We start from the raw sequence: 70910 nt of genomic DNA, 5'->3' as shown, positions 1-70910 counted from the left end.
ATTCCTAAATCTTGTTATATATAACATTTTCTTACTAATTTTCATTTGTTTTGATAAGTCTAAAAAATAATAGAAAATAGAAATTTTAAAATTTAAACTAAAAACCAAAACAATTAAGAGGAAAAAAAATGAAACTTAAAGTCAAATTTTCTTTTCCTTTTCTCCTCTTATCTTCCAACAAATAAAAAAATGAATTTCAAAAATTTTCTTTCTCCTCATTCTGACATAGATGGAGAGAAAATATTAATTTTATTTTATTTTTAAATAAATTTTAATTAAAATACACTAATAAAATTTAATCCGATTATGTATAATAAAATTGTTAATTCTTACGATAAATAATTTATCAGTCATACAAAATAAGGTTTATAATCAATTAATTGACAGTATACAAATCGCTACGTTATATATTAATTAAATTCTTCAAAATAGTTATAATATTTATTCTGAACTGAAACTACTAACTATTTTTAAAGGAGTTTTTTTTAATTATTAATCAAGCTTTTTTCCTTCAATTTATAAGATTTTAAATATGAGATTTTACTTATAAAAAAAAATTAAAGTTCAGATTCACTTGTTAAAAAATTGTCTTTGATTAATAAACTGTTAGAAAAAATCATGGATATCTATGAAAAGAAAAATAAACATAATTAATTGTTACACAATATATGGAGACCTTGCATAAAGGTTCACATCCTCATTTACATGCTTATTATCTCTTATCAGTCACTTTTCAGCGGTCAAAGTCAGTTATTGAAATTAATGTAAAATCAAATTCTTTATTAAAAATAATTTCTCTTCACGTTTTAAACTTTTTTAGCCCATTAAATTAAGCATTACTTGTGAGTAGTTTGATGTGATTAACTTTTTCCATTTTCTAATCTGGTACAAATGCAACACGAAGGAATTTTTGTGGAGCTAAGAAACTTCAATGGTGGGTTCACGTGTTGTTCGGGTCCGAGACTTTGAATTTTCTTTGTATTTTGTTTCCTTTGCCTTATTTTAATCTTTCTTCTCTTGTTCTTTACGCATGAGAGATTAGTCATGATAGGAAATCGTACCCTACTTGACAGCTCGTAGATAATACTCGTGGGTCCATTTTCTTTGCATGCGTTGTAAAGTTCAAACATCTTAATTGGCACCCCAAAGCTCAAAATTAATGTCTTCTTCCATATCTCAACACACACCAATTAAAAATTGAAAATTATTAAGCAAAGTAGAAAGAAGACCTAGATCCAATCTTCGCGGTAATTTCAAAGACTACACATTCTAGTACAAGAAAAATGTCTTTCTACTCACTCAAAAAAAAAAAAAAAAAAAAAGGAAAATATTATGTACACATCAAGAAAATACCCTTGCTCTCGTCATTTATTCGGTGATCTCTTGAAAACACTGAAATTAAATATTTTATTTGTTTAATTAAATACACCTATACTAGAAGAATGATCTATATATATATATACTAATTATGTTGTACAAGTTAAATAATCGTATTAGTTAGAGCATTTTCAAAGGTGGAATGGTCTCAATTTTTTATCTTCCATCAAAGTCTACAATAAAAAAAGAATAAAAAACAATGAAACACATTTTTGGTTGCTTCTGTACGAAACAAAACCAACACGTATGCGTTAGCAGCGTTGCTTTCTACACAATCCTGGTAAATAATTAATCGTAAATATCTACTGTCAAATTGGCTTTATCGATTGATCTCGTTAACAAAATTAAATGACAAGTATTTCATGTATGAAAAAAAAAAAAAGGAAAAGTATTTAGCATTGCAAATATTCATGCATGCAATGCAATGTTTTGAAAGATATAAAGAATCGTTTTAGTTCAGAAGCAGAAATGATCATTTTGGATTTTGTTAAGACCCATCACCTATGATGAATTAAGAAGCTTATTGAAAATTGTCTAATATTTCATCAATTAAATTTATTTTCTTGTATAATGTTTTTCTCAAAAAAAAAAAAAAAAAAAGAAGCAAATTGAATGTTACGTTATTTATAAATATTTAATTGATCAAAAATTAAAAATTAAAAGAGGTGACTGTTTATAAATCCTCTTCAACTCCAACCTACCTAACAGTCCCGGTAGCCCAAAGAATGGATGGTGAAAGAAAGAAAAACGTGTATGTATTGAACCATCGTTTTAGTTGAGAGCAGGCCCACTACACCCTTTTTGGGCTCCATTGTTATTTTATCGATGTACTTCTTCTAAGGCTTTTTAAGCCCAATAGTTCCCTTGAGTTGCATCAAATCAAAAGTTTGCTTCCCAACTAATATTTTCTAGATCTACTTTTGTTTACAGCAATTTTACTCTGCTTGGTTTATGAATTTTAAATTAACTCTTCTTTTGAAAGGGAGACACGTTAACATAGACAGTATGGCAGATCTTTTCTCATAAAATAATCTTTATTTCTTATTATATACATTTCTCAACCCAAATTAAAGAATTTGTTCAATTACGACAACTTATCAGCTCTTTCTTCTACATGAGACACCTTGATAAGTCATATTTTAAAATTTATTATCAATTTTCAAACTTCAAGCTTTTAATTATTTTTTTTCTTCAAAAATGATGAATTTTTTTGTCACATTGTGTTATGGGATACATTGGAGTAAATAATTTTACTTTCAACTATCAAGTTAGTTTTTTTTTTAACAAATCTGTTTCATTATTAAGAATTCCCCTTGTTCCATTTTTATTATATTCTGCATGTTACTTTATTAGCTTGTAGGTTGATTTAATTAATTTATAAGTTGCTTTCACTATAATAAAATTATTTAGTTTTGTAAGATACTTTAACTAACAAATGACCTACTAATTTTTTTCTTCTTTTTTCAATATTTTTTCATAAATATTGAAGATGATAGATAAAGAGAGAGAATCCGATAATTAAACATATCGTTTTGCATTAATCAACTAATTTATTAGTTAATATCACAAAATACTAACAATTTAATCTAGTAAAGTTTTTTTATTTTTCAACTCTAAACTTTTAGGTTATAAATTTTTAACTAGATTATGCGATATCTTTTTGTCAAATACACCTTTAGTTCTTATTTTATTTGCAGGATTTTTTTTATAAAAAAAATATAACTAATTTCATGATTAGTTATAATATAATTAATTTTTAATGAATCCTATACGTAACATAATTATTCTGTAATTCTAAAAATAAAATGTCCTTTACACAATAGCATATGTGTCGTTATAGAAAGATTGTATTTTGCGTCACTTGATAAGCAATGGGACCAAAATGAAGTGGGATAAGCAAATACATGAGGAAACCTTAGGAAGGATCACGTAATAACATTGCCTATTGTTTTTGGGGCAAAAAGGAATAGCAACTAGACAAGTGTCCCATACCATTACCAATATCATAACTCATAAGTAATATAGAACAAGGAGCTTAGTACTGGTTAGTGATACTTGTTTTAATTTAGTTTATTACGTTGTGTTGGGATATGGATAGTTCTGAAATCATTCAAGAAAAATAGAATATGCGTGGATATATGGTCCTTAATTTTCTCCTACCTGGTTGTAGCTTGCACTTCAAACCCTCCAATGACGAAACACCCAGCACATGTCAAACTTTTCACGCAAACTTCTTGATGTTTTTAAATACATAAAAGATTTAGATTGAGTAGATACAAGCGATAGACTCTCTCAAAAATAAGATTTTAAATTTGAAAGAAAAAACTTTTAATGAAAGTTTGTGCTATTTACTATTCTTTTCCATTTTGCTATTGATGATCTCCAGCTTGCCCGTCTGTTTTTTTTTTTTTTTTTTTTTTTATTTCAGATTGAAAAAAAAAAGATGTTATTATATTTTTCAAGAGAAAGTAATAATATTATCTTTTTAACTTAATTTTTCTTTTAATTTTAGAGTGAGTGGCTAATTAGAAGGGTTATTTTTTTTTTAAATAAAAGAGAGATAATGAAATATGTGGTTAATTAGAGGGTGGGAGGGGCGGTTTGAAGAGTGGTTTAGAGGTAATTACAAAATCAACACTTGACATAAGTTATTATGAAATTAATATTGATTGACATAAATAATAATAACTTGTATTTTTTGATTAAGATGTTTAGGGTTTGAATCTTGACTTTTAAATATAACACATGTTATATTGAAAAGAAATATTATTTCACGATTTTTAACAAAGATTAGTATATTACTTTTAGAGATAATAAGTAATTACAAAGATGAGATGTTGAAGATTGGATGTTGTTGAAGTAGGAAAAAAAAAGTAAATAAATAAAAGATAATGAAAAAATGATTTAGATACAAATATAATGATAAATTAATCTAAAATTTGTGTATACCAAAAGAAAATATTAACTTTATATTCCTTTCTAATTGTGGAATTTTTAGTAAAAAAATTATTTTTATTTTTGTTTTCAAAATTTAAAACAACATTAATTTTTTAAAATTATAATTTAACATCTTACCTAACTTTAAATTAAGCTATACATCGAGAACTAATATAAATTTATTTATTATGAAGTAAAAAATGAAAGAGATTATAAAAGAAAATATCAAATTATTTTATGAAAAACAAGAAATTTATTACATTTATTGATATGGTTATAAGAACCTTAATCAACTATTAAAAAGAAGAGATGTAATGACCCACCTGGCCGTCACATAGCAAACAACATAGCACCACACAGAATACAACATACATATATAAAGATAAAATAAATACAATATGTCTAGCCTGGGGCTCAATGTACAAAATACATCCAAATTAGCCAAATTAGTGGCCAAAACAACAAAAGGTAACTCCATCTGCCAGTTCCAGACTTGCCTCAAGCACACCAACCTATCCCTGTTTTGCTCCCATACACAGTATGATCATTGCAGTCCAAACCACATGGAAACAACAAAGGGTAAGCTAGTGAAAAGAATCAACTTATACACATATAATTACAAGAATTATAATCAACTATAGCTATCAGCATATCATCTAGTTCAGTAACATCAGCATACAATACATCACAGCATACATCTCACATCATTCGGCAATAATAGTAGTAAAGAAACAATGCGTCGTCACGCATATCAACTCGGAGATCTCCTACAACAGCTCAGCCTTACGAGCTACAACAGCTCAGCCTTACGGCCTACAACAGCTCAGCCTTACAGTCTACAATAGTTTATATCAGCATGCAACACAGCACAACATAACAACAATAACAGCATACAACACAACTCAACATTATACAACATAGCTTAAACATCATAATTCAGCTCAACAATATTCATCAATTACAACTCAGCTCAGCAAACATCAACATATATCAACATTTCTCAGCATTTATCAGCATATAAGTAAAGATCACACCTGTGCCTGGCGCACTCATGGTCGCGCCTGGCTGGCCCAACCAGAGAGCACCAAGGCTCAAACGTGCCCGGCGCAATTCCAATTGCGCCCGGCGTGCTAAGAGGCAGAGACTCCAAAGAGCCTCACACGCCTGGCGTGCCAAACCCGTGCTTGGCGCAGGGAAGGCAGAGACTTCCCCAAGGTCTCACGCCTGGTGCAATACCAATTGCACCCGACACCACCTCTAGCAGAGACTCCCAAGGAGTCTCCACGCCCGGCGAGACATAGTCACGCTCGGCGCAACACCAGAAACCCAAAAGCTATGTTACATACTGATATCGCGCCCAACGAGGTCCAACCACGCCCGACATGGGCCATCCAGAGGCTCACATTCTCAAGCTCGTCCGGCGCACACAACCCTGCCCCCGGCAGGCTTGCCCAATGGAGCCTTCTGATGGTCACGCGCCCGGCACCAAGAACTGCGCCCGGCGTGCTACCACGCAGCAACTCTCCAAGTTCGCAAATTTCATCAAAACCTACACAAATCACACAGCCCAAACACATGCAACCCATCCAAAATACCACATTTTCCTCAAATCGTTCAAAAACCCCAACTTTACCCGCATGCAACCATCACAACCGAAAAATCCCCAAATTTCCATTAAGCCCCCAAAAACACCCGAAAAACACATTTTCCTTCAAAACAGTCCATTAATCAGCCAACATCAAACATCTCATGAGTTTTTAAGCTCATGTCCACGCAACCAGCAAGAATCTTAGCTTCCTTTACCTCGGTGAAGAAATTTGAGCTTTTGGGAAGGAGAAAAGGAGAAGAAGTTAAAGAAGAAGCTTGAAATGGACAAAGGAGAAGAGAATCCGCGCCTCAGCAAGCTCTCAACCACCTACTCAGCACCACCACCTAATGGTTCCAAAGAAAAAAAAAGACCAAGGCAAAGAGAGGGAAGAATAGAGTAAGAGATTGAAGATATGAAAGTGAGGAAGAAGCAACGGAAAAGAAATGGGGTCTCACAAGAGAAGGTAATATTATCCTCATCACACAATGGTTACAAATTAAAAAAAATTTAATGAATAATTTTTTTAATACAATATTATCATAATAATATTTTTACTTTCTTAACAAATATATTATTTTTAATTGTGATTGTTTAATAATGTATGAAAGGATAAATTAAAAGAAAGAAAAATTAATATTATTATAATCTATCTATTTTTAATTAAGTATTGTTTTAGCTTAAATCGAGATTTTCAACGAAGTTATTAATTTTTCTAATTTTAAGGTACTTTGTTAATACAATTTTTATTCTAATTTTTTTCAATGATTTGTTTTCACAAAATTTTTTCCTCGATAATATTTTTTCCATATTTAAAATTTTCGATGATCATCTCTCTCTCTGGATAGTATTAGTTACTTTTACTTTCTATTAAAATATACTTAAAAATTTAAAGGATATATTAGTTGAAATAGCAAATTTTTAATAAAATAATTAAAGAATTAAAGAATATAATTAAGAAAAAAGTTAATATTATCTTGAAATCTGCAAATGACATATTAAAAAACAATTTTTAAAAAGTAATGCTAAAAAAATTGAAGAAATACATATTGAAAAGTGAAAATATTAATTATTTAAAATATTAAAAAATTGAGTAGATTTAAAAGAGAGAGAGTAATTAATCCATATAATTTTTCATTATTATTCTCTTCTTATTACATCATCTTACCTAAACATGCAGTACTTGTGTCTTTCATGTTTTCTCTTGGCTAATTGTTTACCGCCACACGTGAAACATATTCCGTAAGTAAAGGTAAGACGGTTGATTGTGAATTAAATTCGGGAATTTGCATGATGACGAAGATGGAATTTTAAATGCAGAAGTAGAACGTTGGTGTTGTTGACGTGGCACACAAATTCCATTCCAGAGAATGATGATATTGAAATTGAAGTGGTTCATTATGCTTATGCCTCATCGTGCGCATTACGTTCACACTTATTCTCCAACTTCCAACTCGCTCATTAGAGATTTCCTCTCCATTATCCACCAAAATGCTACCATACCTTAACTAATTACTTTTCCACCCACTTAAATTGCCCGTGTAATTATTCCAGTTCCACTCCATAGTATCCCCAAAACGACACCGTTTCTTGTTTATTCATACCTTACCTACCTCCATTCTATCACCAAACTTTTTATTATTATTATTATTCCTATTTTAAATTTATTTTATTTAATACTATAATTATTATTATTTGCTTAAAAGAAACATTTTTTCCCATCGGAGGATGGTAAAAATTGAGAAAGGTCTAAAAATCTAGAATCAAAAATAGAGTATTGATCTAAAAAAAGAATTTAAACTACTCTTACCCTTAAACTTTAATCAAAATTAAAAATAATTTATAGAAACTCTTCTTCCTTAATCCTCTAAAAAAAATTTAAAAATAAAATTGTATAAACTCAACAATTGACAATATGTTAGACACGGTAACTGTAACTATTTCAACAATGGAAACAATTCTTATATTATATGATTGCATCTCCGTAAGCATAACAATCACGTCATTGTGGTGGCATACGAATACGATTCTGTACGTCCTGTAAGAATACGGAGGACCCACTCCATTCACATTTCATCAGCCTATTAATTATTAATATATTTTGGTACAAGAAAAAAAGGAAGAGCTTCTCGGCTTCTTCAAGATTTAGAAAATAGTTTGTAAATCAAAATTATTACAACTTTTGTCCTCTTCAAGTTCACGAATACAACCCACAGCTTGCATGGTTCTTTCTATCGCCACCTTTTCTGGTGTCGCACCGTAACAAGTACTTTACAGTGACTTGACTTGATATATATATACAATTGTAAGCATTCACCAAGCTCTACCATGTCTATTGTTGCTTCTAGGCTCTTATTCTCTTTGTGGGTAACAAGTCCTTTACATATGACATATATAGAAATAGTCTTTACGGTATGCATTACCCCCAAAATCTTAACCTTGCATATAACTAAATTCAAGAGAATAATTATGATCTTATAGGATGTACATACACTATTATATGTAGATAATACATTTTATGTTAGGTCGACACATATTTTATGTTGGATTGAGACATAACATAAAATATATACATACTTTATAATGAATTAACGTAATATAATATGTACATTAAATATGATAATTAATCATTGACAATTATACTTTTTGATAAATATGAACACGTGATATAAAAAGTGCACATTTTATATAATGTGTGATTACATTATAGAATGTACCACACATTATATGATGTATATGATCTTATTCATTATAAAATGTTACATGTTTTATCTTAAAATGTATAACACATTTTATAATGAGTATAATCACATTTGTCATAGAATTTATATTTTCATTATTATTTTGTTCGCTTTTTAAATTTTTCCAAATTTGTACAATAGAAATACATTTAAGACAATTCAATACAACATATTATTGTTTAGTTTAATACAAACTTATATAAAATATAATATATAATTTAAATTAAAACAATATATATATATATATATATATATATTAAATTATATGATAAATCAAAAGAGTTAATAAAAAAATTAAAGTTAATAATAATTGTCATTAATTAAGAACAATAAAGATCAATAATATTCTTAATTAAATTTCTTGATAATTTTCTATACCATTAATATGAAGTATTAAAAACAAATGTTTGATTATAGTTGTGTTCGTTTACCTGATTCAATTTTAAAATATTTTCACATTAGTTACTTAAAAAAAATAGAAATCTATGATTCTGATTTTTAGATATTAAAGAACATATATTATCCTCTGCCATCACAATCTCTAGAAGGGTACGTGAGATTTCCCACCCTAAAACATCTATTATCATTTTCTTTTATACACCTATATTTAATAATGCCTTTAAATTATTTATCGAGGGTTCAAGCCCAAACTCTTATTAATTGAGAAGTTTGACTTATATTTATTTAAGCATGTATCTTTTAAATATATAATATTTAAAATTTATTACGAGTCATTCTAGCTACCTATTGAAAGTGCTAATAATGCAATACATGTAATTATGAGGAAAAGTTGGTAAGATACAATAAAAATAAAATAAGACCACACACATTATATTAATTAAATAGCAACACTACAACAAAATATACTTTTAGTGACATTTAATATAATTTTTAGTGGCAATAAAAATTGTTACAAGATCTTTTACCGGCATTTTCACATTAGCCATTGTATGCAGTGTCGCTAAAGCATTTAGCGGCAATTATTCAAAATGCTGGTAAAAACTCTTATAATGGTCGAAAAAAGTGTATATCTTTTTGTGACATTTTTTACTTTCTAGTTGATGTGGGACTTGTAAGATACTTTCTAGTTGATGTGGGACTTGTAAGATGAGTACAAATAAATAATTACTTTATCTCTAGTTGATGTGAGACTTGTAAGATGAGAGTTGTCTTTCTACTTATATATTCTTTTTAATTATCTTATTTCTAGTTGATGTGGGACTTTAAGATGAAGGTTATATATATATATATATAATTATTTTCTTATCAATAGTCGACCCTCTTAAGTTTAAGAATTATTGAGTTTGATAATAGTGAGTAATCTCATACTAATTTAGAATAATAAGGTCTAACTCAATCCTACATAACAAACTTGTAAGGTGAGAGTTATTATTCATTTATATACTCTTTAATTATTTTATTTCTAGTCGATGTGGGACTAAAGTTTTTCTTAATAAATAATTGTCGCTAATAGTAAATTTTAGTGTGATATAATTATATTTTTAGTGACTATTATATATTAGTCACTAATACTTTTATTAAATAATAAAACAAAGGCAATTAATTTATTGCCGGTAAATAATTGTCGGTAAAAATAAATTTTGTTGTAGTGCAAAAAGAATGGAGAACAAAATTCCTTAAATTAATTTTAGAGTGTCTCAAAGTCTGTTTGACAAGGTATTGCAAAAGTTTATATTTTATAAGTTAGTTAGAATAAAATAAATTTATAACTTAATGAAAATAAACTAGTTTATAATTAAACTACTAGTTTTTTATTCCAGTTAATTTATATGAAATTATGATTTATTTTAAATAATTAAATGAGTTTTTTATATCATTTTTATTTATCGATTACCTTATCAATTATTTATATCAAATATTTTTAATTTTTAATTTTAAATTTTGTAATAATCCATTAGCCTATAAGTTTTTAATTTTCAAATTTTAATTTATAAACTTTCAATACTTCTCGAAAAAAAATTATAAACTTTCAGTTAATTTATTCGTAATATATATATAATGAAACACTCTCAATGTTTTATTTACTTATTTATTTCCTTCCGTAAGTGGCACATTATTTTTGCTCATAATAGAGGTACCAAATAGAGGTACCAAAGGCTCATAATGCTATGACAAAAAGTGCTTACGATATTTAATGAATCGCCAAATAAAAAGCATATTGGACCTACGGATTAATGCGATGAAATATTTCAAGTTTAAACCTCGTTTTTAGATATAAACAAATAATGGTTGTTCATCACATTCAATACATTTCACTATATCTTAACCTTCCGCCTATTAGTATGAAATAGATAAATAATTATAACTAGCATTTTAATTTATGTAATATATGAGATAAATATTTATTTTATATAATTAAAATTTATAGTAAATAAATAGTTTAAATGTATAAATTATATTAGAATTAAAATTTATAATAAAATTTATATTATGATATATTATATTGTTTTTAACTATTAATAATTTTTTTAAGTATAAAAAATGAATGAACTTAAAATAAAATGAAAACAAATAAGAGATTATAGAAGATCCGTAAAAATATCATTAAAAAAGACTTTTACAAATATTATCGATGAATAAAAAATGACTAAAAGTACTCATATAAAATAACTCCAAATTTATATATAGTAGCGTAAAAAAAAGTACTTCTTAGCTGTATATGTTTAAAAATAAAAAATAAAAAAAAATTATATAATGATATATACTATATAGTGACACATTACTTATCATTAAAAAATTACTTTTGCTCACTCTATAGATACAATATATATTAATATATTATTAAGAAGTGTATGTATAACTTATAATAACATATAATGTATATTATTAAATTTTATTTAAAATCAACAGTAAAATTATATGTAAATATATGTCAAATAAATTTATGTTTACATATTTATAGTGATACCTTTTGTATGTTATTGTATGCAACATTTTCTATAATAAAATAAAATACATGATAAAAATAATTGAAGTTAAATGTGTGTGAGTGGTGAATTTTTTACTAAAATAATATTTTTTTAAAAAAAATTTACCAAAAAAGCATCTGTACTACTTTATTTACCCAAATAGAACCTTTTACTGTTCATGTTCAGAATTCGATTCCCGGGGAACCCAATTCTGAGAAGTGTTTAATATTTTTTTTTCTTTTCTGTTTGTAGTTCGGGTTGTGGGTAAATGTTGCAACCGGAACGTCCCGTTCTCCAAGCAAAACAGGCCGTTCTGCTTGCACGAATAATCTGTTATTTTTGAAACTGGAACTTCCAAGCAGAACGGTCCGTTTTGATGCATTCATCATGTGTGTTTTTTTGCATCCAGAACGGCCCGTTCTGAATGGAGAACGGGCCGTTCTTCTTGCAGAACGACTCCGTTCTCCAAGCAAAACAGGCCGTTCTGCTTGCACGAATAATCTGTTATTTTTGAAACTGGAACTTCCAAGCAGAACGGTCCGTTTTGATGCATTCATCATGTGTGTTTTTTTGCATCCAGAACGGCCCGTTCTGAATGGAGAACGGGCCGTTCTTCTTGCAGAACGACTCGTTCTGCAAGGAGAACGACCCATTCTCCATTCAGAACGGGCTGTTCTGGTTCCAGTTTTACACCATTCTCAGGTCCAAAAATGCAAAAAAAAATAAAATTTAATAGCTCAGAATTCGGTTCCCAGTAAAAGGTTCTATTTTGGTAAATAAAGTGGTACAGATGTTTTTTTGGTAATTTTTTTTAAATTTTTTTTTATTTTAGTAAAGTGGTTAATAATTAGAGAGTATGAGTGGTCTTGTTGAGTAGTTATTTAAAGGTTATAAGAAGTTTAAAAAATATTTTTTTATTCATTAAAATTACAATGACAACATCAAAATTTGAACTTAGGACCTTGTGCATACTACCCAACTCCGTTTGAAAAATAAATTTATAAAAGTAAAGGAAAAAAAGAATCAAACTAAATAAAAAAAAGCATGGGAGAAAAATAGTGTTTTTTAAGCTAAGAAACAAAACAATTAACAAAATATGTACACGAAAAAATAATTATTAGATTATAAATAAAAATAATTAATTGTTCAGATTAAAACTTAGTCATTAACTCTAATAAAATCATTACTAATATTGTCTAGATAATTATCATCACTTGTCGTCGTCACCCAATACCATTATCACCATCAGCATTGGGGTACAATTGTGGTGGTTAGGACAACAACAACAACAATAAAATAATAGTAATGGTATTAGCAACAATTTTACTATTAATCTATCATCATTGTCATTACTATTATGTTGCTATTACTATCATCACTACCACCCAAAAAATTACGAGGACCAAAATTATAATAAAAGACTTTTGAGAACCTAAAATTGTACATTCTAAAATTATGAAGACTAAAAGTGAGTTTAAACCTAAATATTTTATTCAATCTTAGATGGTATTGCGTTGATGCACTAACTATTATTAGGGGTAGGTATACGCACCAATCTGATCCAAAAACTCCATATTTTTAACAAGTTGATAAATTTGATATGTGAAATAAACAATAAAAAAATTAAAGCCTGTATTTAACTTATTAAGTCTGTGAATAAACAGTCTAATGTGTGGATCCAATAAAATATGAAAATTTAAAATAATAAAAATATTTTTTCAAATTAAAAGATTTTTTTTCCTTTCCTTTCTTAAGCTATGGAAACATGAAAAAGAAAAGAAATATATTTTTAATAATATCAAACATTTTAAGTAAAAGATAAAGTCTCAACATATTAATGTTTACACATTCTAACAAAAACATCCATTTTTTTCTTAAAAACTTAAAAATTCAAATACACTATCCAACACATTAAAATTTTAATTTCTTCAAAATTTAAAAGTCTAAATATACTAATTAAATATCAAAGTCTATTTGTCTTAAAAAAATAAATAAAACATTATTATTAAACAGGTTAGTCCATAAACTTTGCAAATTAAGCATGTAAAGTTTGTGAATTCCACGAGCTGAACCTAAAAATATGATATAATTAAATGAATTTTTAAAATAACAAGTTTGTATTAGTGTGGATTGTAAATTTAATGGACCGGTCCACGAACTTTGACTCATATCCTCACCCCTATCTATTATAGGGTTCGCTATAAAATTCATTTATTAATTATATAAAGAAAATATAATCATAACACGATTTATTAGAAACATTTTTTTATTGAAAAAACAAATTTAACAAGCTGCGTTTTTTTTAAGAATGAGTCATTTTTCTTATTCAATAAACTCTTTTTCTCGGTATAAAAAACAATGAAAAAGGAGGCTCATGTAAGTTTCTTGTTTAATAAACTTCACTAATAAATTAATAATTTTTATTTAAAATAACAGAGTGTGAGTTAAAAAAAAAGAGTATATTTAAGAGTGTGTTATTAACAGTATTAAAATACAAAAGTAAATTTATCTTTAAAAAAAAAAAATAGAAAAGAGCAACAGACACAAACATATAATAGGGTGGGTGGCGATGTGAAAGTATGAAGCACGCACACTTAAAAATTAAATTAGACGTAGAATTAGTTACTGAAGAGTGAAGAAGAATGAATAAATAGATGGAAAGAATGAAAAATAGGGAAAAGCGAGCAGTGCAAGGTGGCAAGGAAGCACGACGTTGAGAAAAAGCCAAAACCGAACACCAAACAGCATTTTTATTCCTCAGTGTGCAAACCATGAAGACTCTCACAGTCCGAGGTTCTCAGTTCTCACACACATTACCACTCTTCCTCTTATTCTTATGATAATAACTGTCGCACCAACCTTATACCCTGTTCTGTGCTCTTTTTCATATTCAATTCAATAACAACGTGTAGAGAGAAGAGGATTAATGCAGAGGCGTAGGACGGTTTCACTCGGCATGCTCAGGAGGTTCCTCGCCGCAACAATTTTCTCAGTAGTTGTCACTTCTTTCTTCTTTGTTCATGTTCACGTTTCTCCGTCCCCCACTGATCACAAGTTCAATGAAAAGATCCCCTCGGTTTGTTTTCTCTCTATTCCTCTGTTTTTCTCTTTTTTTTAAAAAAAATTGAGGTTTTTTTAGGGCTCTCCTTGTTACTCCGGGGGTTCTGGAAAATCCCGTGATCTTCTCTAACTGTGTTTCGATTCTAACAGATTCTGTTTTTTTTTTTTTTTTTTTTTTTTTCTTTTCTGGGAGGGGGTGGTTTAATGATGCTTAATTGATAAGGCTTTAGAATGAGTCTATTTTGCGGTTCTCTTTGAAAAGCTTCGATTTTCAGTGTATTGTTGACTTGAACTAGATTGCCATTGGCGTGTACAAATATGGAAAGTGTGGGAGTTTGGCTTTTCGGAATTTGTTTTTGATATTTCGGTTGATAACTTAGTGATCAGAACTCATTCCATTTCCTTCTTTTTATCTTTTTATGTGAATTTCTAAATTTGACAGTTTCATGACCCGCAAAGCTGGACTCGAGAACTCGCTCCGCCTCATCTATCCATGGCTCCGCTCTCTGTTTCCAAGGTTTTTTTATTTCCAATCATTATTTTATTCCCTTAGAATTGATTGTTGATCTGTCGTCTTGGATGCTGAGAATGTCACTGAGAAATTAAATCAGTCCACTGGGTAGTGATCCCAGTATTTTTTTTTTCTCTTCATTTTTTGATGAAAAAGCTATATTAATGTTACTCTTTTCACTTGCTTATTTGAGTAAGTTACTAAATATTACTAAACCATCCTAAATGCAAAAGTGTATTTTTTTTATTAGTTTTTTTCCTTTTGTTCCTAACAATCAGTGGGGAGTTTCTTCTTTGCTAGTTGCATTTCTCTTGGTTCTGTTCAGTACTAAGTGTTAATGTTTATTGATCTCATCAAATTGTATTGTCAAATGACATTTTTTATTATTTATTTTTAGTGCTTGTTAGCTATGCTGGGGTGTCATTATCTTGGCAGATATATTTTAAATTCTGCAAGGCAATTATGCACCTTTTTTGTTTGTTTTTTGTTTTCACTGCTCTAGTTTTGTAGATGAAGGATTCAAGAAAGGATTCAGACTACGAGAAACTGTGGAAGCCTCCACCAAATCATGGGTTTATACCCTGTGCAAAGCCTACTCCTAATTACACAAGTAAGAAACTTGAACTTGTGTAGCAATTTGCAAGTGTCATTTCTTTATCAGTCCTTAATTGAAGGGTTAACTGTTTATCCAGCTCCTGCAAGATCACGTGGTTACCTTTCAGTTCATACGAATGGAGGGCTAAACCAAATGCGTACTGGGGTATGAGTTCTCTCTCTCTCTGAATTGCTTTCATACGAAAGTTTTAGTTTTATTGTCACTCAGCTTTTTCCATGTTGAATTTTTCTCTTCTTATTTGATTGTTGTTATATGTTAGAAAGTTCTCCATGAGTGTAGTTTCTGAGAAGTTGTATTTCCAAGTTACTTCAAGACAAAAAAGTTTGCAAAAATGCCTAATTGGGGTGACAAAATCTAGACTTTAGAGAACATCAACTACTACATGTTTCACTTTTGGATGTTCTTTATCATTGTACTGCTAGAAGCTGAAAGTTTGTTTCCTCTGCTACAGATATGTGATATGGTAGCTATAGCACGTATCATAAATGCCACTCTTGTAATTCCAGAACTTGATAAAAAGTCATTTTGGCATGATACTAGGTAACTTTTGAATTCTATTTTTCTATTATAGTTGTCTATTTTGGATTTTACATAATTAGATTTTATAGTCTTTTGTTTGATCTGCAGCAATTTCTCTGATATCTTTGATGAAGACTGGTTTATTAGTTCTCTAGCTAATGATGTAAGAATCATTAAGAAGCTTCCCAAAAAACTGGTTAATGCAACCAGAATTGTCATGCAATTCAAAAGCTGGTCTGGCATGGATTACTATGAGAATGAGATTGCTTCCTTGTGGGATAATTTCAAAGTACGTATTCTGGTTGAAATATGTTGGTGTATGCATTGCTATGTTATTATTCATTTATTTACATTAATTTCTAACATATTTTACTACCATCTTATTATTGATAACCTCTAAAGGTAATTCGAGCTAGCAAAACTGATTCTCGGTTAGCAAATAACAATCTACCTCCAGATATTCAGAAGCTTCGCTGCCGTGCTTGTTATGAAGCTCTTCATTTCTCTCCTCACATCGAAAAAATGGGAAAAGTATATAAGTAGATATTAACTCTTATTGGCTTCGTTGAATACTTTCTCGTACTCCGTCCATTACTTTATGATTTTTTTGATCCTTGTAGATATTAGTGGAAAGGATGAGGTCATTCGGCCCTTATATTGCATTACATTTACGTTATGAGAAGGATATGCTTTCATTTAGTGGGTGCACACATGAATTATCTACAGTTGAGGCTGAGGAGCTGCGAATTATCAGGTATCGATGATTCAAAATGATTAGTTGAAATCTCCTCTTTTTCCTGATATCTAATGTTTGAAGTTTACTATTATGCACCAAATCTGTAGAGAGAACACTAGTTATTGGAAAAGAAAGTACATTAACTCCACAGAAGAGAGGTCTAAAGGGTTTTGCCCCTTAACTCCAAAGGAAGTTGGAATTTTTCTGACTGCTCTGGGATACCCATCAAAGACTCCAATATATATTGCTGCTGGGGAGATATATGGGGGTGAGTCCCATATGACTGACCTGCTATCACGCTATCCATTGTTAATGAGCAAGGTGAGCAATTACAATTCTTTGTTGCAGTATGTTGGCAAAGTTTGATAAAACATCTTTTGAACGGATATTCTTCTAGTGAAGTTTGATAGTGTCTTGGTATTTTTAATGTCTCTCCAAGATTGACCCAAAATTTTCATTTAGTAAATAGTTAATATGCATTACCATATTGAGGTTTTGATAGGAAAGGTTTACTTTACATGGTCTCATCCATTATATGATGACATCATACTCCCCTATACACCTCTTGAATTGAAAAATAATGCAATGTCAAAGGGATTGGATGATTGGTAACTGAAAATCTATCCTAAAAGAAACAAAGACAAGGGTGCCTCTATTATTTAAATGCATGAGGAGCTTTACATCATAAGCCAGGTTCTCTACTAACTAAACACTGATATCAGATTAGTGACATTTTGCATTGATCCAGCTCTTGTTATATAGTTAAATCATTTAGGTGCAGCCATGCCTTCTATCTATGGCCAGTGTAGAGTTTAAGGCAAGAAGTCTAAATTTTGATTATGAGTAACAACAGTCAGCTGAGAATGCATTAATATCATGTTGATAGCCTACCTATGATGAATTTCAGGAAAAGTTGGCATCCATTGAGGAGCTTGAACCATTTTCTAGGCATGCGTCTCAAATGGCTGCTCTTGACTATATTGTATCCGTTGAAAGTGATGTATTTGTACATTCTTACCCTGGAAACATGGCGAAAGCTGTTGAAGGCCATCGTCGTTTTCTTGGGAGCGGAAGAACAATATCTCCTGATAGGTGAGACTCTTTTCAAAAGCTGTCATCATTACAAAGCTGTTCTGCATGACCCCAATTCTTTTATCAGGAAAGCGCTTGTTCGTCTGATTGATAAACTGGCAAATGGATCAATAACTGAGGGGAAATCACTGTCTAATAAAATTATTGATCTCCACAAAACACGGTAAGTGATAGGAGAAGCATTAATGTATATGCCAAGTAATTTTTTATGATTGTTACATAAGTACTAATTTATGTTTATGTTTTTTTCTTGGTTATAGTGTGAAATGTTACGTAAGTAATTATATGATTTTATAATTGACATTTCTAAATATCCCATCATTTTTATGATTTTGATAGGCTCTATCATTTTTAACACACCATTATTATTATTATTCCATGAAAATATCTTCCTATATAGGCTCTTTGTGATCCATGTTTTTTTTTTTCATTTTTATTGAATGAATTCGTTGCCTACTAGCTTCACAGCCTAGGGTAACTCTATTTATCTCAAGCCATATAGGTCAAGTAATATTGACCGAACACCACTGCCAGTGTGATTACGAGCTTGACAGAAGATGATGTTGATTTGTCTGGGAATTGTCATCACTTATAATTACATGATTCTCACTTTTGATCAAATGCTGTTAAAAAGGAAAAACTTTTGTTTATTTGAATTTGTGTTTATCGTGTGTTGAACAGGCTTGGCTTCTTCAGGAAGAGAAAAGGACCCGTTTCTGGAACAAAGGGATTGGACAGGTTTCGCACAGAAGAAACATTTTATGCAAATCCTTTACCTGGTTGTTTATGTCGGACAGAATAACTCTCTATAAACGGTTCACACTATAGGTAACCAGACAAGGCAAAGCTTTTTCCTTGAATAGATCTATGTTGGTGAAAGGACGTCACATGCATCTTCCTTTTTACCAACATTTTAACACTGGATCAGCTGGAATGTGTTACAAGGCTGTTGGCTTACTGTATATATTCATGACAAGAAAAAAAAAAAAAGAAGAAGAAACAGAGTACCATAGAAAGGAAAAGGAAGGAGGGAGATAAAAAAAGAAAGAAAGATGCGGGATTTGATACACAAAGTTGGTGAGGATGACAACCTGAGATTCTTGAGTGTCATTGGGTGTTTTGGAAGGCATGATTCGTTCATTCATTCGTCAGCATTACTTGTTTATGTAAAAAGCTTTTAGATTTGGTCAGGGACTCAATGCACACATTATTGCAAATATTTTTTGTCATGTTCATTATTGGGATTATAGTTTTTAATTAATCCAACAGAATAGTTAGCTCCACATTTTGTTAATCCCGATGTTAAGCATATTTTATTTTATGGCTTGATTTTGTTTTTATAAATCCAAAAAAAAATTAAAGTTTGTGGGCCACAACAATAGTACCCAATTGAGCCAAAGTTTTAATATTAAATATTACCACAAAATAACATGAGTCAAGGTCACTCAGTAAGATAATGGAAGGTAAGCTTCATTGTTGAGAGAAAAATAATTCAAATCATTAGGTAAAAATCCTGAATGGTCCTTCAGTGATAAAGAAAATAGAGGTGAAGACAACTAAGAGATTTGCCTAGAAGCATCGATCTTTAAAAAAATGCGTAATAGTTCTCTCATCGAATACTTTTGTGTCAAAGATGAATAAGGCTAAATGATCAATCGAAGTTATAGGATGTAAAAATAAATTGGTAGGGGAGTATTCAACAATATAAAAAATAAATTTATCTTTTATTCAAATATTGAATACTAATCGAGTTGATTAAATGAGATTTTGTTGAGCTTGCACTAAGCAAGTGTGGTAGCCGACAATGTCCACCTATAATATAAACACTTAAATGCCGAAGTTACATGTTTTGACGGTAAGATATTCAAAGAACATTCAAATACTTGAGAATGATACTATTTATATAGGGGATGGGGTGTAACATAAAGCATGAAGAATTAGTTGGATTACATTAGAGTTTGCTAAAATATTCTACATGTAGGGTGTGATAAAGTTGATCTAAATGTGAATGTTTAAGTCGATTGATTTTGAGAAAGTTTTACATATAGTTTCAATTAAGATCTCAATCCATGTATTAATTATCTTGTGAATCGCTTTAAGTTTAAATGCCATAAATAATAACCAAAAAAGACATTTCAATTATGAATTTTAATCTTAAGATAAGTCAAGAATTGTCAATGTCTATTGATTTAAACAAGATAAAGCTTATTTCTTCTTAAATAAAGTTGAGTTTGAATTCTATAAATAGAAAAAATAGATTGTTAAATTGAAATCATGAATATACACAAAATGTTGCATATAAAAAATGTGTTTTAATATCTTAGCAACTCACTAATTTAATTACATGTTTTAAAATTAATAATCATAGACTAATTTATATTCAAGTGTCACATTTAGTGTGATTTATTCCATAGTGTATTTTCACTCGCTAACTTTGTTACTTAGTTTAAAAGTTGTATATATGCTAGCAAGATATCAACAATAAATAATCCCCACCCCATTAATCTTTTTAATTTACTATTTATTAAAAAGAAAAATGTACTAGGGTACTGTTTTTTTTTTTTTTTACTGAAATTTATACACATTGCATAGTCAATGTGGCTACATTCCAAAAAAATTAAAGAAAATGGAAAAAGGTACAAAAACTAGTTTGTAAGGGAGAAAATTATAAATATTATTAGTAAAATTATCATCCTAATGAAATGGCTTCAACTCATCTATCATCGTAATCTAATGCCGCAACAGCATCCTCCAAATGGGAAACTAATTCTATGATCAATCATAATGATTTTCTGGCGATGACACTAAGGCCACCCATGAAGGGCCTCAAGGGCTCAGGGATAATGACAGATCCATCTTCTTGTTGGTAATTCTCAAGCAAACATATAATCATCCGTGGTACTGCACAAGCTGTTGCATTTAATGTGTGAACAAACTGTGGTGGAGCAAGATTGCCTTTAGATTTTTTCCCACTTGTGACTTGTGCTTCTGATGGACGATACCTTATTCCCAAACGACGGCTCTGATAGTCTCTGCAATTTGACGCGCTTGAGATCTGTCGCAAATTATATTGAAAGCCATATATTTTAGTATAAGGGAATAGCATGAAGTTGCTTTCTCAAGCTCGGTAAGCCTCAATAATCATTTTAACAAGTAGTAAAACAAAATGCAATTTCTCTTGTGCATGCAAGAGTAATTCTTGGACTAGTATCTAGTTGTTAAACTCGAGAGTCTATATAAACTCAAAAAATTTTTATAGACTTGACTCATAAGATTTTACTTAATATAAAAATAATATTAAAATATTTATTAATAATATATATGCATATCATAATACTCTTTTAACACTAATAATTAAGCATTTCAGTTTCTTGATGAAACAAAGTAAGGAATACAATAACAAAGAGTGATAGCACATTAGTACTAAATAAGATCAAACAACATAAATGACCAAATCATATATTAATTCGTTAAAACATAAGATGCTAAAGTGAAAACTTTTTAAAAAGGAGTTAATTTCTTCAAATCATGAACCCTAGTAGAATACTGTCACTATTAGGTCAATTTGTGTGGGTTTGGGGTGGGGGGTTGGTAGTGCAAAAGTTATATTCGATTTAAAACTTCTTGAATCAAAAGTTTATGCCGAGTTTATCTAGAAAAAGGTTTGACAGCAAGTTAACTCGCTTTGTCTATCTAGAATCAGAAAATCACAAGAGTCTAAGAGTTAACTCGAGTTTGACAACCTTGCTAGTATCTACCGGTACAATCAATTAAAAACGCAAGATATATTAAAATAATCATGAAGTCTGTATTATGGTCTATGTCAAAATTATTTTAATATTATATTGAGTTTAGGATTGGCCATACCTACAGTATAGAGGCATTGCGCTCAAGCAAGAAACTCAGCTCAATGACCATAAAAAGTGCATATATGGCTCACAAGATTGAAAGGGAAAAAGTTGTTGCAATACCTCACCAAACCGTTCTAAACCAGGCATCCATGCCTCCACATCGAATTTACGATAAGCGGGTGCACCTAAATCTTCAGAGGCCATATCCAAAGTTCTGCATAAAAGCTTAGTTATAACAGATACAGTAATGGAATCATGTTAACCAATGAAGAAAGGATGTTTTAAGTACTAACTGCAAAGTGAAAAGTAGTAACTCTCACTTAAAATGCAATCCTAGGGATGAGAAGATGTCTTCTTCAATTTTAATAAGCTCTTGGTGGTAATGTTCACTCTCTTCGGGGCGGCAGAAAATAAACATTTCAACCTTGCTGAACTGGTGAACTCGATAAAGACCCCTGCTCAATAATAATTATAATCAGAAAGTTAGAACCACCAAATATTTGAAAACATTAATATTGGCGTGTAATATAAGACATTAAGAATAGGAACTTCAATTGGTTAAATTCAATTCAATATATATTATATATGCAACAAAAGAAAGAATTTTAATGGTTCAAATTCCCCCATATAATAAAAGGTTGAATATTATTAAACATTTAAATCCCGGTAAATCAATAGCTAGGAACATGAAATGAACAAAAATGCTCTAATTAGACACCTTGTTGCAGCACCAGCAGCACCTGCCTCAGTACGGAAACAATGAGAAAATGCCACATATTTTAAAGGTAACAACGAGTCAGAGAGTATAGAATCCATATGAAGGCCACCAACAGGTATCTCTGCAGTGCCAATGAGGCATTGGTCACTGTCATCGATGGAATAAATCTGTTCAATGTTAGAGAGAAACATCAACAGAAGCTATGAACTTGAATCATCAAATTAAAGACATTAAATAGAAGGAACATTAGGGAAAATTAAATGATGTTGCAATCCTTTGCTTTGCATCATGAACAAGGTTGGGAGCCCTATTATGATTATCATCATAAGACCGACCAATTTGTAGTTCTCAAGTCTAGCAAAATATAAAAGAAGATGCAGAGCAAAGGTCTAAAAGGACGTGTGTTCTTCTTACAGTGGGTACACTGTCTCATCCCAAATGGTTGCCAAAACATGTTAGTCATCAGCTATGTATCATATGTCCATGATCATGAAGCCAAAGAGTAGTCTAATAGCACACGCTGAGAAAGAAAGCAACGCCTAAGAGATACAAACTCGCAAACCTGGGTATTATTTGCACGAGGTTGGAATCCACATTTTTCAACAACAGAGGACCGCACAATTTCAGGTGTTGTTAATGGAGTAAAGCCTCTCTTCATCACTTCAGAGAGTGTCCAATTTAAAAGAGCCATCTCTAACAAAACTGCTTCATTTTTCAGGTAGTAGAACTTTGACCCACTGACCTGTTCCGAAACAAAACTGAAGTCACATGCCAATTATATTCTACTTCTTTTGAAAATCCAAGCTTCATCATAATGTTAAAATAAACAAGGAATAAAATACTATCAAAGTTAGAACTTAGAATGAGGTCTCTAGGTATTGCATACAAGAACAGTGATAGACTTTAAGCATTTAATTATAGAAAAGTTCAAAATTTCTTAATTTCATATCATATAAAAATCATTCCTGGCTACTTTAAATAAGAAAATATGCTACCTCCAAGGCATGTGCACATTTCCTAGAAATAATAAGAGTACTACTAAGTAAATAGATTCCAACATAACATCTATTGCCGCATATTATTGTCCTACAGCTCAAACTGATACTAGAAATTGCTAGGCTTCAAATAAATGATACTTTAATGCCTCAAATTAATCAAAGTATACCTCTGCAGCTGCATCAAAATCAAATAGATCAAGCTCCTTTCCAAGTTGGAGATGATCCTTGACAAGAAAGCTAAATTTGGGAGCACTACCAACCTAAAATGCCACACATTCACAACACATTAATACTTGAGGGAAAGAAATTGATGCATGAACAAGATCAACAACCAAGATTTTTCCTCCAGAAGAAAAAAGGAAGGGAATTGTAATAATTGAAATACCATCTTCCTTATGGTGGAACAATCCTCCCCTCCTATTGGAACATCTGGATGAGTCATGTTTGGTATACCCTGCGCTTCCTGTTGAAGATTATCATTAAGCTTCACTAGTTCTTCTTCCAAAGCAGCAAGTCCCTCCTTCAAATTCTTCCCTGCATACAATAAAGTGTCCGTTTTAAGTAATTTACTTTAAATGCCAGTTGGATGAAAAATTGCACCAAAAGCACCTTCCTCAATCAGCCTTTGACGCTCCGATGGTTCTAATTTCCCTTTCATCTTGTTAGCTACAGCATTTCTTTCTCCTCGAACCCTCTCAACTTCCTGCTCTCTGTAAGAAACAAATTAGCTAAGCCATTGAGAACAAAGGTTTTTAGATTACTCTAATACCCTTCTTTCAAGCAATTTATTGACGGTTCGTTGTTTATATTTAACATATTTTTAAACATATATATACCATGAAATAAACATTCATAGCAAGTTATAAAAGATTTTTACACAATCAACCAATCACAAACTCTTGTATATACTATATAGTAAGTTTGTTGACTTTTAGAATAATTATCTTAAAAGTCACTAGTTGAAAAAAGGGCACTTCGTGCTTCCATGGTGTCTTCCTTTAAATACACACATGTTAATGAAAATAGTTTGCAGTTATTGACAGTTTCAAAGATAAAATTTCTATACAAAAGGAATTTTTAGTCTTTTATTAGTTACTAGTGAGGTTGAGGCACTTCATTAAAAATAAAATAAAAATTGAGATTAAGCAATAAAAGTATGTTGGTCCATCTGATGATGCAATTGGTCTTCAAATCTCAAGGTCTTGAATTTGATAAAGATATTAATTTTTTTAACAATAAAAGGATATAATGGTCTTCCAATTGAGGAAACCAAAATGGTTACTAAAAAGAGTATCTCCTTTATGAATTAGTATAGATATAGATTGTCATGCGATTTAATCGGTTTTCATGTAAGATTAAAATTTTCAAAGATAATGTGTACAGTGTACACCAAAACAAAGAAACCAGATGAAACGATCATTGACAATGCATAGATGTTATAAAATATAAATGCTTCACAAATTCACCAGTTATTGTTGTTCTATACTTTCATGTAACTGAGAAACAGCATGCATTCATAAACAAACAACTAGACATTTTATGGAGTACAGATTAAATTTGCAATTATTCAGAATTGGTAAGTAAAAAAAAGGAGAAGATTGAAGAGAAACATAACATAACCTTCTGAAGCGTAAACATTTTGTCATAAAGATGGAGGACGAGGTCCAAATCAGCGTCAGAGTTGCGGTTCCTTATGTTGGCAGCAACAGCTTCCTTGTTATCCTTTATCCACTTGAAGTCTATTGTGGCCTTCCATTGAGGCTTGGCACCTGCAACAAAAGGTCGGGTTTTTATTCAGTTCGGTTGATGAGAAGCGGAAACAAAAGTGAAAGAGAAAAAGGAGAAAAGTGGGTGGTGACCCTGGTCTTGAGGAGCCTTGGTAGATGTTTGGAGGAGCGCAGAGGAAGAGAGAGCTTTGATGGGGCGTGGCAATGGAGGTTTCTGGAAAGGGAAGGTTGGAGTTTTGAAGAAGAAAGAGAAAGTGGGAATTGAAGCGAGTTTGAGAGTTGGTTGGTTGGGACAACCCATCATCGTCTTCTCTGCTTTGGAGGGTATGTGGCAGAGCCTACCACTCCATTTATCCTTAATTCTTGTCACTAACCACGGTTGGTTGCTTTTTACTTTTTCGGACTCTATAAAATTATTTCTACTTTCATTTATTTTTAAAGTATATATGTCACCAAATATATTTCAAAAATTAAAGAAAATAACTTTTATCATTTCTTTTTTATGCTGATAGTACATTTTCCAAAATAACATACATTATAAGATGATTTTCTGAAAAAATCACACCCTAGAATAATGTATTATAATATATTCAATTGATTTTATTGTATTTTAAGTAAACTCTTTACTTGTGCATAAATGTATATAGAGATTTTTTTAAGTGGTCAAAATTTCAATCCTAATTTTTATATATGAACAAATGTTCTCATGTTTGATGAATATACTTATTGATAATGAATCAAACAAAAATATAAAGATTAAAATTAAATTAAATTTGCGTATACATAGTGCCAGTTATTCAAAATTATTTTGCATGCTGTACAAATATTCCGATTAAATTAGGTTTTAAAGTTTTTTTTTTTTTATCAAAATTGATTCCACCCAATTTGAAACCAAATAGTAATTAGTTACTTGCCATAAAATGAAAAGGAAAAAGAATGTTTAGCGAACTGGTGTACACCATTTGGGCCATCATATACGGAAATTACGTTGGAATTCTTTACATGATTTATTTTCTATGTTTGGGCCTCAGTCCTTTTAAATACTGAAAAAAATATTTTACATATATTTAAATAATTAATTATACTTTCCATAATTTCTTTTCTAATTTCCTGTGATGTAAATTGTAAAATATTTGAACATAGTCCGCAATCATATACAGTGAATTTAATTTTTGATAATTAATTGTATTTTAATTAATCTTATTAATTCACTCCTCCATACTGTACTCTTTTTTTTATATATATAATATACTTCAATTAAATGCAATTTTTTATTCTTCAAATAAATAACTAATTGAAGGGTGCGTTAACTCTTTATACTAATTTAAATATATTTTTCTTTACCAATTACATATCATATATGTGGGTGTTTAAACATTTTTAACAGTAAACTTTGTCTAAGTGATATAGATGTATGAATTATTTAAACAATTTTAACAGTAAACCGAGTTTTAAGAGACATCTACTAACAACATAAAACTTGTTAGTTGAAATTCTTATATTTCAGTTGTTTTTTTTCAGAAGAAAAGAAAGTTGTTTAAAAAATTAATCAGTGTGCCTGAAGAGTATTAACTGAAACTTGTAAAAAAAAAAAAAAAAAAAGATCCATCTCAAAATTTGAAGCTTCTAATTGTTTCCAACAACTTTTTTTCCTTTAAGGTTTATTTTGGCTTCATACCCTTTTTTTCGTAATTTGTTGTGTAATAGTTGATTTATTTACTCAAACGAAATTATCATATAATTATCCGTTAATAAACTTTAAAAAATAATTTCCAAAATTAAACTTATAAAAAATGATTTAGAATATAATCAATTATAGTAATAATTATAAATGATTATACATATAATTAATTATTAAAACAATATAATTGTGGCAGTTATTTCAGATACTCCCTAACTTATAAAAAAATGTTTGATATAACTTTTAACATATTTTTATTATAAAATAAAAAATAACAAATATATATATATATATATATATATATATATATATATATATATATATATATATATATATTAATACATACACCCCATAGACATGAAGCACACAACATAAGATCATATGGGTAAGGGGTTATCATCGGGCCTTAACACAGGTCAAGCCAAGAGGAACTCCTCCATTATGATTTATGATTATTTCCATTTGTAGGCTTAATATTACAAATACAAGGCTTTTTTTATTATCATGCGGAGATAAAGGATGACAAAGTTTAATTTGAGGATCCCATGAAAATGTTGACAAGCTGGTTAGTGATTCATCCTTATAATGCAGCGAAGGCTCTTTCCTTCCAGGAGATAGTCAAAAGCTTTGTTGATGTCCTCAAGCCCCACTTCATGCGATATGAAGTCATCTATGTTAAGCTTCGACAGAGAGTGAAAGCAAACATACACATAAATTACATAATAATTTTTCGATATCAAAATAAGTTATTTTTAAGGAAATTGCTTGTTTGTCCCTGTAGGTAAATATTGTTGATTTTTTGTGATTTCAATTAATAATCCATTTTTAACAAGTCGTGCATTTAAAACATATATATTATTGAAATTTTAACCCATTTTGGTACGAAATGTTATTATAATTGAAATTTTGACACAGGCAGCTCTATTGTTCTTGATTCTCTAATCTATAATTTTGAGCTTAAAATTAGTAGCAATGCATGTTTACTAATTAAATATATAAAACTTACTTTGTCTAAATACGTCTTGGCAAGGAAGGGAACATCAATTTTGGGTTTGATGCCTCCAAAAAATGATCCAGTTACAGTTTTTCCTCTCAGTAGGGCATAAGGGCTTAGAGACAGTGGCGAGCCGTGCATGTCCACTCCCAATATAATTGTCTTTCCCCAACCCTGGTCCAAAACAAACCAATAAAAATAAGTGTATAGAAAACTTAAGTAAAGGGAAAGCAAAAAAAGAAAAAAGAAAATGCATAAACTAAAGAAACAATTTAGTAAATTCTAAATTCTTTTAAGGTGTATTTTGAAGTGATGAAAAATGTTGAATAAGCTTCAAATTAGTTTACGAAATTGCATCCAAATTGAAAGAGGGAGAGAACAGACATCTCGACTGCTATTAAAAGCGTCAGCCATTAAAGAAGCCAAGCCTATGCACTCGAAGCAATAACCAGCACCTCCATCCGTCATCTCCTTAATCACCTGAGAGAGAAAAATTCGTATTCATAATATTTACATTATTTAATTAATTATCCTTCGTCAATGCGAGTTAAAATAAAAGACCTCGTAACCCCAAGCGTGTGGTTCAGCGGTAGGGGTTGATCCACGCTTAAGCAAGGTCAGGGGTTCGAATCCTGCCTTGTGTATGCAGCCGCGTTAAATCTTGGGGCCAGCTATCCCACCCTTTGAGGTGCCTCCAACGTAGCGAGGAGATTAGTCACTGCTGTCGGCGGTGGATACTCCAGGAACGAACCTAAAAAAAAAAAAAATAAAAGACCTCGCTCACGGACTTCTCTTTCTCTTTGCAATCGGAAGGATTCACAAAATCAGTGATTCCAAATCTTTTTCCTGCGTAAGATAAGTGACACTTCTCAACACCAAAACACGATACAAATATATTTTATTAACAAAAAAGGTTCATTAGCCAAAAATACCTATTTCAAATTTTTCGGGATTCAGATCGATGCCAATGATCTTTGACGCCCCTCGTTGCTTTGCTGCTACAGCAACCTATACATCATTTCTTATGTCAATTTTTTAATAACTATGAACCTTGATTCAAAAACGGAATTAAGTAAAAATGATACTAAAAAACTAAAAGTTTAACAGTTATTGCAATTTTTTCCCTTTGACAAAAATATTTTTACAAGCATAATTAAGAGACAAAATTTTCAAAATGAAGTGTTGATGAGATAAAGTTAACTTTACTTGGCAAAATTAAACTTACAGCCATGCCCACGGTACCAAGCCCAAAAATAGCCACTGTAGATCCTTCTTCTACGTCAGCAACCTTCCATACCGCCCCAATCCCTGCAAGTGAAAGGGTAAATCTAATTAGAATTTCAAGTTAAGTAGTTTCCAACTTTACACATTCCGACCAAACTATCTAATTAAGATTGTTTTATTCGTAAATAACTAAAGTAATATCGAGAATTATTTCTGTTCATAATTCACTCAAGTTGACTATCCATAACCAAACTCTCAAATTGTTAACCACACTCATTTTACATAGTTTCATGTGGAGTGTCTCTTCTATATTAGTTTATAATAAATGGATAAAATTTAAGTGTAGTGTTTTAGCATGTTTTTTTTATATTATTTTAAATTATAATTATAATTTTTAAATGAAAAAATCATTATGCAAATTATTAAGTTGAGATTCTAATTTTACAAGAAAAGAAACAATTATAAGGAAAATTGGAAAATTACTTTTAAAACAACTTTAATTACTTAGTATTCTCTTAGGTATTGTTTTGATATGCCTAAAAAAGTTTCACATTGCTTAGAGGAAAATTCTGTCATTCTTACTTCTTAGTCATGACTATGAAATTTGTTATAATCTGTCTAAAAAGAGTTTCACATAACTTAGAAGTTAAATAATTTATAAATATCCTCCCTCTCGAACTTATAATAGAAACATGTATAATAAGAGATGGATAAATTAGTTTATTTATTTTAATCCCATACCTTGTAGAAATTAGAATAATTCATATTATAATTTGGTTTAAAAAAAATTACGAGTCAATTTATCTCGTAACCTTTAGTTCTCATGTAACTTTGTGTTCCTTTAATTACAAATATAATTTGATAATGATATTTAAAGTAATTTTTATATATACTAATAATGAAAAAGTTAGTAATCATACTAAAGATTTTTTTCTCTTGTAAGTTGTAACAGGTTGATCTTAAAAAGGAAATCAATTGAAGTGAGATATTTTGCAGTGAATGGAAAAGTTGAGAGGTTTGATTGAGTTTGTAGTTAACCTGTGGAAACTCCGCAACTAAGCAAGCAAGCTTTATCAACAGGAAGGTCATGGGTAATTTTGACAACATGGGTCACATCCACCACCGTGTACTCAGAGAAGCTGCTAACATGCAAGTAATGGTGCACCACTTCTCCTTTCATGTCCCTGAACCTGCTCGTTCCATCTCTCGGCATTTTATCAGTATAAACGTTCCCGAATTTGGTGCACTGGTTACTCTTTGGGCTCTTGCAGTCACTGCATTCTCCACAGTTTGCTAAGAACACTGGCACCACCAAGTCCCCCTCTTTCACCTCTTCCACATGCTCCCCCACGCTCTCCACTACTCTGTTGCTTCCAATACACCCAATTTTATCAAACACACCACAACAATTACATACAAATTTCAAGTTATTAATCATTACCCCACAGCTTCGTGTCCGAAAATCCTTGGAAATTTAACCAATGGCCCCTGAGCAAACATAAATTCATATAAGATCCCCATCTGAAAAGTTTATTAATCAAATCTTAAGAACATAAAATTGATTGATCGGTCATTATTCCTTAGCTACACTTACCGAATCCATTTTCCACATGCTTACATCAGAGTGGCACAGAGTTGTACATAAAATCTTGATCCGGACCTCCCAGGCCTTTGGTGGATCCAACTCAACTTCCTCTATTATAAGAGGTTCCCCTGCTTTTCTGCATATTGCAGCTGTTTCAAGTCACCATCAACACTGATTAGATATATATATATATATAGCATAACATATAATACACACATCTGGATAGGAAGAACCTTTGCATCTTATTGGCTTGCCAATGCTTTCTTTGATATTGCTTCTGCTCGCCATGGCTTCGGAGGAATTCAGGTTTGTGTGGCTAGAACAAAACATGATTTGTAGAAAAAATAAGAGAGACGAGATAATACTAATGTTGTGGGTGAACGTAGCAACTCACTGTGCTTTTCATTGAATAAGGGATGACATTTAAATAGCCATTGTACAACGTACCGAATTAACAAAAAGATAATAAAATATCTTATCAAAACAAATCTTATCAAAAACTATCTTATCTAAACAAAACTTATCAAAAACTATCTTATCTAAACTGAAACAAATAACTCAAAAGATAAAACAGACTAAACAAATAATTTCGAATAACTAACTCGAATATCTCTAAAATTTAAGATTATCTAACAAAACTCCCCCATAAGCTTAATTTTTCTTTTTCATTTCGATGCCTCTTCCAGAGTGCGATACTCCTCCGCGTACCATGGCCCCGCGAGCCATGCGACGTCCAGCACCCCCGGCGTCGCGGTGGCCGATGCCTCTTTTGGGACACAAAAATACCTGTTGTTCTTTGGTCCACCTCTAAACCCAGAAAATACTTCATGATGCCCAAATCGGTCATCTCAAACTCCCTCTTCATCACTTCTTTAAACTCCTCAACTAGCTCAGCTTTGCTTCTTTCGTGATTGATTGGATTCTTGGCTAGCTCGATTGCCGACCTGTTGTCTACTCGGATCAACACTTTCTCAGCTTTCATAATTTCCAGTTTGCTTAGCAAGTTTCTAAGCCAAACTGCATGTTGGACACTCCAAAATGCTGCTAAGGACAGTAATAATCGAATCGTTTCCATCCTTGTCACGGGTGCAAAGACTTCATCATAATCAATGCCTTTCTGCTGTTTATAACCCCTCACCACAAGACGAGCTTTGTAGCGCTCCACTTCGCCATTTGCATTTGTCTTCCTTTTGTATACCCACTTCAAACCAATTGGCCGAGCTCCTGTGGGTAAATCTGTCAGCTTCCACGTCTCACTCTTCTCAATTGATCTGATCTCCTCATCCATTGCTTTCTTCCATCTCTCATCAAGTACCACCTCTTCAAACTTTATATCTTCTGTTCCTGTCAATAGACATACTACATGTAACTCGTCAGTGGAGTTGTAGATGTCTTGCAAGCTCCGAGTTCTAAGCTGCTCAGGTTCATCATCTTCCTCGGAATGCTCATTGGTCCTATCCGAGCTTCTTCCTATCATCTCCGAGCTCTTCCTCTTAGAGTTCGAACTCCCCGAAGTCTTTTCAGAGTTTCTCCGCTCACTTTCCTTGTCTACCTGGACATCTCGACTTACCAGAATTTTGCCTGTAACAGGGTTGTACAGTTTGCAGGCCAAGCCTCCAACGTTTAACTGCCCAAAACGAAAATGCCACATCATGGCTTCATCCTTCACATCCAGCTTTAAGCACTTATTTTGAATGATATTCAGCTCCAGTTTATACATCCGATTCTTTTTCATCTCCACTCGGGCTATTAAGCGATCATGCTTGTCCTTCAAATAAAGCACTCGATCCTTCATCAGAACCGAGTTGCCTTTCTCCATCATCTGCCCCATGCTTAAGATGTTGCTCTTAAGTTCGGGAACGTAGTAGACATTTCTTATTTCTCCAACTCGTCCATCCTTCTGCATAAACTTGATGGTTCCACGCCATTTTACCGCCACCTTGGAATCATCCCCAAATGACACGAATCCAGCCTTCACCTTGATGAGTTCGTTGAAGAAACTCTCTTCTCCACACATATGATTGCTCACCCCAGTGTCCAAATACCAGACCGAGTTGTTTAAGCAACTCGAATCAAGCTCGGCTTCTGACTTCTCATCTGAGCTTGGAAGCTCAACTACTGATCTCTCCACGCAACTCAAGTTTAGCTCATCCTCGGAGGCACAACTCGGACGTAGCTTGGTCTCCGAGCTCTGCGTCATCATCAAAATTCCTGCTTCCTCGTCCTCTTCTTCTGTGAGAAGATTCTTCTCTTTCTCTTCACTTCGGCTTTTAGCTCGGCAATACTTTGCTATGTGACCGTATTTGCCACAGTTGTAGCAATTTGCCGATCTGCATTCTTTTGTGTAGTGGCCGAGTTTGCCACACTTATAACATTCCACCTCCGACCTTGGCTGACTTCCTTGGCTACGATCACCTCGTCCTTGTCCACCTCCATGATCACCTCGTCCTCTACCTCGTCCTTTGCCTCGTCCTTGATCACCTCGTCCTTGTCCACTTGATCTTCGGCCCTGGGTGTTTCGAGTTTCATTCAAATCAAGTTGCGCCTGTAATGCTTGATCAAGTGTATTCTTCATCTTCCTCCTCCTTTGTTCGTGGGCTTCGAGTGACCCAGCGAGCTCTTCCACTGAGAGGACTGACAAGTCCTTTGACTCCTCAATTACGCATGCGATACTCTCGAAATCATCTGTTAATGATCTCAAGATTTTCTCCACAATTCTACTTGCTGGCATTGACTCCCCATTCCTTCCGAGTTGGTTAGCCACCTTCTCCACCCGAGTTATGTACTCGGATACTTGTTCCTTATCCTCCATCTTCAAACACTCAAACTCTCCTCGGAGAGTTTGAAGTCGGATCTGTCTGACACGGTGGTTACCTCTGTGCGCAACCTCCAAGATCTTCCATGCTTCCTTTGAAGATGCAGCGTTTGCAATCTTCTCGAAACCTGACTCATCCATGGCATTGTACAAAAAATACAAAGCCGATTTGTCCTTCACTCGTGTCTTTTCCAATGCGGCAATCTGAGTCACAGATTGGTCTTCGTCCTCCTCGGGTTCTCGGTACCCCTTCTCTACTATGTCCCATAGACTTTGGGAACCCAACAGGGTCTTCATCTGTAAACACCAATTATCATAATTGGTTTTCTTTGACAGTTGTGGTACAGTCATTCCATTAACAACCTTCGCCATTACTCTCTCTTTCTTCTTTTTTCCCCTTCACAGGCGCACACTGTTTTCCTCTCACACTCGGCACTCAGAGCATAAAGCTCTGATACCAATTTGTAGAAAAAATAAGAGAGACGAGGTAATACTAATGTTGTGGGTGAACGTAGCAACTCACTGTGTTTTTCATTGAATAAGGGATGGCATTTAAATAGCCATTGTACAACGTACCGAATTAACAAAAAGATAATAAAATATCTTATCAAAACAAATCTTATAAAAAACTATCTTATCTAAACAAAACTTATCAAAAACTATCTTATCTAAACTGAAACATATAACTCAAAAGATAAAACAAACTAAACAAATAATTCCGAATAACTAACTCGAATATCTCTAAAATTTAAGATTATCTAACATGATTCAGACAAGACTCTGATTTGTTTTTTTCTTTTTATAACTTGTCTTTTATAGAAATGCAACTAGCGAGTTATTACTTCATTCTGAATGTCACGTGAACACCGCAACACGACACCACAACGCTCTTTTTCTTTTTTGCATGTGACATTTTTAGAAGAAAATAAGTTAGGAAGTATCTGTTTGGGTTTTTCTGACCCATATTATTCATTTCGTTTAATTAAACATTACTGTAATTTTGCCGTATTTAAATTTTAAACATAACATTTATTTTATTTTAAAGGTAACCTTTTTGGGAATATACTCCACCACAATGACGTTCGTGTCCGAACCATATTAATTTATATACGGTAGAAGAATCATTGCATCAATATTTTATCGCTTCTGCTAGTCTTGGCCAAAGAGGAGCTCAGGTGCGTGCGGAAAACCCTGAACCTTTCGATTTGGTAAAGGGAAAAGAAAGAAGAATTAAAGTGAAAATCGAAGGTTTTTTTTTTTTTTTTTTTTTTTTTTTTTTTTTTTTTATGTATAAAGAGGATAACTTTTTAATTAATTTATATTAAATTATATAAAAGTAACTAATTTGATATTATAAATTAAATTACACTATTTATGTATAACTGTACCGTTCGAGCCTCTCTCTCGTCGGCTGTATTTATTGACATGGTCTCCATAGGGATTCCACAAAATAGAACTTGGTTAGTGGACAATTACTTCTAAATAGTCATAATGTCACGATGAGGGAGATCAAAGTCATGATAGTATAATTTGTATAATATTTGAAACATTTATCTATATTTTTAGTCCCTTAAATTTAAGATAATTTTTTTTATGATCTTTCAAATTTAAAATTATTATTTTTAGTTCTTATAATTTTAAAAAAAATTAATTTTAGTTTTTATGTTCAAATTTTGTTAAAAAATTTATTAAATATTATTACATAAAATTTACCTATTGATATTCCTATAGTAAAAACATCGCATTAAATTCAAATGATATTGTATAATCGTTTTAATTTGTCACTTTCAGATATGTTATTAGTGATCTAAATGATTAAAACAAGATTTTTAAAGTGACAAGGACTAAAAATAATCATTCTAAATTTGAAGAACCAGAAACAAATTTATTTTAAATTTGAGAGACTAAAAACATATTTAAACATTTATGAAATTACTAATAATAATAATAAGTAACCTTCCATAGTTTAAAGGATTGCATTAAAAAATTGTACCGGAAGGGTCTTATCGGCCACGTAGACTGACACGTGCTGTCTTATCAGACATCCACGCGAACCTCGGACACGACTATGGTCGTATTAAGCATACAAGACCATTAATGGCTCAACAATCGGCCCGACAAATGACCGAAACCTAGAGAGAACCCAATCACACAACCTCGGCTCGGTCAGAGACCGGTAAGACAAACTCTATTTATCGGCTCGGCCAAGGACCGAGAATGAAGGGTGACCCAACCCCTATCTATCGGCCCGGTTAAGGGCCAACAACGAAGGACAACCCTTACCCTTTATCTATCAGCTCGTCCAGAGGCCGATAAAGCCAAGCAACAATTAAGACGAGGATCACGATTAACAAGGACAAACGCGCGATTAAGGCATAATCAACTGATTATCACCGTATTACCTAATTTGGTAAGTGTTAGAAGAGGCCCACTACGCTCAAGGTCCATCACAAGTGGTATAAATAGACCACGTAAAACAAGATATGTTACTGTTCATTTATTATTCTCGAGAATCGTGTTTGTCCTGACTTGAGCGTTGGAGTGCCTTTTGCAGGTACCTTCCCCCTTTGAAGCATCCACCCAGAGCTCTCGTTCGACCCTCCAGCTACCGGAAGATTACAAGTGTGCCCTTAGACAGGAACATTTTGGCGCCCACCGTGGGGTCGAATCAAAAGCTTTGAGAAGACAGACTGTTATTACTATGGCGGAGACAAGAAGGACCAACACTGAAGACCACCGATCCAATGAGGAGCACCGATCCGACGAGGACCACGTCGAGGTGGTTGATGAGACGAACCTAACCGAGATGGTGCGGCAGCTAAAGGAGGAGATGGCCGCCATGAAAAAACAAAGAGAGAAAGACGCGCAGGAAATGGCCGCCTTGAGGGAAGAGAATGTCGCCCTGAAAAACCAGGATCCCACATGGAAACCCTCCGAGCCGACCCGAACGCACACCCAGGGGTCATTCCACTCGCTCGGACATCACACCTCTCACCCCCACACCTCCGCCGCTGCCCCAGGAAATCATGCCTCGTCTGTCCAAACACCCGGCTGACCGTTGCACTCTACGCCGACCGGAGCACACCGACACCCGTTCACCTCAAATATCATGCAATCTTCGCTCCTCGACCACTAGAAGTCCCTCCCGCTAGACAAATATGAAGGAACAACCAATCCCGACGAGCATGTCGACATCTTTCTCACTCAAGTCACCCTCAGCACTACCGATGACGCCGCCTTATGCCGAATTTTTCCAACATCCTTGAAGGGACGAGCATTGAGCTGGTTCACACGGCTCCCAGCCAACTCAATTGACTCTTTCAATACATTGGCAACCCAATTCACCATCCAGTTCGCCACCAGTCGACCTCACTAGCTAACCTCCCTAGCATTGGTGAGTATAAGGCAAGAGAAGAAGGAATCTCTTCGGACCTTCATGAGCTGATTCAACAAAGCAGCATTGGAGATCCGAGACCTGAACCCAACCGTGGCCCTCCACCATCTGACCACATCCCTGAAGCCTGGACCATTCGCTAATAGCATCTGCAAGAAACCCCCGACCGACATGGACGACCTACAACGTCGCGCCGATAAATACATGTAGATGGAAGAACTTGCTGAGTTTCGCAACCAGGCCAGAACAAAGGTAGCGGCCAAAATGGAAAAGCCGGCTGAGAACTCTTACCGAAGCCGCCCAAAGGATCTTGTCCCCCGAGAAAAACCTACTCGCGGTACACTTCATTGAACACTAGCCGATCGGCTGTCCTAGATCAAGCTCTTGCGTCGGAAGTCCTGGCAGTGCCGAAGCGAGCCTCGACCCCTCCACGCGCCGACACTATCAAATCCTGCAAGTATCACCGAAATCGTGGCCACTCGACCGAGGAGTGTTCAACCTTGAAAGATTAAATTGAGGACTTGATCAAACAAGGGCAGCTCCAACGCTTCATCGATCGGCCTCATTCTCCCCGACACGACGATCGCCGACATCGTTGGGATCAGCCTGACAGAGAAAGGTCCGACAGGCGTCCCTACAGAGAACGTAGTCGATCAAGGGGTCGAAAGGAAGAGGAGCCGACAACCCAGCCCCGAAGGGTCATTAATACCATTGTTGGTGGATTCGCAGGCGGAGGTTCCACTTCGTCGGCACAAAAAAGACATCTGCGAGCTGTTTAAACCATACACGCGGTTGAACACACTCAACAAAGATTGCTGGCCATCACATTCACCGAATCTGACTTTAAAGGCATTGATCCAGATCAAGACGATCCCATGGTTATCAGCGTCTAAATCCACAACTGCATTGTTCGGAAGACGTTGATCGATTAGGGAAGCTCGGCCTACATCCTCTATTGGAACACGTTCAAACAGCTCGGCATCCTGGAGGCCGAGTTGATTCCATACAACGAGCCCTTAGTCGAATTCTCTGGTGAGCGTGTCCAAACCAATGGGTACATCAAGTTATCCACGTGCTTCTATTTTGATGGAGCCGAAACCCGAGACATCCCGGTCAAATACGTGGTTGTACATGCTAACACCTCGTACAACATTCTCCTTGGAAGGCCGTCCCTGAACAAGCTAGGTGCGATTGTGTCAACCCCACACTTAGCAATGAAATTCCCGTCGGAGTCAGGTCGAATAATCACTATCCATGCCGATCAGAAAGCGGCTAGAGAATGTTATTTTGCCAGTCTTCGGCTTCCACTTCTCGGAGCGGCCGAACCATGCGGAATGAAGCGCGTACACATGATAACGCAAGAGCTTGATGCAACAATCGTGGACTTCAACCCTCGAATGGAGCAGGCCGAGAGGGTCAAACCCATCGAAGATCGGCACCCAATTGTCATCGGGCCGACTGATTCACATGTTACCTACCTTGGCTCTAACTTGTCTAAACAAGCAAAGCGAGAAATCGAACGAGTCATGGTGAAAAACAAAGATCTCTTCGCATGGCGGCCCGCCGATATGCCCGGGATTGACCCCAATTTCCTCTTTCACAAACTCTCTGTGTGCCGAGAGGCAAAACCAGTCGCCCAGAGGAAAAGAAAGACCGGAGAGGAAAGGAAGAGAGCCATAGAAGGCGAAGTTTCCAAGCTCTTGGATGCAGGGTTCGTCTGAGAAGTCCATTACACTACGTGGTTGGCCAACGTAGTCATGGTCAAAAAGTCGAACGACAAATGGCGAATGTGCACTGATTATATAGATTTGAACAAGGCATGCCCCAATGATGCCTATCCTCTGCCGAACATTGATTGGTTGGTTGACGGTGCAGCCGACCATAACTTCTTAACCTTCCTTGACGCATATTCCAGATACAATAAGATCCGTATGCATCCCCGAGACGAGGACAAACGGCATTTGTCACCGAATCAACTAACTATTGTTATCAAGTGATGCCGTTCGGCTTGAAGAACGCCGAAGCCACCTATCAGCGACTCATGGACAAAATCTTCCATGAAAAAATTGGAAAGAACATGGAAATTTATGTGGACGATATGGTGGTTAAGTCGGCCGACATGTTTTCCCATGTAGCCGACCTGGCTGAAGTTTTCCAAGCACTACGAAGACACCAAATGAGACTTAATCCCGACAAGTGCGTTTTTGATGTTTCAGGCGGCAAGTTCCTAGGATTCATGCTCTCGAGCCGAGGTATCGAGGCAAACCCAGACAAGTGTCTGGCCATCATAGATGTGAGAAGCCCAGTAAGCCTCAAAGAAGTCCAAAAATTGGCGGGCCGATTGACGTCTTTGTCTCGCTTCCTACCGTGTATGGCCGAAACCTCCAAGTCGATAATTGCCCTCTTAAAAAAAGTGAACAGATTTCAATGGACAGATGAATGTGAAGTCTCTTTCCAACTATTCAAACAAAGACTCGGCACCCCACCCGTGTTGGCCAAACCAATCCCTGGACGAGAAGTAATTCTGTACTTGGCGGTTTCTGGCGAAGTCGTCAGCGTCGTCATGATACAAGAAGCAGACGGTCAGCAGCAACCCATATACTTCGTTAGCTGAGTGCTGCAGGATGCCGAACGCCGATACCAGCTCTTGGAAAAGGTAGCCTTGGGATTCCTATACGCGGCTCGACGTCTTCGGCAATATTTCCAGAGTCATACAGTGGTGGTCCGAACCGATTGCCCAATTGCCAAAGTGCTAAGAAAACCAGAATTGGCCGGCCGAATGATGGCATGGTCAATCAAACTGTCCGAGTTCGATATTTATTTTGAACCACGGGGCACCATCAAATCACAATGCTTAGCTGATTTCCTGAATGAACTATCCTCGCCTGGGCATTTTGAAGACGACACCTGGACCATGCGTGTGGATAGATCCTCCAACTGTTAAGGCAGCGGTTCCGGTATCATCTTGAAAAGCCCGTCTAATATTACCTTGGAATAATCTTTGCATTTCAGCTTCTGAGCGTCCAATAATCAGGCCGAGTACGAAGCTTTGTTAGCAGGAATGAGATTGGCAGCCAAGATGGGCGTTAGAAAGATCTTCTGCTGGACCGATTCAAAGGTTGTCACGGAACAAGTAAACGACAACTTTCTAGTCAAAGACCCCAATCTTCTTTAATATTATCATCTTTTCTGGGGAATGAGCAATCAGTTTACGGAGATACAAGTCAAGCACACGCCGCATGGGAACAATGAGAGAGCCGACCAATTAGCACGGCTAGCGAGTAGTCGCAAGCCGGGACAACTCCGTTCAACGATACACTTGGAGTTGCCCACCCCAAGTGTCACACAAGAACGCATGCCAGTCGATGAAGCCCCGAAGTCATGGATGACCGAACTCTTGAATTTCATCGTCAGAGGAACAGAACTGCCCGAGCCGAATGAAGCCAAGAAGCTACGCACACAAGTGGCGTGGTATTCGGTTATCTCTAGGGAGCTTTACAAGAGAGGCTTCTCCACCCTTTTGCTAAAATGTGTTGACCCACAACAGGCCGAATACATCATGCGAGAAATCCATGAAGGCATTTGCGGTTCCCACTCGGGAGGTAGAACATTGGCAGCAAAGGTCTTAAGAGCCGGTTACTACTGGCCAACTCTAAAAACTGATTGTGCTGAGTACGTGAGGAAGTGCATACAATGCCAACAACACGACCATCTCATACACACCTCAGCTGCGAAACTTCGAACCATCAGTTCTCCTTGGCCCTTTGGCTTATGGGGGATCAACATACTCAGCCCGTTCCCTCTCGCCAAGGGACAATGCAAATTCCTGATAGTAGCTGTGGACTATTTTACTAACTGGATAGAGGCTGAGCCGCTTGCCACTATCACTGCCACCAATGTTTAAAAGTTCGTATGGAAAAATATCATCACTCGGTTTGGCATTCCATACGCGATTATCTCCAACAATGGGCTTCAATTCAAGGACAAAAAATTCAACACCTTCCTTGAGAACCTCGACATTCGGCACCGGTTCACGTTTGTGGAACATCCGCAGTCCAATGGTCAGGCCGAAGCAGCTAACAATGTTGTTCTCACCGAGTTGAAAAAATGGCTCGCCACGGCCAAAGGAGCCTGGGCCGAGGAACTGCCTGAAGTCTTATGGGCGTATCGATGCACGCCCCAGTCAAGCACAAAAGAGACTCCCTTCTGGTTGGCATACGGCTCCGACGCGATGATACCGGTAGAGGTTGGTGAACCTTCATTCCGACGGACCCACTTTGATGAAGAATCTAATGATAGCGCCCTCCGCGCCGAGCTTGATGTCTTGGATGAAGTGCGAGAGAAGGCACAGATTGTGGCTGAGGCGTGCAAACAACGAATGAGTCGACGCTTTAATTCTAATTTGAAGCCGAGAACTTTCCACGAAGGTGATCTCGTTTGGAGGGCAACCGGATCGGCAAGATGCAACCCCACCGAAGGGAAGCTATCGGCCAATTGGGACGGTTCGTTCCGAGTACGACACGTTCTCCACAACGGAGCTTACAAGCTTGTGGAACTATCCGGCAAGGTTATCCCGAGGACGTGGATTGCTACCCATTTGAAGACATATTACATCTAGACTCAACTAATGTTTTATGCTTACATTGTACATGTATCACGATGCACTCTTTTCCTTGACCGACCTTTTTCCCCCTTATAAAAACGTGAAAAGGGGTTTTTGGTCGGCAAGATTTTTAATGAGGCATCAAATCATCAATGAATACAAATCCTATTATCTGCAATTGTCTAAATTCTTTTTAATTTACAAGTCTTCCCTCCCGAGACGTCTCTTGGCCAAGGATGTGACTTGCGTTTTCAATTTAGTCTTCCCTCCCGAGATGTCTCTCGGCCAAGGATGTGGATTACATTCAATTTTTACAAGTCTTCCCTCCCGAGATTCCTCTCGGCCAAGGATGGGGCTTACGTTTTCAATTTAGTCTTCCCTCCTGAGATGTCTCTCGGCTAAGGATGCGGCTTACATTCCATTTTTACAAGTCTTCCCTCCCGAGATTCCTCTCGGCCAAGGACGTGACTTACGCTTTCAGTTTAGTCTTCCCTCCCAAGATGTCTCTCGGCCAAGGACGCGGCTTTTGGTTATTAAATTTTTTACAAGTCTTCCCTCTCGAGATGTCTCTCGGCCATTGACGCGGCTTTCGGTTATTAAATTATTTACAAGTCTCCCTTTTGGAAATGCCTCTCGGCTAAGGACGTGATTTGCGATGCAAAACTTTTTACGCCTTCCCTCTCGAGATTCATCTCGGCCGAGGATGTGTATTACATCAATGTCTTACAATTTTATCCAGGTCCATTACTTAACATAACCAACATTGGACAAAAAACAAGCGGAATTTCATTGAAAGGGCTCTATTGGCCCAAAAATACATTCAAGGGGCACTATCGGCCCCAAATTACAACTAAAGGCAAAAGAAACGACAGCTTAAGATCCCACCTTGGGCTCCCCCTAAACCGGGCCCTCCTCGGGAGCTTCCTCCTCATATGTTGTCTCATCTTCACCAATCGGTCCTTCCTAGCAAGGAGCGGGTGCTTCAACGTCAGCCTGTTCATTGGGAGGGATCTGTGCTAAGTCCACCAACTCCCCCGGAAAGAAGTCCTTGGTCATATCAAGGTGGAAGTTGTGGGGGAACCTTCCGAAGAAGGAGGCCTGCCGAGCCGCCTACGCGAAGCCGGCCTGGAGCTGAGAGAGTACCTTGTTGCGTGCCTTCTCTCTATAGGCCCCGAAAGCAACTTTCTCAGCCTCTAGCTCTTTACTCAACAGAGCCCCCTTTTTCGTCTCAACCTTCAAGGAATGCTCAAGATGCTGGACTTTCAGAGCCAGGTTGTCGGCCACACGCCCCCGGCGGTCCATCTCGGCCTGGAATTTGGCATTGGTCGTTTGTGCATCGGTCAGAGCGGCCAGCGTTTCCTGCATGGACTTCTCTTGATCAGCTAGTTGTCGGCGTAGCTTGTCGGCCTCGGGATTCGGCTCCATCATGATGCTTTGGGCTAAGGCCACAACCCAAACTTGAAGCTCGCAAAAGAAATTCCATTTCTGGGCCGAGCTCATTCGGCCCAGGACCGCCTGACCTAATTTCGATGTCAGGTCTTGGCTTAGAAAATCCTGAGCGTTGACGTGAGACGCCAAGATGGTTGGCCCGACCAAGCCTTGTGGAACGGTCAGATTAGTCAAACATTGTTGCTTGGCCTGTCAGCCCTCTTCCTCGGCCCTCGCTTCCTCGGGCCTTCTTTTTTCAGCTTGGGGCCGAGACGGACCCTTGCCCCCTTTTCCTCTTGCCTTGGCAGTCAGCCCGGCTGCACCACCTTGGGGGTGGAAACCATATTCCCACCCTCACGACCTTCGGTTGGCGCCCTTGTTGTCGCAGGAGTAGCCGCTCGGCTCCCAATCAACCTGCGGATGTCCAGATCATCACTCCCGTAGCTCGCCATAATATCTGCACATCATTAGTCAAAATCAATGATAACGCAAAAATTCAAATAAGTAGGAAAGTTACTATACCGATCAGCTCCTCTACTATGTCGGCTGACTCAAACAACCGAACCAAGGGTCGGCACGGCAAAGGCCGTGGTAATTTCTCCAAAAAATTTAAACTGGATCTCTCCTCCGAGGACATTCGGGACTTTGACACCGTGTCATACTTCCGTGGTTTTCGAGTCCAATACAGCGGAAATATTGGCCTCCCTTCGGAGTCGAAGAAGTACTTATTCCCCGTACTCGGCCGAATCATCACTTTGATAAATCCAACTTTAAACTTCTTATAGGAGGTCGTAAAAGGCTATAATAAACAGTTGCCTTGCCGAAACAACGAAAACCATTTGGCCTTCTTCGTCAGCCGAGACGAGTAATAGTAAAGAAATAAATGAGGCGTGGGTTTGATGCTGAGAGCTAAACAAAGTCGTCGGAATGCTTGCATGGCCGCCCAACTATTCGGGTGGAGTTGGGTCGGTGCCACATTCAGAAGTCGCAGAATACTGACAAAATAATCATCAAAGGGAAGCGTCACCTTTAAGTCTCGGAACATGTAATTGTATACGTAAAAGTATTGGTATTTACAAGTTCCTTGGTCCAAATAAACGAAGTCAGGATTCGGCCCTCCGTCGCTTCGGCATGGTTGAAAGAAAATAGGGGAGGGCTCCTCTTCTTCTAGAAAGGTCAAGAATTTCTTGGCAGAGACAAACAACGCTATGGAATTCGTGTCGGTGTAGCGAGAATACACACTACCGACCTCCCCATGCACCCACGAGTAGCCCGGGGTCTCTATAGGAGGATAACGGCGAGAAGCCGATCCGACCTTATGAGTCGCGGGACGGCCATCAGAGATCGCCACAGACGAAGACTCATCCCTGCTTTGGGCACGCTCGAATCCTGAAATGGTCTCCACATCATCCGAACCATTGGAAGCTGAAGCCGATCTGCTATGTTGGTCCGGCTCTACGTGAGGTCTGGTGCCGGCAAAACCACCCATGTCCCAAGAGGAGTCGACTTGAACAACATCCACATCTGCCATAAAGACGTACCTAAATTGAAACTTCATCGGTCTCGGTGGGAGAAAGTGCTCGAACGCTAAAGCTTGAATGTGATTTCAACTCGGAGCAAATAAGTGAGATACGTATCTATAGGTCCCCACCACACGCCTATTTATAGGACTTCCTCGTGACGATCTCAAATGACACACCCCCTCGAGCACCGTTGGATCAATTTGATCCAATGGTCCACAAAAGGCAACTCTTCACGTTCCCATCATTAATACCCAATGGTTACAAACCCAACGGTTGCAACCCTTCGCGTTCCCATAGTTAATGCCCAACAGTTGCGAACCCAACGGTCATAACTCTTCACATTCCGACCCAATCGCCACAACTGAAGCACCACGTTTACCCTTCGCGTCGTTTCACTCCTAAAGGCTGGGGGGCTTGTGTACCGGAAGGGTCCTATCGGCCACGTGGATCGACACGTGTTGTCTTATCAGACATCCACGCGGACCTTGGACACGAGAATGGCCGTATTAAGCATACAAGACCATTAATGGCTCAACAATCGGCCCGGCAAATGACCGAAATCAAGAGAGAACCCAATCACACAACCTCGGCTCGGCCGGAGACCGGTAAGACAAACCAAGGCAACATAATAAGGCTCTACACAACCCTATTTATCGGCTCGCCCAAGGACCGAGAATGAAGGGTGACCCAACCCCTATCTATCGGCCCGGTCAAGGGTCGACAACGAAGGACAACCCTTACCCTTTACATATCGGCTCGGCTAGAGGCCGATAAAGCCAGGCAACAATTAAGACAAGGATCACGATTAACAAGGACAAACGCACGATTGAGGCATAATCAACCGATTAGCACCGTATTACCTAATTTGGTAAGTGTCAGAAGAGGCCCACTACGCTCAGGGCCCATCACAAGTGGTATAAATAGACCACGTAAAACGAGGTATGTTACTATTTATTTATTACTTTCAAGAATCATGCTTGTCCTGACTTGAGCGTCGGAGTGCCTTTTGCAGGTACCTCCCCCCTCTGAAGCATCCACCCAAAGCTCTCGTTCGGCCCTCCAGCTACTGGAAGATTACAAGTGTGCCCTTAGACAGGTATAAAAATAAGGTATTCATTCTTAAAATATAATTTCAATATAAATAGAGGTCTTCAACTTAGAAGGAAGACAAATTAACATTTTGAATGTTTTAACTTTGTACAATCGTTAGATTATCTAATATATAATCTATGTTAATACATAAAGGGAATACTTCTTTATGTAACCATTTTTTATTCCCATAATTGTGGATAATTATACCCTTAATTTTTAAGAAAATCAATAAATACTTTTAGTAACTATTATTAACCAACTCTAAATAACTACTCACACTATTATATATTTTTTATTTTACTTTTAAAAATATTTAGAGGCACAAAATGTCTCTTTCCTCCTAATTATTAATAAAGATAACACATGATTTTCGTATCCACATTTTTTGGACACTTTTATCCCTAAATTAATATTTATAACTATCCAAATATTGTAAAATTAATAGAACATTTTCATTTTATCATCTATTTTATTATTATTTATAAATTTAAAAAAACAAGAGCAAGGTGCTTCATATTTAAAGATGCTAAAATTAAAATTAAAATTTACTTATTTTACAAAGATAAAAAATATAATTTACAATGACAAAAAAAATATTTATAAATTTTAGAATATGATGATAAATAAAAAATTATAAAAACCAAAATCAAAATTCATCTAATTTATATAAATTAAAAACATATTTTATGTCATTTTTTATATAAATGAAGTTTACATATAAGATAATAAATCAGTTCCATATACAATAAAAAAATAATAAATTAAAATTTTCGACAAAGAATAAAAGTTAAATATGGATTTTTTTACAAAAATTATGTAACAACCTGAAAGATCACTATATTTATAATAGTACAATACTATGTAGCAGAAAACATAAAGGGTTCAAATACATTAGGATTATTATGTGTGTATATGTATAAAAGTAGGGATGGCAACGGGACGGGTCGGGTACGGGTTTCATGATACCCGTCCTCGACCCCGCGAGTCAAACCCATCCCCATCACCGTACCCGTACTTGTCGGGTATGTGATTTTCATCCCCGTCCCCGTCCCTGTCCCCGTTGAGTATCGGGTATACCTGTACCCGTACCCGTACCCATCAAATTTTTCATTTTTTATTTTTTATAAAAAAAATATGAGATTTTAAAATTATTTTTTTATTATATTATAATTATAATTAAGTTATTTTCTCTATCTCATATTATAATAAATAATCACACATAAAACCCCAAGCGTGTGGTTCAGCAGTAGGGGTTGATCCACGCTTAAGCAAGTTCAGGGGTTCGAATCTTGCCTTGTGGATACAGCCGGGTTAAATCTTGGGGCCAGCTATCCCACCCTTTGAGGTGCCTCCAACGTAGCGAGGAGATTAGTCACTACTATCGGCGGTGGATACTCCAGGAACGAACAAAAAAAAATAATAATCACACATAAAAAATATTAAAATTCTTTAATATAATTAAATTGAAAGTGGGTATTAAATTAAAAATGGGACGGGGACGGGTAAGTACATACCCGTACCCGTACCCGGTCAAACCGGGTATTCCCCGTCAAAGTCGGGACGGGTTCGGGTATGACACACGGGTACGAGTATATTTGTCATCCCTATATAAGAGGGATCAATTTACTCTAAGAATAAGTCTACCTGGACTTACTCTGTTTAATAACTCATGTTCTATATTAAATTTTAACGATTCAACTATTGAACTTAAAGTTCTTAATGCATAGATCAAATCTGCAAATTTTAAAAAATTTGAAAACTATTTGATACTTCGTTTCATAAATTCAAATCAATGTATAAAATGATTTTATAATTATCCTTCAATTTGAATTAATGAAATGAAGTATCAAATGGTTTTCAAATTTTTTAAAAATTTACAAATTTGATCTTTGCATTAAGAACTTTAAATTCAACGCTGGGATCGTTAAAATTTAATATAGAACATGAGTTATTAAACGGAATAAGTCTAGATAGACTTACTATTGAAGTAAACAAATCCCTCCTAACTAGCACGCATTCGATGCTACCAATTTCGTACACGTCATATTAGTGAGATAGAAAGTCCATAACTTGCAACACATCTGATGCCATGAAATTATTTATTGAGAAAAACTTAAGTCTCACATTGACTAGAGATAAAATAATTAAAGAGTATATAAGTAGATGATAACTCTCATCTTATAAGTTAATTTTGTATGATTGAATTAGACCCATAATTTATTATTCTAAGTTGGTATCAGATCATAGAAACTCTTATCTTACAAGTCTCACATCTCTTACGAAATAAGACAATTAAAAAAAATATAAGCTAGGAATCATTTCTTAAAAAAAACTTAAGTTTCACATCGATTAAAAATAAGAAAATTAAAGAATAACAACCCTTATCTTACAAGTCTCACATCAACTAGAGATAAAATAATTAAATAATATATAAATTATTGCCACTAAAAACAATAATAAATGCCACTAATTTTTTTTAATAGACCTAAGTTGACTTTAAAGTGAAAGTCAGATTACATTTTGTGTTTTATGAATTGAAAAGTTGTAATATACTTCTAAAACTTTAAAATCGATCAAACACACATCAAGTAGAGAAACCACAACAAGATATTAACATTTTTTTTAAAGGTAATTAAAGAATACATAAATTATAAATCATTTCTTAAACTTAATGATAATAGTAAAAAAAAAAAATTAAACCTAAATTGACTTTAAAGTAAAAGTTTGATTACATTTTATGTTTTATGCATTGAAAAATTGTAATATACGTTCTAAAACTTTGAAATCGATAATCAAACATTTTTTTAAGGTGCATTTTATAATTTTCGTATACTCCTCTTAGGAAATTTTATGCTGAAGCAATGAATCAAATCTTGATACTTGAGTAACATCTATTCAACCACTTATACTAATAATTTTGAATAATGATATTAATTTTTTATTTATGATTTTGTTACTTTTAATTATTAGATGCCTTCTGGAATTATTTTTGTTCATTCTATTTATACTTGTATAACTTTCACGTTCAAATATTGAATTGAAATAAATTTGGATTTTTTTTGCAATTATAAAACTTAAGACACTATTAAAACCAAATTTTAATTCATTTATGGTGTTTTTTTTTACGTGTAATAATTATTTTTAATTCTTTCAATATGACGGTACTGAAACAACCATTTCAGTTAATGTTTAAGTATTATCATCATTTTAGCATGCTAAAATTTTTAAATAAATAATTCATTTAAAGGTAATCTATCGATTTAGAAATAAAATATTTTTTTTAAATATATTTAAATATATTTGTTTAGTTCCTCAAATTTTGAATAAATTTATTTTTAACCTCTCAATTTAAAATTAATTTTTTTAGTTGCATAATTTTCTAAAATAATAATTTTAGTTTATATATTTAAATTTTGTTAAAAGAATTTGTCAAATATTATCACATAAAATTTATTTATTAATATATATAATAAAAATATCATATTAAACATAGTTAACGATATTACATAATTGTCTCAATCGATCACTCTTTAATATGTTATTAATAGCTTGAAAGATTAAAATAAAATTTTTGAAAATAATAAGATTAAAAAAATAATTTTAAATTTAAGAGACTGAATCTTAAATTTGAGATTATAAAAATATATTTAAGTCAAAAAAATTATTTTCAAACGTCCAAATTACAATACGTTCTAGCGGAAGTAAATGGTGAGAAGCGGAAAAGCATAGAAGGGAAAAGACATAGAATGGGTTAGTTTAGTTGGTTTACCAACCATCTTTTTTAATAGATTCGGATCTCTTCTTCGTTGCCTGATTGATTTTGAGAAATTGGTCTAAAGCATAAAAGATAAAGTAATCTGTAAAATATCAACATTGTTGACGGGGACGGATTCATGTTGATAAGCGTGAGTTTTTGTGTTTAGTTTTTATTTTATTTTATATATACATATTATAATAATGTATCTTTATTTATTATGCTAAAAATTATGTGTAATAAAAAAAGTTAAAAATTAACTGTCTTTATTATTATTTTTTATTTTACAAAAATAAATTAAAGTTAATATATTAATTTTTTAAGTATTTTTTCTAATGTATATAATATTAAGTATGGTTAAGTCAATAAAGAAGTTTTAAGGCTTATTCAAGAATAAGACTACTAAAGTTTAAACTTTAAGTTCATTAACTAAAATATTTATTAGGCTTTTGTAAAGTAAAAAAGGTTACATATATTAGTAAAAATGTGTATAAGATAAAGTACCACTTTGGTAGAACTGATGAACTATTTAAGATGGTTACTGTGCAAACAATCTTGACTGTAACAGCAATAAAAGAGTGGGAGTTAAATCAAATGGATGTACACAATACTTTCTTCATGGGGAGCTTCAAGAAGAGGTTTTCATGAAGTTACCTCCATGCTTCAAAATACAACCAAACATGGTGCCTGAGCATTGTAAATCATTCTATGGTATAAAACAAGTGCCAAGATGTTGGTTTGCCAAACTCTCTGTCGCATTGAAAGAGTGTGGTTTCCAACAATCTTATTATGACTATTTGTTGTTCACCTTGCAACAAAAGGATAGACAATGGTTATTGTTTTATTGATAATTTGATAATTTCTAAAAATAATAAAAATGTCATCCAACAGTTCAAATTTTATTTAAACAAGTGCTTCCACATGAAAGATTTAGGAGCCTTCAAATATATATTTTTTTTTTGGAAATTGAGGTTCTTAGGAATCTCACCAATATGATCCTATGTTAGCGTAAATACGCCTTTGATATTATATCTTAAGTGGGGTTATTAAGAGTCAAGCCTGCCATTATTACATTGGAGTAGAACATAGATTGGCATCAAGAAATGGTCATTTACTTGATAATTTAGAAAACGTAGGTGTTTAATAGGTCATTTGATATATCTATGTTTCACTACAAAATTGTCCTACTATATCCATACTTTTTTCTCAATTTATGCAGCAACCAAAGGTAGAACATTGGTAAACTAGACTAAGGGTGATTTGCTACGTCATTGTGATTTCAACTAGGCAAGTTGCCCTTTGACTAGAAGGTCTATTGTAATGATCCACCATAGTCGTCAACACTTTGTGGAATTACTAAATCTAGCAACTAAAGTTAAGTTACTAGAATGTACAGGATTAATGAAAGAAATATACCATACATATAATTAACATGAGTATATAAATAAAATAGACAAACAAATATAAACATGATATATATATATATATATATATATATATATATATATACAGTCATCCCAAAATAATCCTACATCCTAGTGTCGGTCAAACACACCTATACAAGGTACATCGATAATATTGCCATCAAAAAGTCACAACACCTGCCTGCATCAACTCCTCAAGTCTACCTCTTATATGCTCCCATACAACGTATGATCTTCGCAGTCCAAACTACCATGGAAACAGAAAGGGTAAGTTAGAGTTCAAAAACATTACATATAGAAAAAGTCTATAATATACTACAACACACCAGATATCATACATGAAAACTAATCACATCCCAAGTAAGCATGTACCTCACCCAATCATGTCCCAAAAGACATCAAATGCACATGAACACACCTCAACATACATCATACGCAAACACATCAACCAATGTGTCGTCATGCATTCACCTACGGAGATCTCCTAACAACATGAGCAGTCTAAGTGATTTCCACCCTACCGAACCAACTCAATCATTTTCACCCTCGAAGCCCCGGCTCGATCACAGCAAAATGGAATATCAATCTCTCTTCTGGTTTCTTGGGTCTCGTCACTTACATTAGGAAAGTCTGGTTCCACCATCAGGAGGAGTACTGCTGGGTATAGGCTTACCACGACCTTGACATGCATTACTAAGTCACATATGAAATTCGCCCACTGATTATCCTCAATGAACCATGCAACCTTTCCAGGTACTTGGTTAAGGGTTGTAGCCATCGATTTCCTACCTTACTCAACCACTAACTAAGGATTTGGAGGAGACTCAAGACACCTCAAAACCTACTCCAAGAGACACACCTACTCAAGGAGGGTTTTCCAAACAGTGGCCTACCCGAGCACCACTCCAAGATACCCTATGTGGGATCTTCAATTTTCAAAATAATTTTCTCTCCTCAAATCCTAAGTTAGTCATCATGCTATAATGCCACAACGCATTTTCAGCATCCATACCTCACCAAACATCTACTATATACATTACATCCAGTCAATACAATTAGAGATTAGTAACACCAATCATGTACAACATACCAATGCTTAACATCTCAACCAAGAACAACATACCAATGCTTAACAATTCATACAATAATATCATATCAATGCTCCACAATTAATTCAAACATAATATATCAATCACATAAAGCATACCAATGCTCATCACCATCTCAAGTACACAAGGATAGCATTCCAATGCTTATTATCATTTCAAGTACACAAATATAGCATGTCAATGCTCATTATCATCATCCTATAATACTCAAAATGCAATATACACAAGCATTCTATTCATGTTCACCAATTTCACCCATCATACAACATGTATCGCATGCAATTTATCAAAATCACATATTCCTACACTGACAACCTTCACCTAAAATAACCTATAGGGAGTTCTACTACTCCAATCAATCTCATCCTTATCTCATATGAAAGAAAAGAAAATTTTATACAACTTCCATGCAGAACTCAGGTTCTAATTCCCCCATCTACTATGTTAAAAATTGTAAAAATCGCAACCATTTTCCTAAATGCTGATAGCTTGACCTTTGCTCACTAAAATGGTCATAACTGGAGCTCTATACCTCATTTTTGGGTGATTATAGTGTCATTGGAAAGCTAACATCCAAGGATACAACTTTTATGAATACTTCAAGACCAAATTCGATCATCTAGCCCCAACTCTATAGCGCTCCAGCTTAGACTTTTTGCCAGTTTTGTTTTCTCTCGAGGCTGTAGTGCCCAACTTGGAGCTGCAGCTCCAAGTCTCTGTCAAATCAATTTCTCCTAGGGTTGTAGCGCCCACCCTGGACCTGCAACACCAGATCTCTGCATTCCTATTTTCTCACACAATTTTAGCGCTGGTTTAGAGCTCTAACGCTAAGTGTAGAGCTTACAACATTTTCATGGCTTTCCACCTTCATTTTCCTATAATCCATCAAAAACCTACAATCCAAGGGGTCCCAACACATGCAACTACACAAATACATCACTACTAATCACATTCAACACAAAAATTCCAAGAAACACAACATGCAACTTCAAAATTAACCCCAAATTATCACATTATTCAAGCAACTCAAAACCTCACTTTCTACTTCCACATGCTCCAATTTAATCAACATGCAACCAACAATTTGTTGCAACAATACAAAATTTTCTCCCAAAATCAACAATTTCTAGCTTTCCTTACCTCAGAGGGAGAATAATTCCGATTTCGAGCTCACGGGGAAGAGAAAAAGAAGAAGAAGAGAAATGACACGGGAGTCTTCCTTCACAGCCTAAGCTCCACACCTACTTCAGCCTTGAGAAGGAAATCAATAGTGAAGAAACTTTAGAAAAATGAGAGTGAAGGGAAAAACAAGACTACAAGGTTTCAAGACTATAAGAATATTAGGTGGTTTTCTAATTTCTGGGAAGACTAAGAAGCAACATATAGTGTCACAATCATCTACAAAAGCAAAACATAGATCTATGACAACAACCATTTGTGAATTAAAGTGATTGAAAGAGATTTTTTCCAATTTAGGTGTGACACACTTTTCACCAATTCAATTTTATTGTGATGGTCAAGTAGCATTGCATATAGCCAAGAATCCAGTTTTTTGTGAGCGAACCAAATACATTGAAATCGATTATCATGTTATCAGAGATGAAGTATTGAAAGACAACATACAACTATCTTATAATTTTAGTCACACAGAACTAATAGATATTTCCACAAAAGCATTGGGCTTATCTCAGACGAAGTATCAATTAGTTTTTAAATTTTTTTAAATTTTGTAGATTTGATCTATGCATTTAGAACTTCTAATTTAATAGTTGGATCATTGAAATTTGATGTAGAACATGAATTATTAAGTGAAGTAAGTTTAACTAAACTTACTTTTGGAGTGAGTCCCTCTTATGTGTGTGTGTTATAACCTTATTTTTTATGAAAAATACAAACACATAGACATACCTATATTCTTATAGTAATCATATTTAGTTATGTATAGTTGTTTGGAATCATGAATCTAGGAGTGTCTCTTGATTATTGTGGAAACTTTAGGGATAAAGTAAATTGAATGTATATGAGTGTAAATTGATGGCTTATTTATGTTTAAATATGCTTTTGTATGTTTTTACTAATTAAAATTCATATAATTGCATATTAGATTGTCTTGTGTGACATATCTAGCTATCCATCTCTCTCCCCCCCTCTCTCTCTCTCTCTCTCTCTCTATATATATATATATATATATATATATATATATATATAAAGGAGAGATCCATTTACTTTAGAAGTAAATCTAAATCCTAAACCCTAAACCTAGACTTATTACACTCAATAACTCATATTTTATATCAAATCTCAACGATCCAATCGTTGAATTTAAAATTTTTAATGCACAAATCAAATCTGTAAAATTTTAAAAATTTTGAAAATTATTTGATACTTCGTTTCATTAATTCAAATTGACGGATAACATGTTTCTATGATTATCCGTCAATTTGAATTAATGAAACGAAGTATCAAATAATTTTATTTTATTTTTTAAATTTGCATATTCGATTTGTGTATTAAAAACTTTAAATTCAACGATTGGATCGTTGAGATTTGATATAAAACACGAGATATTAAACGAAATAAACTTAGGTAGACTTACTCCTAAAATAAATGGATCCCTCTTTATATATATATATATAATAATAATAATATTAATAATTACATATTAATATTTTTTAAAATCACTATCAAACTTGTAAATTATAGATAATTACAAATAATAAATAAATAAATAATAAAAAGCTTTCTTATTGCAAAAAAAAAAAGAATAATGTAATGCTTTTTGTTCTTTTATTTTACTTTTAAATATGTTGTTTCTATTTTTTAAAAAGCTACTGTTTTAGCATTTATAATTGCACAAGTTAAATATTTATTATGTACAATTAAAATTTATAATAATTTGTATATAAATAAATACTTAGTTTAAATATATAAATTATATATAAAAATTGTATAAATAGTTTTTAAGTATTTAAACTATATTTGTAATTTTTGATAATTAATTTATATTATAGTACAAATTTATTGATAATTTATTTTAAAATATTAAAAATAATTATGATAAATAAAAATTGAATTAAATAAAAAATTAAAAAAATATCTAAAAATGGATTGTGTTTAATATATAAGAATTTAAAATATTAAAATTAATTCATAAATAATTATGATATAAAAATTGAATTAAATAAGATATTAAAAGAATCTTTAAATACCACTAGGATTAGCCTAATGGTTGGGTGAGAAAGAGTTAGAATAGTTAAAAACACGAGGATTTAGATTCAATCCTTATTGAGACCATTTTTTGTAATTTTTTTTATCTTTACCAAAAAAAAGTCTTTAAGAAGTAAGAACACATTCTTTAAAGAAAAATTCCTAGAAAAATACTCTTATATGTTCTCACGCAAAATAGTCGTTAAATATATAAAAAAAATACTAAAAAATATTTTTGTACAATATAGTTTATATTTAATATATATTATAAAAGTCGATTAAAATTAATATATAATAAATTAATGTAAAATATCTGACAAATGAATGTAGAAATTTAAATTTTCGTTAATGACATTATTTTTTTTACACCAATTAATGACATTATTAAAATTTATTATCTTTCTTTCGATACTTAATATAAACGTCTATTCAAAAGTCATTTTTTATTAAATGTCTCACCAAATAATACTCTTTATTAAACAAATAAAAATTAAAATAACTAAAAAAATATTCTTAAAAATCCTTAGTTTGAGTGGAAAATAAATTACATCAAAGTTTCTTTACTTTGTTTTACAAAATATTATATTTAATAATTTTTAATTACTATTAGACTTGTACAATATAGAAAAAACGCAAATGATAAATAAAGTAACAATTACAAATTAAGACTTTAGTTCTTTTTTTTTTTTAAATATGACATTTAAAAAAAGAATTAAAATTCATAAATATAATAAATGAATGTAAAATCATGTAGAAATTTAAATAGTCATTAATCACATCATTAAAGTCAACTTGTATGTATTAAAAGCAAACGTGAGAACATTTTTAGGGACTCTTATTTGATAGAAGCATTATTTTTTAAGGATTTTTTAAACTTTTAATTTAATTCAAATATTTATTTATTGTATATCTTATGAATTTAGAGATTTTTTTTATGACTATTTTGACTACCTTTTCCTAGATTTTTTCTCTCAACCACGTTTTTTTTTATACACAAAACTCAAATTTGAAATCCCAATTAATGCACACATCATATTATTAATAATTACATTTTAATAATTTTTTGAAACACTATCATAGTTGTATATTATAGTTTTTTATTTTAATTTTAAATATGATATTTTACTTTTGAAAATTAAAATTCATAAATATAATAAATGAATATTGAATAAATACAAGAATTCAAACATTTATTAATGACACCATTAAAACTTCTAAATTTTTCTCCTATATCAAATAATAAATGAGCATTTAAATTTCATTTTCTATTAAATGTCTCACCTATTAACATAATTAGGTTTAGATTTATTTTTAATTCATCTAAAATAATTAAATTTTTATTTTGGTTGTCGTAAGATTTTTTTTTTCTTCTAAAATTTGAAATTATTATTCTTAATATCTATTCCGATGAAATCATCAAATTATAATTTATAAGGTAAAGTGGTCAATTTAGGTGATTCCAACAATTATTGATGTTATCATGTTGACATGTGATAGAATAATATTTTTTTTACATATCTTAATAATAAATGTTATTTATTTACCTTAAAAATAATAATTAAAAATAAAAAAACTTTAGATTTTAGAGAAATAAAAAATATTTTATAAGAATCGATTAAAATTTGCTCATTTTACAAAAATTAAAATTAATTATTTCAAATTTTAAAGAATAATTCTTTTTTTATTATTTATAAAAACTGAAGTCAAAACACAATTATTTTATAGTAATTAAAAATATTTTAAAATATGTAACTAATATAGTAACATGTGCAATGGATAGGATAATTATTATTTTATATAAAATTTAATATATCAATGAGTACTTAAACTTTTTGAAAAATTTAGTCTGGTCCTTAAGCTTTAAATGTTTGTAACTAAATTCCTAATATTTTATATTTTTTTAATCAAGTCTATGTAGTTAATTTCTGACTGTTTGAAACTGTCACAAAAATATCAATTAATTACTAAACAATTTAGTTTGAGGATGAAATTGAAATTTTTTAAAAGATTAGGGATTAAATAATGTATTAAATTTTATATAATTAAATTTAAAATAAATATTTACTTTTGAAAACATAAATTATATTATAATAAATACTTTTCATAAATAAATATTTTCAATATACAAATTATATTTTAGTTTTATTACAAATAAAAGATTATATTAAAATTTTAAAATATTAAATTTAATTTAGAGATATTAAAAATTAATTAATACTAATAATTGATAAAAATCTTAATTGATTTTGATTATTGATAAAAAATGTGAGACCCGCTCTTATTTTCCTCCTTTTCCCCTATACTCATTTTCATTCCCACTCTCTCATTCACTCATTCTTCCTCAAACTCTTCCTACTCACTTGCTGATTCTTCCTTCTTGGGTGAGCATAGGTGCTGTTTAGTGGTGTTGGGAGCTAGCTGTGGGCGTGTAGATTCTTTCCTTCTCCATTTTCTTCTTCGTTCCTCTTCCCGGAAGCTCGGATTCTTCACCGAGGTAAGGGAAGCTAGTTTTGTTTGTCGTTTTTGGTTGAGAATGAGTCTTAGAAACTCATTAGCTGGTTGTTGATGAATGATTTTTGGCTGAGATCAAAGAGGATTTCGTTTTCGGGTTTTTAGGGGTTTTTGAAGAAATTTGGGTTTTCTTAGATTTGTGGTTGCATGTGTAAAAAGATGTTGTTTTTGAACTCTTGGATGAAAATGCGATACTTTGAATGGTTTGCATGTACTGGATATGTAAATTTTTATAGGTTTTGATCAAAACTTTCGAACTTGGTGAGTTGCTGCTGAGCTTCGCGCTGAGCGCCGTTCTTTGCGCCGGGCGCGTGACCACCAGGGGACTCCATTTGGGCAAGCCCGCCGGGCGTAATGATGAGTTCGCCGGGCGCGCTTGAGAATGTGGGTCTCTGGTTGGCCCACGCTGGGCGTGACTAGGACCGCGCTGGGCGCGATACCAGTTGTAACATGTTTTGGTTTTTTTTGGTTCTGCGCTGAGCGCAACTCTTGTCGCGCTAGGCGTGAGACTCCTTGGGAGTCTCTGCCTTGAGGGCGCTAGGCGCAATTTGAATTGCGCTGGGCGCGAGACCTTGGGAGGTATCTGCCTTCCCCGCGCTAGGCGCGTGTGAGCCTTGGGCTCTCTGGCTGGGTTCCGCCGGGCGCGGGCATGCTTGCTAGAGCTGTCAAAACGGGCTACCCGGCCCGGCCTGGCCCGACCCACCACGGGTTGGCCATTTGGTGGGCCAACCCAACCCGGCTCACTTATCAGTGAGCTCAAAAAAATCGAGTCCGGCCCGGCCCACCACGGGTTGGTGGGTTAAACAGGTTGGCTCACCTTAAAAAAAAATAATTTTTTTCATTTTTTTTTCTTAATATACAACTAAAGCCCAAAAATTTAAACTTATTTTAAAAATCTGAGATTCTTAATTAAGACATCCTTAAATGAATTATTCATCCCAAACATTAAATGATAATTTTAAATACATTCAAATCAAATTTAAATAATCTCAAATAGATAAATATAATCCAAAATTATCTTAAACTTCAAATACAATCCAAAATCACAAAAATTACATATCACAATCTAACATTAAATTATTATTGTCTCATGTTGGACTGCACCATGACCCAATAATTATTGTATTTTTTCAACAAAAAAAAAATTTAATCACGGGTTGGTGGGCCAGCCCGGCTCACCACGGGTTCAACCCGGGTGAGCCGGGTTGGTGGTGAGCCGGGTTCAAATTTGACCTGTATTGAAATTTTCAAATTTTTTTTAACCCAACCCGGCTCGAACCCGTGGTGAGCCGGGTTGGCTCGCCGGGCCAAGCCCATTTTGACAGCTCTAATGCTTGCGCTGGGCGCGCTGGCCCCCTGGTGCTCTCTGGTTGCACTGCACTGGGCGCAACCATGAGTGCGCCAGGCGCGGAGATGAGATTTCACTAAATGCTGTTAGAAGTTGTTTTATGTTGAGTATAAGCCGAAATTGATGAATATGATGTGCTGACTAGTAGATAATGCTGTTTGATGATGTTTAGCTGTGTTAGATGTTATTGCTATAAGTTGTGATGTGTTGTGTGCTGACAAGATGAGCTGTGTTGTATGCTGTTAAGCTGTGCTGTGTTGAATGCTGATATAAACTACTGTAGGTCGTAAGGCTGAGCTGTTGTAGGCCGTAAGGCTGAGCTGTTGTAGGAGATCTCCGAGCTGATATGCGTGACGACGCATTGTGTGCTTATTGTTGTTTATGTTGTATAGTTGATGAGATGTATGCCGATGATGTGTTGATAGCTGTAGCTGTTCATATTTCATATATATGTTTAATATGTTGATTCTTTACACTAGCTTACCCTTTGTTGTTTCCATGTGTTTGGATTGCGGTGATCATACATTGTATGAGAGCAGAGCATGGTTAGGTTGGTGATAGTGGCAGGTCTGCAGCTGGCAGATAGAGGAGTTTATTTTGTTGATATTTTGATGTTTTGGGCCATCATTTTGGCTACTTTGGGCTGTATCTATACTTTGATGTTTAGCTCAGATTAGACCTTGTGTATATAGTTATATACTTGCTCTTATCTGTGTGTATGCTGTGACGTTGGGTAGTGTGTAGTAACCAGTCGGGTCGTTACAAAAAAAAATGTTAAAAATTAATTTAGAAAATAAAAAGTTTAAGATATAATCTGAAAGTGATAAAAGTTTGAATAAATTTCTAAAACTTTTCTCATTAAAAATAATTATATAAAAACACTCTCGTAGTGTCGTTTGAGAAAAATATTTTAATTTATATGGAGAGAAAATATTTTTAAATAGTGCATGTATTTTCATTAATAGATGAGAAAAGGTAATAAAAAAAATAATAGATAGTGAAAAATCAACTAAAAATGCTATTGCTTATGAAAAATAGTTAAAAAAATACTACCGTTGTGTAATGCGACATAAAAACACCCACATTCAAAATAACTATTATCATTTAATATATAATATATATAATGGATTTATTAAATATAAAGAAAAAAAAACTAAGAAAGAATTGTGTAAATTGTCTTTAGTTTGAGCAAGAAGAAAGTATGGGGAAAAAAATTGACTCATCTAAAATGAGAAAATTCTACTTCAAGAAATAAAATGTAATAATAATTATTAATTAAAAAATAATCAGTTAATAATATATTTAACTTTAGATTTTATTCCATAAGAATTTGATTTTATCAAAACTTTTTATTGTTGATTTTCTAATAAACAATTGTGAGTGTATTTTGTCTTTTAAAATACACATCTTATTAGAAGTAATTTTTTTTATAAAAAAAGTATGTCAAAACTTTTTTACTTTACATTATAAAAGATAATTTGTAATAAATAAATTCTAAATTAATATTTCATTCATTATTTTATTTAAAATTTTCAATTTGTTTTGCCTATTATTAAAAAAATTAATTTATTTTCTATATCGGTAAAAATTTAAATTTGATCTCTTAATTTTTAAAAGTAATTCAACGTAGTCTTTTCCTCTGATTGAGACTAACAATGTAATACTCTGATTTTCACAGATTATACGAAGGCTCAAAGCCCAATAAGGGTGATTTAGTAGCTAAGAACGCGTCGTTCCCAAACTGGAACGGGTCATTCCAAACTACTAAAAAGGCCTAAAACCCTAGTTGTGAACAGGTCGTTCTAGTTTAAGAACGGGCCATTCCAAATATGGCCGTTGTGAGTTAAAACTCATCTCCAAAACGAGCTGTTCTAATTAAGAACGGGTCGTTCCATATGTGAATTTTACACATGAAGAATGAGTCCAGAACAGGTCGTTCCAAATTCGAAACGGGTCGTTCTGGCCACTTCTGACATCTATAAATAGCAGACTCTGGCACTGCTTCTAGACACACTCTCTGAAGACCAAGGAGAACCAAGAGAAGAAGATCAACCAGATTCCACTATAGCTTCATCTTTTGCTTATCCAAGTAACGAGGGAGTGAGAAACCTCGCTTTAGGTGTGAGAATGTATGTTGGGTAGTGGGATTAGCCCCCAATCCTATGTTTATTGTATGCTCATGTATGAGGGGTTTTCTCAACTATATATGTTTCATCTCTATTTCTTCTTGAATGTTCTAATTGATGTAATTAGTGTGTATGTATGAGTAAATTGTATTGTTTTAAATGTTCATTGTATGAATTAGAGTGTTCTATGGGTTCCTGAGAGAACCCTATGAGAAACAGGCAAAATATGAATGTTTTTTGTTTTACTTTCTGATTGTTCTGTTGTGTTCCTTATTGGATGAGATGTACGAATATGTGGTTAATTTCGCAAATAGGCAAGTTTTGATGTGAACTAATGAACTAAAGTGTTCTGTGGAGACTATGTGAATATGATGAGATGATGTGAAAAGTGAATATGAGACATGACGATGTTATATGATAATGAGACATGACGATGTGATATGATAATGAGACATGACAATATGATATGATAATGAGACATGATAATGTGATATGAGAATGCATACAGTCTTGATTGACATGCATCATTTGCATAAATGTTTTTAAGGGTACGATATGGAATACACCACCAGGAAAGGCCGCCTTGTGTAAAAGCTTGGGAATTAGTCCTTGGGGATAGCTCGGTTTGGAAGTCTCAGTCTCGCCCATTGTGTGCATGTGATGTATCTTGCGCGATTTAGTTATCCCGACGAGACCCTGATAGTATGTCCTTCTACTGAGAGTGCCCAGAGAGTGTGACCCGACATGTACTCCTAGACTACTCTCGTGTAATGCTGGCGGCAATACGCCATGTGATACGTGTTACTGGAGCCACATGCATGATAATATGTAGTTCGTGTCCATTACATGTGCATTTTAATATTATATGTTAACTTGATATTTTTATGTCTTTGATGAGTTGAATGTGATATTGTTGTTAATCCATCTATGTTATGTACATATACATGTCTTGTTTGTGTTTGGCTATCCGGTGTGTATTCTTACACTATGAGCCAGAGTGAGATGTTTCTCACTCCCTTTTCTTTTGTGTTGTTTTCCTTTAATTGTTATACAGGTGATCATCAACATGAGGCTGAGGATGTTGGTGATGAAGCTTAAGCTTCAATGTTGGGCTTTGCTCTGATAGGACATGTGACATCGGGACATAGATAGGATTAGATTAGGATGTTGTTCTTATTATTTTGGAAACCTTAGAATTATTTCATTGTAATTTCTATTGATTTTGTTATTTTTTTAAGTTATGGATGTGGTACTCTCTATCTGAATATGTTTGATATTTTAATTATGAAAGATTATGTTCTTCAAATTTTATTATTTATGTCTTATGGTATGCGGGATAGAGGTGTTGAGCTTAGGAGAGCTTGAAGCTTAAAGAGTTTTGATGATCACAACATGCAACAACTTGGAGAGCACAAAAACAAAGTTAAAGAAGAGTCAAAGAGAATGCTATGAACTGGAACTATGTAATAGAACTTAGGAAATGAATTTTTGTAATTGTGTGTGCTTTGTGCATTTAGAAAATCTTGTCTAGGATTAAGTAGGGAGTAGATGATGATGAGTTAAAAACATTGGAGAGTTATTTTGAGGCTTAAAATGAAATTTTAAGAACTAACTCAAAATAATCGATTATCGTTAAATATAATCGATTATTTCAGCAAATGGGCTAAGTGGCATGCCTTGCTGTAATAATCGATTATTTGCCAAAATAATCGATTATTTCAGAAACAACTCTCTGGAATAATCGATTATCCAGCTAAATAATCGATTAAATTGTTCTTGGTTGATTTCCAGAAATCTGAAGAACAAAATAATCGATTATTCTTTAAAATAATCGATTATCTGGGTTTGAACTTTTATAAATAGACTTGAACTCTTTTGAAACTTAAGACAATTGAGTAAGAACTGATAATCAACTTGTGAAAACGTTTTAGAGAGTCTGTGTGACATCTTGGAGAGTTTTCTTTGTGAAATCCAAGAGAAAAACGTTTGTGAAAAGCTTGTGAGGAAATCATCATCATCATCATACTCTTGAAAGAGGAAGACAAAGATTTGTTCAAGAATTCCAGGTGAATTCGTTCCATTTTAATTCTTTGTGAATCTTTGGGGAAAATCTTGAGAAGGGGTTCTCAAGTGGTGAAGTTTCTTGTAGTGGGATCTACAAGGGTTGCTTTCTTGGGGTCAAGAAAGTGGTTATCTTTTAGTAGTGAAGTATATGCATGTGTGTTTGCTTGTAAACCTTCTTGCTTAAAGATAGTGGAAAAATCTTAATCAGGTGGTGATTAAGGACTGGATGTAGGTCACATGTGGAGTGGCTGAACCAATATAAAAGACTTGTGCAATCTTCTTCTACCCTATCTCTTATATTGTGTAATTCATTGGTGGAACTTTAAAGAAGATAAAACTTGATTAATAAGTGCATGTGAATCTTGATGGTTTGAATCTGTAATTGAATATTATTGCTGAACCTTACTGTGTTGAATCAAGTGAGCACATTGCATTCATATCATCATAACAAGGCTTTAGGAGGGCTTTATTTGAAAATTCTGTCATAGAAAAGTTTTGATTGAAATTAAGATCCAAAAAACTCTGATAAATTTTTAAAGGGTCATTAAATCCAATTCACCCCCCCTCTTGGATTGTGCCATTCTTTTCTATCAATTGGTATCTAGAGCAAGGTTCTTGAGAGTTATTCAAGATTTCAAAAATGGCCAACAACAACTTACCCTATGGTGAGGGTGTCTCTATACATAGACCTCCTGTTTTCAATGGTGAAAACTATGTCTATTGGAAGATTAGGATGAGAATTTTCATTGAAGCTATTGATATTGCTGTATGGGATGCTATAGAAAATGGACCCTATATCCCTATGAAAAAGAATGATGATGGTGAGCTTGAGGAAAAACATTGGAGTGAGTGGAGTGATGAGGAAAAGAGAAGAGCCCAACATGACAAAAGAGCCAAAAACATCATAACATCTGCATTGTCTATTGATGAATTTTTCAGAATTTCACAATGCTTATCTGCTAAAGAAATGTGGGACACTTTGCAAGTCACTCATGAAGGAACAAGTGATGTAAAGAGATCAAGAAAGCATACTCTCATTAGAGAATATGAGCTGTTTAGAATGCAAAATGGTGAATCTATTTCTGATTTTCAAAAGAGATTTACACACTTGATAAATCACCTTGTTGACCTTGGCAGGAAATTTGAGAAGGAAGAGCTCAATTTAAAAGTGCTGCAATGCTTGGACAGAACATGGCAAGCAAAGGTGACAGCCATTGAAGAATCAAAGGATTTGACCTCCTTAACACTAGCCACTCTCTTTGGGAAGTTGAGGGAGCATGAGCAAAAGCTGCATATATTTGATGAACATGAGCAACAAGATAAGAAAGGTAAAGGAGTGTCATGGAAAGCCTTAAAATCTGCCAAAGGAAAAAAGGTGTGTGAAGATACAAGCTCCAATGATTCCGAAACCGAAAATTTCAATTTGCTGGTAAAGAAGTTCAGAAAGTTTATGAGAAGAAAGAAGAACTCTCCCTACAAATTCAACAAAAAATCAAACAAGAAAGAGGAAGCAAGCACATCCTCCTTCAATTTCTTTGAATGCGGAAAGCCGGGACACATGAAAGCTGAGTGTCCAAATACCTTAAAGAAGCAACAAGAGGAGAAGAAGTTTAAGAAAAATGCAAAAGGAAAAAGAGCTTATATTGCTTGGGAAGACAATGACTCAAGCACAACAAGTGAAGAATCCGAATGTGAGGAGAACAACTTGTGTTTAATGGCTGGAACTGCACAAGACACAATTGTAAGTGACTCTGACCTTGAATCAAATCCGGATTATGACCAGCTCCAAGAAGCTTTTATTCAAATTCATGAAGAGGCTGTCAAATTAGGTGCCTCAAATTCAAAATTGAAAAACAAGCTGAAATGGTATGAAAATGCTTTAATTAAAGCTGAACAAGAACTTGAAGATTTGAAGCATGAGCATGAAAATCTTCAAACTATGTTTAACTTTAGTGAAGCTCATTCCTCAAAAGATGTTTGTGAACATTGCAAAGTTTTTGAAAAAGAAAATGCTGATTTGAAATCCACACTTGCAAGGTTCACAAAGGGAAATGCAAATTTGAATATTCTTTTGGGAAAGCAAAGAAACACTTTTGATAGGAGTGGACTTGGCTTTAATCCAAGTACAAGCATACCAATTGTGTCAAAGAAAGTAGCTTTTGTGAAAAGTCAAAATTTTAGAAAACTCAAAAGCAACTTTTCTAGACAAGCAACTTGTTTTTATTGTTGTAAAAGGGGTCATACAATTAGGAACTGCTATTCAAGAAAATATGGAGTTCCAAGTGGAAAAATGATTTGGGTTGAGAAGAGTCAAAGGTTGAGAACTAACCAACAAGGACCCTCCACATGGGTACCTAAATTTTTCCTCTAAATTTGTGGTGTAGGAATGCTTGAGGGCCAAAAATTTACTGTGGTATCTTGATAGTGGCTGCTCAAGGCACATGACCGGGGATCCCTCCAAATTCTCAAGTCTGAAATTGAAGAATGAAGGGTATGTTACCTATGGTGACAACAATAAAGGCAAAATTCTTGGCCATGGCAATGTTGGTAATTCCTCCTCTCAAACATTGATTGAAAATGTTTTGCTTGTTGATGGCTTGAAACATAATTTGCTGAGTATTAGTCAATTGAGTGATAAAGGCTTTAAAATTGAATTTGATGACACATGTTGCTTGATTTGTGATAAAAAGAGTAAAGAAATCAGATTCATAGGAAAAAGGATTGACAACATATATATGCTAGACTTAGAGCACTCTATATCAATGTCAAACACTAAATGTCTAATAACTCAAGAAGAAAATATATGGCTTTGGCATAGGAGAGCTGCACACATTCATATGGATCACTTGAATAAATTGAGTAGGAAAGAATTAGTGGTTGGTCTACCTAAACTCAAGTTTGGAAAAGACAAACTATGTGATGCTTGTCAAAAGGGCAAGCAAGTGAAGGCTAGCTTTAAAAGCAAAAATCAGATTTCAACATCTAGACCTTTGCAATTAATTCACATGGATTTGTTTGGTCCATCAAGAACAATGAGCTTGGGTGGAAACTACTATGGCTTAGTGATTGTTGATGACTACTCAAGATATACATGGGTTATATTTCTTGCAAATAAAAATGATGCTTTTAATGCCTTTAGAAAATTTGCTAAGCTTGTTCAAAATGAGAAGTGTTCAAACATCACCTCTATAAGAAGTGATCATGGAGGTGAATTCCAAAATATCATGTTTCAAAAATTCTGTGAGGAACATGGTATAAACCATAATTTCTCAGCACCTAGAACACCTCAATAAAATGGGGTTGTTGAGAGAAAGAATAGGTCCTTAGAAGAACTTGCAAGAACAATGTTGAATGAAACAAACTTACCAAAATACTTTTGGGCTGATGCTATTAACACAACTTGTCATGTGTTAAATAAAGTTTTGATTCGGCCTATTTTAAAGAAAACACCCTATGAAATCTATAAAGGAAATAAGCCTAACATTTCCTATTTTAGAGTGTTTGGTTGCAAGTGCTATGTGCTGAACAATGGGAAAGAACAACTTGGGAAGTTTGATGCAAAGGCTGATGAAGCAATATTTCTAGGATACTCTACAAATAGTAAGTCTTATAGAATTTATAATAAGAGAACTCTAGTTGTAGAAGAATCTGTTCATGTAGTATTTGATGAATCAAATAAGCAAGAGACAAGGCAAACTGAAATTGAAGATTTAAATGAATTGCTTGATCAACCCCTATTGGAGAGTGAACCAAATGAAAAGTCTAAGGAGAGTGAATCATATGAGAAAGTAAAGGGAACATGTGAACAATTGCCAAAAGAGTGGAAGACTTCTAGAGACTTATCAATGGATAACATAATTGGAAATATTGGTAAGGGTGTTACTACTAGGAGTGCTATCAAAAATATTTGCAACACTATGGCATTTGTTTCACAAGTTGAACCTAAGAACATTGATGAAGCACTTAAAGATGAGCATTGGTTAATGGCTATGCAAGAGGAACTAAATCAGTTTCAAAGAAATGATTGTGCTGTGGAGTTTGTAGAGACAAGTAAACAACTTGCTGATATTTTTACAAAACCTCTACCTAGAGAAAGGTTCAATCAATTGAGAATTGAGTTGGGAATAATTAATGAATCAAGTTTGAATTGATTGTGTTGTGAGAATGAAAGTAAGAGATGTGTGAAAGATTATATTTGAAAGTGGCAAACAAGTCTTGGTAAAATTTGAGAAGTTAAAATTTTTCAGAGAAGCAAATCTTCACTGGAATAATCGATTATCTTAAGTGATTTATGGAAACAATCGATTATCTTGGGAAATAATCGATTATCTGGAGCATGAAGAATTCTAAGAGTCTCTGAAATAATCGATTATTTGGGAAATAATCGATTATCTGGTAAGAAGGAACTCAAGAGTCACTGTAATAATCGATTATCTTGGGAAATAATTGATTATCTGAGTAGTGGAATTTGAAAGGCCACTGGAATAATCGATTATTCTGTAAATAATCGATTATCTGGAATGAATAAGGAAAAACTACCTCTGTAATAATCGATTATCCTTAAAATAATCGATTATCCATATCAGATTTGGTTTTTAGGTGATTTTTCTAATGCAAATAATCGATTATTTGCATAAATAATCGATTATCTGGGCGGTTTTTTTTTTAAAATTTCTTAAAACGGTTAACTCCGCGCCAAACCTTAAAACTACCCATTATCTTCATACCCAGAACGTGCTAGGGCTTTAAATCTCTTCTCAGAACCTCCCTTGTCTCATTCTCTCATTCTCTCATTTTCCCCCAAACCCTCAAAACCCTAACTCTCTCAAATCCTCCCAAATTTCTCTTCTTCTTCATCTTTCTCTAAAACCAACCATGGCATCTTCCTCCAAGAGACCCAAGAAGCTGGAAGTGAGGGGGAGCAAGCGCCCTCTTCCCTCAGAGCAACTAATTTCGAAGTGGTTTGCGGATGAAAAAGCGCAAGAATATTACTTTGAGTGGTACGCTGGTCGGAGAATCATCCCTCCAAAGACCCTGAAACTTGATTGGTTCAAAAATGAGGGATTTAGCTTTCCAACCCTTCTGGAGTATCAGGAGTTGAAAGCTTTCCTGGAGATGGATGGACCCTACTATCCGGAGCTCATCAGGTTATTTCTCTGTTTTGCTTCCACTAATGATGGGGTTATGTAATCTGTGGTTAAGGGAAAGTTAATCAAGCTGGATGGACCTACACTGAAGGCGACTGCGGGTCTGAGCGGAACTGGAGCAGAGAAACCCCAGCCATTCAACTTTGGAGATTTTGAGGAGCTGACCACTTTTCGGGACAGTCAGCGGAACCCGTCGAACACCAACTATGACAAATTTTTGGCAGGAGGTATGAAAAAGAACTCTCGTTTAATTTCCTTCATTATTGCTTGGATGCTGAAACCAAGGTTGCACAACCATGCTCAAATGTCTCGGGATGACATTTTATTAATGCATGTGATTAAGAAGAAAATTAAGATTGATTGGGTGTCTGTTGTGAATGACTGCATTTGGAAGGCAAGGAGAAAGGAAGATGGTCCAATTCCTTATGCCTTGCTTTTGTCAAAAAATTTTGAGAATGCTGGTGTAGATTTAACAGGAGAAAGAAAGATTGTACTGCACGCATCAAACAAGATTGAGAAGTCTTCTTTGCATCATATGGGGATGCTAAAGCAAGAAGACAAGTGGGTTTTTAAAGGAGATGTTCCTCCTACCCCGGAGCCAGCTACAGATGAGGACGGTGTGCCTTCTCATGATGAGGATCAGCCACCACAGGTGGAAGCTGAGCCTAGGGAAGCTGAGCCGGAGCTGAAGCCGTTCTCACCTTTTGAACAGATTATGATTAATAAAATTGATGCAGTGATGGACATGTCGAGGAGACATGAGTCTTTGTTTTCAGGTTTGCTGGACAGGTTTGATGATCTGGATCGCGAAGTTAGGCTGATCAAGACTCAACTTGGCATTCCTGAGGACGAAGAATGATTTTTTAACTAGTTTTCATTAGGATTTTTAATTCTATTTTGAGACAATTTAGTTCAATATGGTTGTAATAGGTTAAGTTTCTGAACACTTTTAATATTTTCTGTTGTTGAACAATTGCATCTTGATGAATTTGAAGTTTGTTTGTTAATGTGTTGGTTTGATTCTGATTCCAATGATTGATTTGGAATGCTGGTGCAGGGTATCATATGCTCTGTTTTTAATCATATGCTCTGTTTTTGTGAGCATATATGTTGATTTGTATGGTTATTTTTGGTTCAAATTGGCATACTCTGTTTTTGAATTGATGCACATTCTTGCCTAGTTTAATTTGGTCTGAATTGTGGCCTATAATTCTTAACCTTGGCTTACTTTGTTTTTGATAATGCCAAAGAGGGAGAAATGGTATTGTATGGTAGTATGTGTGTTAGTTGTTGTTGTTTGCAGGTATTGTGCTTGTGTGTGTGTGTTGTACAGGTTTTGGTTCATGACACAAGCAGGCACAAAGTGCATTATGATTAGTGCATTACGGGATGATTCATTGTCCATGGGTTGTCATCATCAAAAAGGGGGAGATTGTTGATCTTAGGAGAGCTTGAAGCTTAAAGAGTTTTGATGATCACAACATGCAACAACTTGGAGAGCACAAAAACAAAGTTAAAGAAGAGTCAAAGAGAATGCTATGAACTGGAACTATGTAATAGAACTTAGGAAATGAATTTTTGTAATTGTGTGTGCTTTGTGCATTGAGCAAATCTTGTCTAGGATTAAGTAGGGAGTAGATGATGATGAGTTAAAAACATTGGAGAGTTATTTTGAGGCTTAAAATGAAATTTTAAGAACTAACTCAAAATAATCGATTATTGTTAAATATAATCGATTATTTCAGCAAATGGGCTAAGTGGCATGCCTTGCTGTAATAATCGATTATTTGCCAAAATAATCGATTATTTCAGAAACAACTCTATGGAATAATCGATTATCCAGCTAAATAATCGATTAAATTGTTCTTGGTTGATTTCCAGAAATCTGAAGAACAAAATAATCGATTATTCTTTAAAATAATCGATTATCTGGGTTTGAACTTTTATAAATAGACTTGAACTCTTTTGAAACTTAAGACAATTGAGTAAGAACTGATAATCAACTTGTGAAAACGTTTTAGAGAGTCTGTGTGACATCTTGGAGAGTTTTCTTTGTGAAATCCAAGAGAAAAACGTTTGTGAAAAGCTTGTGAGGAAATCATCATCATCATCATACTCTTGAAAGAGGAAGACAAAGATTTGTTCAAGAATTCCAGGTGAATTCGTTCCATTTTAATTCTTTGTGAATCTTTGGGGAAAATCTTGAGAAGGGGTTCTCAAGTGGTGAAGTTTCTTGTAGTGGGATCTACAAGGGTTGCTTTCTTGGGGTCAAGAAAGTGGTTATCTTTTAGTAGTGAAGTATATGCATGTGTGTTTGCTTGTAAACCTTCTTGCTTAAAGATAGTGGAAAAATCTTAATCAGGTGGTGATTAAGGACTGGATGTAGGTCACATGTGGAGTGGCTGAACCAGTATAAAAGACTTGTGCAATCTTCTTCTACCCTATCTCTTATATTGTGTAATTCATTGGTGGAACTTTAAAGA

The 70910-nt window shown here is 34.0% G+C and overlaps 4 protein-coding genes across 9 annotated transcripts; 1 reads left to right on the top strand and 3 right to left on the bottom strand.

Annotated features, from left to right (window-relative positions):
• Nucleotides 1-14159: 14159 nt before the first annotated feature.
• LOC109787937 (O-fucosyltransferase 7) lies at nt 14160-19398 on the top strand. The gene is made up of 13 exons (XM_020346541.3): nt 14160-14363; nt 14483-14646; nt 15073-15147; nt 15652-15751; nt 15834-15901; nt 16209-16297; nt 16385-16565; nt 16679-16807; nt 16897-17030; nt 17120-17333; nt 17920-18104; nt 18172-18267; nt 18786-19398. Exons 1-13 carry the CDS (start codon nt 14342-14344, stop codon nt 18904-18906), a joined length of 1578 nt encoding a protein of 525 aa, XP_020202130.1. The 5' UTR covers nt 14160-14341; the 3' UTR covers nt 18907-19398.
• A 1181-nt stretch (nt 19399-20579) lies between these two features.
• SRS (Seryl-tRNA synthetase) lies at nt 20580-25749 on the bottom strand. 3 transcript variants are annotated; one of them, XM_020346538.3, is made up of 10 exons: nt 25531-25746; nt 25292-25440; nt 24281-24374; nt 24057-24205; nt 23839-23931; nt 23236-23415; nt 22674-22840; nt 22276-22410; nt 22076-22169; nt 20580-21159 (listed from the first exon to the last, which is right to left on the bottom strand). In XM_020346538.3, exons 1-10 carry the CDS (start codon nt 25700-25702, stop codon nt 20884-20886), a joined length of 1509 nt encoding a protein of 502 aa, XP_020202127.1. In that variant the 5' UTR covers nt 25703-25746; the 3' UTR covers nt 20580-20883. The 3 variants fall into 3 exon arrangements, with proteins under 3 accessions (XP_020202127.1, XP_020202128.1, XP_029124972.1); XM_020346539.3 differs by having other exon boundaries at nt 24281-24381; nt 25531-25673; XM_029269139.2 differs by having other exon boundaries at nt 21061-21159; nt 21972-22169; nt 25531-25749.
• Nucleotides 25750-27493: 1744 nt separating this feature from the next.
• LOC109787935 (alcohol dehydrogenase-like 2) lies at nt 27494-31343 on the bottom strand. Of its 4 annotated transcripts, none has more exons than XM_020346537.3 (10): nt 31116-31341; nt 30892-31031; nt 30739-30785; nt 30336-30661; nt 29299-29381; nt 29006-29081; nt 28849-28919; nt 28458-28553; nt 28086-28247; nt 27494-27759 (listed from the first exon to the last, which is right to left on the bottom strand). In XM_020346537.3, the coding sequence occupies exons 1-10, from the start codon at nt 31210-31212 to the stop codon at nt 27646-27648; spliced, it is 1212 nt and encodes a 403-aa protein (XP_020202126.2). In that variant the 5' UTR covers nt 31213-31341; the 3' UTR covers nt 27494-27645. The 4 variants fall into 4 exon arrangements, 2 of the variants coding, with proteins under 2 accessions (XP_020202126.2, XP_082933250.1); XM_083077124.1 differs by having other exon boundaries at nt 27494-27728; XR_014434692.1 differs by lacking the exon at nt 27494-27759 and having other exon boundaries at nt 28204-28247; nt 28635-28919; nt 31116-31343.
• Nucleotides 31344-31421: 78 nt separating this feature from the next.
• On the bottom strand, nt 31422-33994 carry LOC145958704 (uncharacterized). The gene is made up of 3 exons (XM_083076218.1): nt 33647-33994; nt 31669-33073; nt 31422-31426 (listed from the first exon to the last, which is right to left on the bottom strand). The coding sequence occupies exons 1-3, from the start codon at nt 33992-33994 to the stop codon at nt 31422-31424; spliced, it is 1758 nt and encodes a 585-aa protein (XP_082932344.1).
• Nucleotides 33995-70910: the final 36916 nt, after the last annotated feature.

The sequence above is a fragment of the Cajanus cajan genome, chromosome 6, assembly GCF_000230855.2.
Source record: "Cajanus cajan strain Asha chromosome 6, NIPB_CcT2T_4, whole genome shotgun sequence".
In the NCBI taxonomy this organism is placed as follows: Eukaryota; Viridiplantae; Streptophyta; class Magnoliopsida; order Fabales; family Fabaceae; genus Cajanus; species Cajanus cajan.
Note: the sequence above shows the minus strand (reverse complement) of the source record. Positions and strands in the feature narration are given on the sequence as shown.

Bases quoted from the DNA above. Each gene is read 5' to 3' on its own strand.
- LOC109787937 (XM_020346541.3), top strand. From the start codon at position 14,342: ATGAAGACTCTCACAGTCCGAG. The intron at 17,031-17,119 runs GTATCGATGATT...CCAAATCTGTAG, and splicing joins GAGGAGCTGCGAATTATCAG to AGAGAACACTAGTTATTGGA. The intron at 18,268-18,785 runs GTAAGTGATAGG...TGTGTTGAACAG, and splicing joins ATTGATCTCCACAAAACACG to GCTTGGCTTCTTCAGGAAGA.
- LOC145958704 (XM_083076218.1), bottom strand. From the start codon at position 33,994: ATGAAGACCCTGTTGGGTTCCCAAAGTCTATGGGACATAGTAGAGAAG. The intron at 33,074-33,646 runs GTGGCTAACCAA...ATGATGACGCAG, and splicing joins ACATAACTCGGGTGGAGAAG to AGCTCGGAGACCAAGCTACG.
- SRS (XM_020346538.3), bottom strand. From the start codon at position 25,702: ATGATGGGTTGTCCCAACCAACCAACTCTCAAACTCGCTTCAATTCCC. The intron at 22,841-23,235 runs GTTTGCGAGTTT...AACATTGAACAG, and splicing joins CTCGTGCAAATAATACCCAG to ATTTATTCCATCGATGACAG. The intron at 22,170-22,275 runs GTGAGAGTTACT...GCTTTTATGCAG, and splicing joins TCCCTAGGATTGCATTTTAA to AACTTTGGATATGGCCTCTG.
- LOC109787935 (XM_020346537.3), bottom strand. From the start codon at position 31,212: ATGTTTTGTTCTAGCCACACAAACCTGAATTCCTCCGAAGCCATGGCG. The intron at 30,786-30,891 runs GTAAGTGTAGCT...ATGTTTGCTCAG, and splicing joins GCATGTGGAAAATGGATTCG to GGGCCATTGGTTAAATTTCC. The intron at 27,760-28,085 runs GTAAGTTTTATA...TCTCTGTCGAAG, and splicing joins CCAAGACGTATTTAGACAAA to CTTAACATAGATGACTTCAT.